Source organism: Triticum aestivum, chromosome 3D (assembly GCF_018294505.1).
Source record: "Triticum aestivum cultivar Chinese Spring chromosome 3D, IWGSC CS RefSeq v2.1, whole genome shotgun sequence".
NCBI classification, from domain to species: Eukaryota; Viridiplantae; Streptophyta; class Magnoliopsida; order Poales; family Poaceae; genus Triticum; species Triticum aestivum.
Window position 1 is genome coordinate 52,897,816 of NC_057802.1, and position 70,834 is coordinate 52,968,649.

At 44.9% G+C, this 70,834-nt stretch overlaps 4 protein-coding genes and 1 long non-coding RNA gene across 18 annotated transcripts; 4 read left to right on the forward strand and 1 right to left on the reverse strand.

Annotated features, from left to right (window-relative positions):
• Positions 1 to 23,074: 23,074 nt before the first annotated feature.
• On the forward strand, positions 23,075 to 25,481 carry LOC123077341 (uncharacterized). 2 transcript variants are annotated; one of them, XM_044499613.1, is made up of 5 exons: positions 23,075 to 23,362; positions 23,544 to 23,702; positions 23,820 to 24,956; positions 25,043 to 25,178; positions 25,260 to 25,481. In XM_044499613.1, exons 1-4 carry the CDS (start codon positions 23,211 to 23,213, stop codon positions 25,128 to 25,130), a joined length of 1,536 nt encoding a protein of 511 aa, XP_044355548.1. In that variant the 5' UTR covers positions 23,075 to 23,210; the 3' UTR covers positions 25,131 to 25,178; positions 25,260 to 25,481. The 2 variants fall into 2 exon arrangements, with proteins under 2 accessions (XP_044355548.1, XP_044355547.1); XM_044499612.1 differs by having other exon boundaries at positions 23,076 to 23,362; positions 25,043 to 25,481.
• A 669-nt stretch (positions 25,482 to 26,150) lies between these two features.
• LOC123077342 (uncharacterized) lies at positions 26,151 to 29,178 on the forward strand. The gene is made up of 4 exons (XR_006436529.1): positions 26,151 to 27,817; positions 27,905 to 27,976; positions 28,090 to 28,491; positions 28,566 to 29,178. It is a non-coding gene; the product is annotated as an uncharacterized lncRNA (long non-coding RNA).
• A 17-nt stretch (positions 29,179 to 29,195) lies between these two features.
• Positions 29,196 to 30,683, forward strand: LOC123077343 (zinc finger MYM-type protein 1). The gene is made up of 2 exons (XM_044499614.1): positions 29,196 to 30,332; positions 30,443 to 30,683. Exons 1-2 carry the CDS (start codon positions 29,207 to 29,209, stop codon positions 30,466 to 30,468), a joined length of 1,152 nt encoding a protein of 383 aa, XP_044355549.1. The 5' UTR covers positions 29,196 to 29,206; the 3' UTR covers positions 30,469 to 30,683.
• Positions 30,684 to 31,049: 366 nt separating this feature from the next.
• LOC123077344 (WUSCHEL-related homeobox 8) lies at positions 31,050 to 33,457 on the forward strand. Of its 2 annotated transcripts, none has more exons than XM_044499616.1 (2): positions 31,050 to 31,133; positions 31,203 to 33,457. In XM_044499616.1, the coding sequence occupies exon 2, from the start codon at positions 32,289 to 32,291 to the stop codon at positions 32,757 to 32,759; it is 471 nt and encodes a 156-aa protein (XP_044355551.1). In that variant the 5' UTR covers positions 31,050 to 31,133; positions 31,203 to 32,288; the 3' UTR covers positions 32,760 to 33,457. The 2 variants fall into 2 exon arrangements, with proteins under 2 accessions (XP_044355551.1, XP_044355550.1); XM_044499615.1 differs by having other exon boundaries at positions 31,053 to 31,623; positions 31,714 to 33,457.
• A 3,415-nt stretch (positions 33,458 to 36,872) lies between these two features.
• LOC123077345 (zinc finger MYM-type protein 1) lies at positions 36,873 to 42,833 on the reverse strand. 12 transcript variants are annotated; one of them, XM_044499626.1, is made up of 7 exons: positions 42,548 to 42,615; positions 41,475 to 41,640; positions 40,974 to 41,123; positions 40,658 to 40,899; positions 38,842 to 40,276; positions 38,333 to 38,580; positions 36,873 to 37,180 (listed from the first exon to the last, which is right to left on the reverse strand). In XM_044499626.1, exons 5-7 carry the CDS (start codon positions 39,524 to 39,526, stop codon positions 37,175 to 37,177), a joined length of 939 nt encoding a protein of 312 aa, XP_044355561.1. In that variant the 5' UTR covers positions 39,527 to 40,276; positions 40,658 to 40,899; positions 40,974 to 41,123; positions 41,475 to 41,640; positions 42,548 to 42,615; the 3' UTR covers positions 36,873 to 37,174. The 12 variants fall into 12 exon arrangements, with proteins under 12 accessions (XP_044355561.1, XP_044355559.1, XP_044355555.1 ...); XM_044499624.1 differs by having other exon boundaries at positions 38,333 to 40,276; positions 42,548 to 42,569; XM_044499620.1 differs by having other exon boundaries at positions 37,844 to 40,276; positions 42,548 to 42,567.
• Between the last annotated feature and the right edge of the window lie 28,001 nt (positions 42,834 to 70,834).

Here is a 70,834-nt window from a genome sequence, read left to right on the forward strand (position 1 = left end):
TGACCCATTCCCTCAGCTAATTTAACCTCGAGGTCCTTGTTTTTTATTTTTATTTTATTTTTTAACATATGTTAAAGAAGGTCTACCGCATTACTTGGCATACAGTTGATCCATCTGGCCTGTTTGTGATGGAATAAGCCGTGTGTGTTGTGGGCAAATGCTTGCTAGCGTACAACCATTTGCGATTGATGAATTCATCACCGACGGGTTCCCTAGTGTGGTCTGTGTTCATATGATCATCATCTACTTCTTGTGCTAGCTTGATGTTCCTTCCATGCTAAGTTTCCATTAATTGATGGCGTTTTATGAACACGCCACCGTTTCCTGCCATTTCCCCACCTGTTTCCCGCCACCCACCGATATTTCGCATAAACCTAGGCGGCGCGTGACGCACGAAGGCGACAAGCACAGCCTGTAGCACATCCACCTTTTCCAAGCATGCCAACCCACCAAAGCGCCGCCTCTGCCATCAACCTCGTCAACGAGGAAAACAAGCAGGCGCCACGGCCCGTCGAGGCCGAGGCGCTCCCCGGCAACGTGATGGACGACGACGTGATGCGCGTCATCGCCAGGGTTGAGCAGACCTTTGGCTCATGGCACTTGAGCGCCGCGGATCAAGATAGCCATGTCAGCGCCGATAGGCTGCAGCTCGCGCACAACATGATCGATGGCGCGCCATAGATCAAGCTAGACGCGTCCGCGCCGATAGGATGCGGCTCGCCACACGGCGAGACCGTTGGAGCGCCGCAGAGCGAGAGGCGCAGCGTGCCGCACAGTAAGAGCGGATCCATCTGCGCTTTCCTGTTGTCGACACGGTGTCGCAGCTGGGTACACGTCACGTCAGTACCCCCATTCCTCGCCAGGAGTGGGCAGAGGCCCTCAGCGCCGTACTTCCACCAGAGGCCGACCGCGCCGTACTTGCACCAGACGCCTACCGCGCCGTTCGCATGGGTGCCGCTGTTTTCCTTGTCCGCGGCCCGCTGGATGACAACGCGCTGGTTCGTAGGCTCGACCGCCTCCTTGGCCCAGGAGTCCACCTGGGCGCAGTAGAGGAACATGGTCGTTGCATCCTCGAGCTGGTGATCTCCGATGAAATAGCCAACTTGGAGCTCGAGATCGCCCTCCAGATGTACCGCGAGCGTGTCGACCGCTTGGACGAACGCCTGCACGAGTTCAGGCAGAGCCAAGAGCTACCCTAGGCAAGGGTTGTTGGTCATGGTCTCATGCACACATTTTATTTTGTTGAGTCGTTTCGACGTGGATAGCTATGTATTCACAGCCATCATAGTATTGCTCTATTTATCCCTCTGTTTCAATGTGTGTACCCTGTTTTCCGTTCTTATATGTTCTATTTCAATGTGTGTATATACGCTTTCCATTCTGTATATGTGGATGATAATAGCTAGATTCAAATTAGTATACAAAAACAGATAGAAAATGGAATTCATAATATATATATATATATTAATTGTTCATTAGTTCATCACAGAATATATATATATATAATATCATCACATATACGTGATGATACTTAACTACTAGGTACAATGCATAAAATTGAAAACGAACAATACTAAAACTAATAATCCCTCCTGGGGCCAGTATTCCAGCAGCCCCTCGCCAGCAGCTCCCTGGTGCGCGGCGTCTTCCCAGTGCGGAGGCAGTACTCCGCCTCCTCCGCCTCGCAACGCTTGACGTACCGATCTGCCTCTTGCTGGCGAACGCGCGTGAACGATCTTGCCATTTCGTTGGGCGCCCACCGGAGCTCCTCATCGATGGCACGCTGGAGCTTATCGGCCCACCTCCACGCAGCGACGAGGCGACCATCGCCTATGACCTTTCTCGCGAAGTACCCGTCTTCGTACACCTCCTTGACACGACGACGCGCCCGCCCTCAAAGCTCCGCCGCCTCCTTTTCCAGGCGGCATCACGGGCTTCACAGGCCGCCTGGTACCTGGCTTCCTCATCCGCCATCTCCTTCTTGAACGCCACTTGCCTGGCTTTCTCAGCCGGCGGCAGCGACTTCCACAGACAAAGATTGTATTGGCCCCAAAACGAATCCAAAGTTGGGGGGTCCGGCGCAACCTCGTCAGGCGACGCGTAGGGGTCCTCGTCGCTGCTATTCGAGTGAGCGTCCTCGGGGGGCGGCAACTCCTCGTCGGCGCGTGGGCGGACCGGCGGCGCCATGGCAGAGATTTGTAAGAGAGAGAGAGAGAGAGAGAGAGAGACGGCGAGCGAGCGGAGGATGTAGATGAGAATGCAGGCAGGACGACGTGAGCAAGGGAGTATTTATTGGCGGCCGGAATCTAGATCGACAGGGACAATACACACCCCGGTCACCAAAAATTATGAATACTGTAGTTTGAATTACACACGATTCCCGTAGCAAAATCCGTGTGTGAACATAATAGCTGACAGTTTCTGATGTCTACTACGCAACCTTCTTCTTGTAGATGTTGTTGGGCCTCAAAGTGCAGAGGTTTGTAGGACAGTAGCAAATTTCCCTCAAGTTGATGACCTAAGGTTTATCAATCCGTGGGAGGCGTAGGATGAAGATGGTCTCTCTCAAGCAACCCTGCAACCAAATAAAAAAGAGTCTCTTGTATTCCCAACACTCCCAATACAATGGTAAATTGTATAGGTGCACTAGTTTGGCGAAGAGATGGTGATACAAGTGCAATATGGATAGTAGATAAAGGTTTTTGTAATCTGAATTTATAAAAACAGCAAGGTAAATAATAATAAAAGTGAGCACGAACGGTATTGCAATGCTTGTAAACAAGGCCTAAGGTTCGTACTTTCACTAGTGCAAGTTCTCTCAACAATAATAACATAATTGGATCATATAACTATCCCTCAACATGCAACAAAAAGTCACTCCAAAGTCACTAATAGCGGAGAACAAACAAAGAAATTATTGTGGGGTACGAAACCACCTCAAAGTTATTCTTTCTGATCGATCTATTCAAGAGTCCGTAGTAAAATAACACGAAGCTATCCTTTCCGTTCGATCTATCATAGAGTTCGTACTAGAATAACACCTTAAGACACATATCAACCAAAACCCTAACGTCACCAAGATACTCCAATGTCACCTCGAGTATCCGTGGGTATGATTGTACGATATGCATCACACAATCTCAGATTCATATTCAACCAACACAAAGAACTTCAAAGAATGCCCCAAAGTTTCTACCGGAGAGTCAAGACGAAAACGTGTGCCAACCCCTATGCATAAGTTCACAAGGTCACTGAACCCGCAAGTTGATCACCAAAACATACATCAAGTAGATCATGTGAATATCCCATTGTCACCACAGATAAGCACATGCAAGACATACATCAAGTGTTCTCAAATCCTTCAAGACTCACTCTGATAAGATAACTTCAAAGGGAAAACTCAATCCATTACAAGAGAGTAGAGGGGGAGAAACATCATAAGATCCCTATAATAGCAAAGCTCGCGATACATCAAGATCGTGCCGAATCAAGAACACGAGAGAGAGAGAGAGAGAGAGAGAGAGAGAGAGATAGATAGATCAAACACATAGCTATTGGTACATACTCTTAGCCCCGAGGGTGAACTACTCCCTCCTCGTCATGGAGAGCGCTAGGATGATGAAGATGGCCACCGGTGAGGGATCACCCCTCCAGCAGGGTGCCGGAACAGGGTCCCGATTGGTTTTTGGTGGCTACAAAGGCTTGCAGCGGCAGAACTCCTGATCTAGGTTATGTTCTGAAGGTTTCTGTATATATAAGAGGTTTTGGCGTCGGGAACAAGTCAGGGGGGTCTCCGGGCTGTCCACGAGGTAGGGGGCGCACCCCAGGGGGGTGGGCGAGCCCTCCACCCTCGTGGGCAGCCCGGGACTCTTCTGGCCCATCTCCGATGCTCCGTAGGCTTCTTCTGGTCCAAAAATAAGCTCCGTCAAATTTCAGCTCAATTGGACTCCGTTTGGTTTTCCTTTTCTGCGATACTCAAAAACAAGGAAAAAACAAAAACTCGCACTGGTCTCTAGGTTAATAGGTTAGTCCCAAAAATCATATAAAATAGCATATAAATGCATATAAAACATCCATGATTAATAATATAATAGCATGGAACAATCAAAAATTATAGGTACGTCGGAGACGTATCAAGCATCCCCAAGCTTAATTCCTGCTCATCCTCGAGTAGGTAAATGATAAAAACAGAATTTTTGATGTGGAATGCTACCTACCATAATTTTCAATGTAATCTTCTTTATTGTGGCAAGAATATTCAGATCCGAAAGATTCAAGATAAAAGTTTAATATTGACATAAAAATTAATAATACTTCAAGCACACTAACTAAGCAATCATGTCTTCTCAAAATAACATGGCCAAAGAAAGTTCATCCCTACAAATCATATAGTTTTGTTATGCTCCATTTTCGTCACACAAGAATGCTCCCCTCGTGCACAACCCCGATGACAAGCCAAGCAATTGTTTCACACTTTAGTAATCTCAAACTTTTTCAACCTTCATGCAATACATGAGCGTGAGCCATGGATATAGCACTATGGTGGAATAGAATATAATGATGGGGGTTGTGTGGAGAAGGCAAAAAGGGAGAAAGTCTCACATCAACGCGGCTAATCAACGGGCTATGGAGATGCCCATCAATTGATGTTAATGTGAGGAGTAGGGATTGCCATGCAACGGATGCACTAGAGCTATAAATGTATGAAAGCTCAACACAAGAAACTAAGTGGGTGTGCATCCAACTTGCTTGCTCATGAAGACCTGGGGCATTTGAGGAAGCCCATTGTTGGAATATACAAGCCAAGTTCTATAATGAAAAATTCCCACTAGTATATGAAAGTGACAAAATAAGAGACTCTCTATCATAAAGATCATGGTGCTACTTTGAAGCACAAGTGTGTAAAAAGGATAGTGGCATTGTCCCTTTTATTTCTCTTTTTTATTTTTTATTTTTTGTTTGGCCTTTCTGACAATGCTCTATTAATGATGATCATCACACTTCTATTTATTTACAATTCAATGATTACAACTCGATACTAGAACAAAATATGCTCTATATGAGTGCCTTCGGCGGTGTACTGGGATGTGCAATGAATCAAGAGTGACATGTATGATAATTATGCATGGTGGCTTTGCCACAAATACGATGTCAACTACATGGTCATGCATAGCAATATTACAATGATGAAACGTGTCATAATAAACAAAACGGTGGTAAGTTGCATGGCAATATATCTCGGAATGGCTATGGAAATGCCATGATAGGTAGGTACGGTGGTTATTTTGAGGAAGATATAAGGAGGCTTATGTGTGATAGAGCGTATCGTATCACGGGGTTTGGATGCACCGGTGAAGTTTGCACCAACTCTCAAGGTGAGAAAGGGCAATGCACGGTACCGAAGAGGCTAGCAATGATGGAAGGTTGAGAGTACGTATAATCCATGGACTCAACATTAGTCATAAAGAACTCACATACTTATTGCAAAAAATCTACAAGTCATCAAAAACCAAGTATTACGCGCATGCTCCTAGGGGGATAGATTGGTAGGAAAAGACCATCGCTCGTCCCCGACCGCCACTCATAAGGATGACAATCAAAGAACACCTCATGTTTCAAATTTGTTACACAACGGTTACCATATGTGCATGCTATAGGACTTGAAAACTTCAACACAAGTATTTATGAAATTAACAATTACTCAACTAGAACAACTCTAATATTACCATCTTCACATCTCAAAACAATCATCAAGTATCAAACTTCTCATAATATTCAATGCACTCTATATGAAAGTTTTTATTATACCCATCTTGGATGCCTATCATATTAGGACTATTTTTATAACCAAAGAAAATTACCATGCTGTTTAAGACTCTCAAAATAATATAAGTGAAGCATGAGAGTTCATCAATTTTTTCAAAATAAAACTACCGCCATGCTCTAGGAAGATATAAGTGAAGCACTAGAGCAAATGACAAACTACTCCAAAAGATATAAGTGAAGATCAAAGAGTAGTTGAATAATTATGTAACTATGTGAAGACTCTATACCATTTAAGAATTTCAGATCTTGGTATTTTATTCAAACAGCAAGCTAAACAAAATAAAATAAAATGACGCTCCAAGCAAAACACATATCATGTGGTGAATAAAAATATAGCTCCAAGTAAAGTTACCGATGAACGAAGATGAAAGAGGGGATGCCATCCAGGGCATCCCCAAGCTTAGGCTCTTGGTTGTCCTTGAATATTACCTTGGGGTGCCTTGGGAATCCCCAATCTTAGGCTCTTGCCACTCCTTGTTCCATATTTCATCGAATCTTTACCCAAAACTTGAAAACTTCACAACACAAAACTTAACAGAAAATCTCATGAGCTCCGTTAGTATAAGAAAGCAAACCACCACTTTAAGGTACTGTAATGAACTCATTATTTATTTATATTGGTGTTATATCTACTTTATTCCAACTTCTCTATGGTTCATACCCTCCGATACTACTCATAGATTCATCAAAATAAGCAAACAACACATAGAAACCAGAATCTGTCAAAAACAGAACAGTCTGTAGTAATCTGTATCATTCGAATACTTCTGTAACTCCAAAAATTCTGAACTAAATTGGTGGACGTGAGGAATTTGTCTATTAATCAGGTTCAAAAAGAATAAACTTAAAATCACTCTCTGGTAAAAAATGGCAACTAATCTCGTGAGCACAAAGTTTCTGTTTTTTACAGGAAGATCACAAAGACTTCACCCAAGTCTTCCCAAAGGTTCTACTTGGCACAAACACTAATTAAAACATGAAACCACATATAAAAAGAGGCTAGATGAATTAATTATTACTAAACAGTAGCAAAATGCAAAGAACAAAAATAAAATTGGGTTGCCTCCCAACAAGCGCTAACGTTTAACGCCCCTGGCTAGGCATGATGATTTCAATGATGCTCACATAAAAGATAAGAATTGAAACATAAAGAGAGCATCATGAAGAATACGACTAGCACATTTAAGTATAACTCACTTCCTATGCATAGGGATTTTGTGAGCAAACAATTTATGGGAACAATAATCAACTAGCATAGGAAGGCAAAACAAGCATAACTCCAAGATTTTCAACACATAGAGAGGAAACTTGATATTATTGCAATATGTAGAAGCATATGATCCTCTCTCATAATAATTTTCAGTAGCATAATGAATGAATTCAACAATATAACCATCACATAAATCATTCTTTTCATGATCTACAAGCATAGAATTTTTATTACTCTCCACATAAGCAAATTTCTTCTCATGAATAGTAGTGGGAGTATCGTAAAAGACTTGAATACTACAAATAGTTTCCACATTAAAAGAGCAATGTTTAGCAAAAGGGTACTCATAATTGTGACAAGTTTTATCATCATTCTTCTTTATGTCATAAGTATCATCACAATAATCATCATAGATAGGAGGTATGCAATCATCATAGTAAATTTGATAACTCAAAGTGGGGGAACTAAAAGGATCATCTTCATTTAACGTAACATCCCCAAGCTTGGGACAAGCATCAATTGTAGAAAATATATTCTCAAACATGTCATTCTCGTCAAACATAGCATCCCCAAGCTTGTGGTTTTGCATATCATAGACATAATCACTCTCATCATTAATAGTATGAATAGCACCAATAGTATAGCAATTATTATCATCCTCCACATTTATTTTTAATTCATTCTCATGAGGCATATCAATAATAGGAGAAACGGTATTTGGGAGAGATACCTCTTTACCTTTACTTTTTCTTCTTTTCTTCTTCTTCAACCTATCATGTGAAGGTTTACTTAATTCTTCCAAGCTTCTTTTTGAAGAGGTTGGTTGAATAGAAAGCTCCTCCTCTTTACCTGATTCATCATAAGAAGAAATAGGAGGGTATTGGGAAACCTCTTCCCTTTCATTACTATACTCTTCATCCTCTATTTGTTTTCTTGTCTTTTAAGTAATTGGCAATGTAGGGATTCTCAATGCAATTCACCGCACAATATAAATAAATTTCTTCTATAAAAATCAATCATTTGCATGAGAACCCAATCTGGAATATCCTTAGTTTTATGTTTCATCTCTTCATACCCCAAAAGTAGACTAAGTTCACAATGATGCTCAAGGGTAATGAAGTTATCACAATTTTTGGACACAACTTGATCATGAAAGAATTTGCATTGGAAATTAAAATGACCCCTTTCATTGCAAAGTTCACAAGTAATGCGATGGATCATGCATAATTCTTCCGCACAAACACCTAACCTCTCATGCAACCATTTAGTTTCTAAGTACTTATGCCTCTTACAAAATCTATCTTCCCTTTTTGGTATATATTTGCAAACTCTATTCACTCCACAGAAATTTACATGCTTATAGGAAACATTTTCATCATGAATAGCGCAATCATCATTAGCATCATTGATATTCCAAGTATTCATACTAACAACATTGCAATCATGCTCATCATTCAAAGATTTAGTGCCAAACATTCTAATGCATTCTTCTTCTAGCACTTGGGCACAATTTTCAGAATCCTTATTTTCATGAAAGACTCAAAAAGATGAAGCATATGAGGTACCCTCAATTCCATTTTATTTTTTTTTGTAATTTTCTTTTATGAACTAAACTAGTGATAAAACAAGAAACTAAAAGATTCGATTGCAAGATCTAAAGATATACCTTCAAACACTCACCTCCCCGGCAACGGCGCCAGAAATTGCTTGATGTCTACTGCGCAACCTTCTTCTTGTAGACGTTGTTGGGCCTCCAAGTGCGGAGGTTTGTAGGACAGTAGCGGATTTCCCTCAAGTGGATGACCTAAGGTTTATCAATCCGTGGGAGGCGTAGGATGAAGATGGTCTCTCTCAAGCAACCCTGCAACCAAATAACAAAGAGTCTCTTGTGTCCCCAACACTCCCAATACAATGGTAAATTGTATAGGTGCACTAGTTCGGCGAAGAGATGGTGATACAAGTGCAATATGGATAGTAGATAAAGTTTTTTGTAATCTGAATTTATAAAAACAGCAAGGTAAATAATAATAAAAGTGAGCACGAATGGTATTGCAATACTTGAAAACAAGGCCTAAGGTTCATACTTTCACTAGTGCAAGTTCTCTCAACAATAATAACATAATTGGATCATATAAATATCCCTCAACATGCAACAAAGAGTCACTCCAAAGTCACTAATAGCGGAGAACAAACGAAGAGATTATTGTAGGGTACGAAACCACCTCAAAGTTATTCTTTCTGATCGATCTATTCAAGAGTCCGTAGTAAAATAACACGAAGCTATTCTTTCTGTTCGAACTATCATAGAGTTCGTACTAGAATAACACCTTAAGACACATATCAACCAAAACCCTAATGTCACCTAGATACTCCAATGTCACTTAAGTATCCGTGGGTATGATTATACGATATGCATCACACAATCTCAGATTCATCTATTCAACCAACACAAAGAACTTCAAAGAGTGCCTCAAAGTTTCTACCGGAGAGTCAAGACGAAAACGTGTGCCAACCCCTATGCATAAGTTCACAAGGTCACTGAACCCGCAAGTTGATCACCAAAACATACATCGAGTAGATCACGTGAATATCCCATTGTCACCACAGATAAGCACATGCAAGACATACATCAAGTGTTCTCAAATCCTTAAAGACTCACTCCGATAAGATAACTTCAAAGGGAAAACTAAATCCATTACAAGAGAGTAGAGGGGGAGAAACATCATAAGATCAACTATAATAGCAAAGCTCGCGATACATCAAGATCGTGCCAAATCAGGAACACGAGAGAGGGAGATCAAACACATAGCTACTGGTACATACCCTCAACCCCGAGGGTGAACTACTCCCTCCTCGCAATGGAGAGCGCCGGGATGATGAAGATGGCCACCGGTGAGGGATCCCCCCTCCGGCAGGGTGCCGGAACAGGGTCCCGATTGGTTTTTGGGGCTTTCGGCGACGGAACTCCCGATCTAGGTTATGTTTTGGGGGTTTCTGTATATATAAAAGGTTTTGGCGTCGAGAACAAGTCAGGGGGGTCTCCAGGCTGTCCACAAGGTAGGGGGCGTGCCCAGGGGGGTGGGCGCACCCTCCACCCTCGTGGCCAGCCCGGGACTCTTCTGGCCCATCTCCGATGCTCCGTAGGCTTCTTCTTGTCCAAAAATAAGCTCCGTCAAATTTCAGGTCAATTGGACTCCGTTTGGTTTTCCTTTTCTGCGATACTGAAAAACAAGGAAGAAACAGAAAGTGGCACTGGGCTCTAGGTTAATAGGTTAGTCCCAAAAATCATATAAAATAGCATATAAATGCATATAAAACATCCACGATGGATAATATAATTGCATGGAACAATCAAAAATTATAGATATGTTGGAGACGTATTAGTTTCCAATACAGAATCGTGTCTGATTAATGATCCCCGCCACTCACCTACCAAACCTCGAGCCGCGAGATAGAGTGCCAATCGTGTGGGGGACGGTTGTCTTGCCAGATCTTTACATTTTCTTTTTTTGCACCAGATATTTACATCGTCTGATGATTTTTTAACTCGCACACAAGTACACAAAAATATGATTTTTCAAACCATTATGGTTAGGCGTTGCATGTAGATGTAGTTCAAATTTGAATTACGGTCATTAAATGGTTAGAAAATCACTTAAATGTCTTTAAAAGGTCAAATGATCCCTGAAAATTTCAAAATTTTCACATGACAGTTGTATTAGTGCAAGTTAATTGTAGAAAAAAATTGAACGCCATAAGAGGAAGCTATCTCCCATTCGTCATCAAACATGTATTGTTCCCTCTCGGAACCACGAACCTTCTAGTGAGTTGCTCCGGTTTGCGAGGGGTGTGTGTCCAAACTTTCGTCAAACAGGCCAATTTTTTTACCACATCATCTTGGTGGCATGACATTAAATCAAGCAAGGTCTCATGTTTTTCTGATCATTTTTGAATTTTTCGGAATTAAAATGCCATCGCACTCCGTGCATGTGCCCATGCCTTGAGACCAATATGTTTGAAAATTCCTTCTAATTTACTGCACATGGAATTAACTCGCACACAAGTACACAAATATGATTTTTTTTTTCAAACCGTTTTGGTTAGGCGTTGCATGTAGATGTAGTTCAAATTTCCATTACGGTCATTAAATGGTTAGAAAATGACTTTAATGTCTTTAAAAGGTCAAATGACCCCTAGAATTTTCTAAAATTACACATTATAGTTGTACTAGTGCACGTTAGACGTAGAAAAAAATTGAAGGCCGTAAGAGGAAGCTATCTCCCGTTCGTCATCAAACATGCATTGTTCCCTCTCGGAACCACGAGCCTTCTAGTGAGTTGCTCCGGTTTGTGAGGGGTGTGTGTCTAAACTTTCGTCAAACATGTCAATTTCTTTACCACATCATCTTGGTGGCATGACATTACATCAACCAAGGTTTCATGTGTTTCTGATTTTTTTTTATTTTTTGGAATTAAAATGTCATGTCACTCCATGCATATGTATCCATGTGTCCATGTCGTGAGACAAATATGTTTGAAAATTCCTTCTAATTTACTGCACATGGAATTAACTCGCACACAAGTACACAGATATGATTTTTTTCAAACCATTTTGGTTAGGCGTTGCATGTAGATGTAGTTCAAATTTGCATTACGGTCATTAAATGGTTAGAAAATCACTTAAATATCTTTAAAAGGTCAAATGACCCCTAGAAATTTCTAAAATTTCACATTACAGTTGTACTAGTGCATGTTAGACGTAGAAAAAAATTGAAGGCCATAAGAGGAAGCTATCTCCCGTTCGTCATCAAACATGCATTGTTCCCTCTCGGAACCACGAGCCTTCTAGTGAGTTGCTCCGGTTTGTGAGGGGTGTGTGTCCAAACTTTCGTCAAACATGCCAATTTCTTTACCACATCATCTTAGTGGCATGACATTACATCAACCAAGGTTTCATGTGTTTCTGATTTTTTTATTTTTTGGAATTAAAATGCCATGTCACTCCATGCATACGTATCCATGTGTCCATATCGTGAGACAAATATGTTTGAAAATTCCTTCTAATTTACTGCACATGGAATTAACTCGCACACAAGTACACAGATATGATTTTGTCGGGATGAACTTTCTTTGGCCATGTTATTTTGAGAAGACATGATTGCTTTGTTAGTATGCTTGAAGTATTATTATTTTTATGTCAATATTAAAGTTTTGTCGTGAATCCTTCGGATCTGAACATTCATGTCACAATAAAGAAAATTACATTGAAAATTATGTTAGGTAGCATTCCACATCAAAAATTCTGTTTTTATCATTTACCTACTCGAGGACGAGCAGGAATTAAGCTTGGGGATGTTTGATACATATCCAACGTATCTATAATTTTTTATTGTTCCATGCTATTATATTATCTATTTTGGATGTTTAATGGGCTTTAATATGCTATTTTATATGATTTTTGGGACTAACCTATTAACCTAGAGCCGAGTGCTAGTTTCTGTTTTTTCCTTGTTTTTGAGTTTTACAAAAAAGGAATACCAAACAGAGTCCAATTGATGTGCCAATTTTTGATGTTTTTTATGGACCAAAAGAAGCCCCCGGAGTAAAAGAGTTGGGGCAGAAGAGTCACGAACCGTCCACGAGGGTGGAGGGCGCGCCCTATCCCCCTAGGCGCGTCCCCCTGTCTCGTGGACGACTCGGAGACCCCCCCCCTGACGTGAGACCGACGCCAAAAATTCCTATAAATACAGAAACCCCCAGAAAGAAACCTAGATTGGGAGTTCCGCCGCCGCAAGCCTCTGTAGCCACCAAAAAACAATCGGGACCCTGTTCTGGCACCCTGCCGTAGGGGGGAATCATCACCGGTGGCCATCTTCATCATCCCGACGCTCTCCATGATGAGGAGGGAGTAGTTCACGCTCGGGGCTGAGGGTATGTGCCAGTAGCTATGTGTTTGATCTCTCTCTCTCTTGTGTTCTTGATTCGACACGATCTTAATGTATCGCGAGCTTTGCTATTATAGTTGGATCTTATGATGTTTCTCCCCCTCTACTCTCTTGTAATGGATTGAGGTTTCCCTTTGAAGTTATCTTATCAGATTGAGTCTTTAAGGATTTGGGAACGCTTGATATATGTCTTGCATGTGCTTATCTGTGGTGACAATGGGATATTCACGTGATCTACTTGATATACGTTTTGGTGATGAACTTGCGGGTTCAGTGACCTTGTGAACTTATGCATAGGGGTTGGCACACGTTTTCGTCTTGACTCTCCGGTAGAAACTTTGGGGCACTCTTTGAAGTACTTTGTGTTGGTTTGAATAGATGAATCTGAGATTGTGTGATGCATATCGTATAATCATGCCCACGGATACTTATGGTGACATTGGAGTATCTAGGTGACATTAGGGTTTTGGTTGATTTGTATCTTAAGGTGTTATTCTAGTACGAACTCTAGGATAGATCGAACGGAAAGAATAGCTTTGTGTTATTTTACTACGGACTCTTGAATAGATCGATCAGAAAGGATAACTTTGAGGTGGTTTCGTGCCCTACAATAATCTCTTCATTTGTTCTCCGCTCTTAGTGACTTTGGAGGGACTCTTTGTTGCATGTTAAGGGATAGTTATATGATCCAGTTATGTTATTATTGTTGAGAGAACTTGCACTAGTGAAAGTATGAACCTTGGGCCTTGTTTCCTAGCATTGCAATGCCGTTTACGCTCACTTTTACCACTTGCTACCTTGCTGTTTTTATATTTTCATATTACAAAAACCTATATCTACCATTCATATTGCACTTGTATCACCATCTCTTCGCTGAACTAGTGCATCTATACAATTTACCATTGTATTGGGTGTGTTGGGGACACAAGAGACTCTTTGCTATTTGGTTGCAGGGTTGTTTGAGAGAGACCATCTTCATCGTACGCCTCCAACGGATTGATAAACCTTAGGTCATCCACTTAAGGGAAATTTGCTACTGTCCTACAAACATCTGCACTTGGAGGCCCAACAACGTCTACAAGAAGAAGGTTGTGTAGTAGACATCAAGCTCTTTTCTGGCACCGTTGCCAGGGAGGTGAGTGCTTGAAGGTATATCTTTAGATCTTGCAATCTTTATCTTTTAGTTTCTTGTTTTATCACTAGTTAGTCTATAATAGAAAACAAAAAAATGGAATTGAGGGTGCCTCATATGCTTCATTTTTTTAATGTCTTTCGTGAAAATAAGGATTCCGATAATTGTGCCAAAGTGTTAGTAGAAGAATGCATTACAATGTTTGGCACTAAATATTTGAATGATGAGCATGATTGCAATGTTGTTAGTATGAATTCCTTGAACATCCATGATGCTAATGATATGCAAAGCCACAAGCATGGGGAAGCTATGTTTGATGAAGATGATATTTTTAGTCCCCCAAGTTTTGAAGAGAAAATATATTATGATGATAGCATGTCTCCTATCTATGATGATTATTGTGATGACATTTATGCTATAAAGAGTAATGATATCCGTGAAACTTGTCATCATGATTTGAATGCTCAAATTGATTATGTGAATAAAATATTACATGATAGTTATTTTGTTGAGGTTGCTCCCACTACTATGAATGAGAAAATTTTTGCTTATGTGGAGAGTAGTAAAAATTATATGCTTATGTATCATGAAAAGAATGGTTTATGTGATAGTTATATTGTTGAATTCATTCATGATGCTACTGAAAATTATTATGATGGAGGAATATATGCTTGTAGGAATTGCAATAATATCAAGTTTCCTCTCTATGTGCTTAAAATCTTGAAGTTATGCTTGTTTTGCTTTCCTATGCTAGTTGATTCTTGTTCCCATAAATTGTTTGCTCACAAAATCCCTATGCATAGGAAGTGGGTTAGACTTAAATGTGCTAGTCATATTCTTCATGATGCTCTCTTTATGTTTCAATTCTTATCTTTTATGTGAGCATCATTGAAATCATTATGCCTAGCTAAAAAGGCATTAAAGAAAAGCGTTTGTTGGGAGACAACCCAATATTTACTCCTACTGTTTTTGTGAGTTCACATGATCAAGCTACTATAGTAATCATATTTTATAGCTTTTGCTTCAATAAAGTGCCAAGTAGAACCTTGGGGAAGACTTGGGTGAAAGTTAATGTGATCTTGCTGTAAAAAACAGAAACTTTGCGCTCACGAGATTAGCTGTCACTTTTTTACAGAAGAGTGCTTTTAAGTTGATTCTTTTTGCATAAGATTAATAGACAAATTCCTCACGTCTACCAATTTATTTCAAAAAGTTTGGAATTACAGAAGTATTCGAAAGTTACAGATTGCTACAGACTGTTCTGTTTTTGACAGATTCTGTTTTCTATGTGTTGTTTGCTTATTTTGATGAATCTATGAGTAGTATCGGAGGGTATGAACCGTAGATAAGTTGGAATAAATTAGATATTACACCAATATGAATTTATAATGAGTTCATAACAGTACCAAAAGTGGTGATTTATTTTCTTATAGTAACGGAGCTTACGAGTTTTCTGTTGAGTTTTGTGTTGTGAAGTTTTCAAGTTTTGGGTAAAGATTCGATGGACTATGAAATAAGGAGTGGCAAGAGCCTAAGCTTGGGGATGCCCAAGGCACCCCAAGGTAATATTTAAGGACAACCAAGAGCCTAAGCTTGGGGATGCCCCGGATGGCATCCCCTCTTTCGTCTTCGTCTATCGGTAACTTTACTTGGAGCTATATTTTTATTCACCACATGATATGTGTTTTGCTTGGAGCGTCATTTTATTTTATTTTATTTTATTTTGCTTGTTGTTTGAATAAATACCAAGATCTGAAATTCTTAAATGTTAGAGAGTCTTCACATAGTTGCATAATTATTCAACTACTCATTGATCTTCACTTATATCTTTTAGAGTAGTTTGTCATTGGCTCTAGTGCTTCACTTATTTCTTTTTAGAGCACGACGATGGTTTTATTTTGAAGAAATTGATGTACTCTCATGCTTCACTTATATTATTTTGAGAGTCTTAAACAGCATGGTAATTTGCTTGTGTTATAAAACTAGTCCTAATATGATAGGCATCCATATGATCGGCGGTGCCATTAGAAAATTATTTGGCACCGCTTTAGCAGTTTGTGCAGCCAACTTTGGTCCACACATCCGAGCAGCCAAACAGTAAAATACTAAATTTTTATGGCACGAAGGAACTGGGCATCGGAGCAACTACGTGCTCCAGAGTCCGGGTCCCTGATTTTTTTTTTCCACTGCATCGGCTCGCAGTGTAGGGTACCGGTGCGAGATGTAGCAATAATTGTCTTTACCCCAGTTTTGTCATACATAATGGACGGCCTTAGTGCTATTAGTTCTATGTTACTAAATTTGTGCATGTACGCACCTGTTAATATCAATTTGCTGTCATCCAAACACTGTCGCTATCCTGTTGCAGTTATATTTACCTTCCTTATAAAATGTTCAATTTGTTATTTATTGTACATGAGTAAGAACTTGTAGCGTTGTTGCAGTTAATTATAGCTTCTGATGTTCCAGAATTTGGTTGTTGTCTCAGTAGCAATTAATTCATTTGCACATTGATCTTTTTGAGAAGATATGTCATAGTAATTAACATGTTTCTTCAGTTTTTCAAAATAAGCATTGGTGATTTTCTATGTTGCTATAAACCCATTTCCCCTACAATTGTTACTGATCTAGTTTTAAATATTATAGGATGAACGGAAGTGTTCTTACTTGGAGTGGGTTGATCAAGAGTGGCCACAGTCTTTGAAGATGTGCCTAGCGAAGCTCTGGAGCATGTATGAGGAAGAGAACAGACTTAGGCTTAGAGAAAGTGTTGTTAACGCTGAAGAATATTTAAAGATGCGTGATAAAAAGTTGAAGGTGGAGAATGAACTTAGATTTTTTAAATCATACTTTGCTAAGATGGTGTTGGCGAAGGAGGAGGCACTTTTCCAGTTGGCCTGTGCAAAACAGGTTCTTACCGAACTAAAGAAAAGGTGGATAAGACGAGCCTGGATGATCTCGATTAGGGAAATGAATATATTGTTTTTATGAAGTTGAACTAGCTATATGTTGTATTGTGTTGTTTTCATGTAGCTACCGTACTGTGATGTTATAATATATTTATGTGCCTGATATGAAATTGGCAAACAGCTGTTCGATATGAAATGTGAATTTGCGTAATACTGGAATTATTAATTGTAAACTAATAAATCTGCTAAATGTGTCATGGACCTTTGTAAACGGTTCTAGCAGTAAAAGCGCTTGCGATGGATAGCCCAATGTCACACAGTTTTCTTTATCAAATCGTGTGTGATATAGTTGATAAAAGCAAATAGTTAACCAAGGCAGACCGTATGTGATAGTTACACCTTTCACACACGAGCCTACACATAAAACTGTGTGGGATGTACGTACGAACGGAAACATTTTCCCTGGATTGACTGTATGGGATATACATAAGAACGGAAACGTATTCCTTGAATTGACTGTGTGTGATATACATACGAACGGAAATGTTTTTCTGGGATTCACTGTGGGGATGTACATACCTACGGAAATGTTTTTCTCGGATTACCGTGTGGGGTGTACATACCTACGAAAATGATTTTCTGTGATTCACCGTGTGGGATGTACATACCTACGAAAATGATTTTCTGGGATTCACCGTGTGGGATGTACATACCTACGGAAATGATTAGGTTTCGATGCCTCGCCCGATCGCACACAGCCCCAGCCTGGGTCCCAGGAGGGCCTATTCCCGACGATTTCTGTGTCGTGTGGGAAGGACCCCCCTATCGCCCACACTCACTTGGCGACGGTTCCAAATGCCGTCGCGGAAAGGGGTTAAAAACCGTTTATTTAGGACCGACGCGCACCAGTGGTTGTGCCCACCTTGTGGGCCTCCTCCGGTAGTTATTTGGTCCAGTATTTTTCATATATTGTAAAATAATTATATGTAAATTTTCAGCTCATTTAGAGATATGCAGAATAGGTAACTCCGACGTAGCTTTTTCAGGTCCAGAATTCCAGCTGCCGGCATTCTCCCTTTTTTACGTATACCTTGCATATTATGAGAGAAAATGCATTAGAATTACTCCAACAAGCATTATTATACATAAAAACATTATAAATAACAGTAGGAAATTATGATGCAAAATAGACATATCAAACGCCGACCAGGGAATCGCGAAGAAGCAACCGAGAGAAAAAGAGGAGTCGTCGGGGAAGCGAGACAAGGAAAAGATATAAAGAAGGAAGCGAATAAGCGAGAAAAGGACTTGAAACAGTAGTTGGGATGGAAAAGGGCCGACCCGTCTAAACGCTGGCTTCAGGGAAGCCACGACGTTCCGACGTTAACCAGCGTCAAATAGGATCCACCATTAGAACTCGCGACTCCTCGCTAGCAGACCACTAGAGCCGATCAACGCTAGTGTTAAACTTACAACGCGGAATCTATTAGAGCTAACTATATCAGCAGATCCAAAATATTTTTCCTTTTTTTCAAACATTTAAAGAATATTAAAAATACTTCAAAAAAATCTGAACAATCTAAAAAAAACATGAACAAGTATTAAAAATTGCCCAATTTTTGGATTTGTAACCAAATTTCAAGAGGAAAAGAACGTATGAAATTATGAACAAATTTGAAAAACGGGAACATTTTTTCAACTCCATTTTTTTGAAAAAACACAAACTCTTTTTGAATTCGCAAACAAATTTAAAACGGGATTTTTTTGAAGTTCTGAACAAAAGTTGGAAAAAAGGAACATTTTGGACAAAAGGGAACATTCTTTGCATCAATGAACAAAATTTGAAACTCCAAACAAATTTTTGAAAACGCAAATATTATCAACAATGATTGAACTTGTGTTTTTTTTTGGAAATGGGAACATTTTTCAAACTTATGAACATATTTTGAAAGGCAGACGATTTTCCAAATATGCAAACATTTTTCCAAAATCAAGAACTGTTATGAAATTTTGAACAAAATATGAAATAGGAACATTTTTTGGAAGGCGGACATTTTTTGGAACTTCTAAACAAATATTTAAAAAATAGCAAAAAATTGAACTTCCGAACATTTTTTGAAATTTTAGAGTTCGGAGAAAAGAAAAAATAAAAAACATGTAGAAAAGGAATTACAAAATAAATACCAAAAAAGGAAAAGGAAAAAATGAAATAGAAAAAACGCAAAAGGAAGAAAAGAAAAAGAAAAAAAAAGAAAAAGAGAAAACAACAAATAAAAAACCGAAAACAACAAATTGCGAGCTCTCCAGCGCTTCGGGTGGCGGAGGCGCGGGCGGACGCACTGCAGGATTCTTCTTCGGACACCTAGAAGTGACGCCCCCTTTCCTCTTCTTTCGGGCCGCCGCCGCCACTGGAGCCGGAGCCCCGTGGCTTCATGGCGGGCGGCAGCTCGACGTCACCCTGCGAGGTCGTCCGGGGCGCCATGAAAAGGCCTCGCACGAGACCGGTGCTTGGAAGAGCAGGGGTGCCGGCGGCGAAGCCGAATGTCAACCCCGCGCTAGGGTTTGCGACGGCAGCGACAGAGAGGTCGCGGGTGTAGGGAGAGGTCGGGGGGTGTCACCGCGGTCCGCGGCCTTCCATCGGTGCAAATTCGCCGGCGGCGGCGCGGGGCGGGGTGAAGGTGGGGCAACCAAAGAGGTCGGGGCAGCAGTTGCTCGCTCGCGCGCAAATCTTCGCTATCCAGCGCGCAGAAGCGGGCCCATCAAATAAACAGCGCGCGATGCCGTTTCTCCCAGCGCGCTGAAGCTACTTTGCCGCGTGCGGTATTTTAGAGCGTCCGCTGGAGCGTCAGTTTTAGTCGCGCGCAATATATATATAGGTAAAATGTTTGGGGCACCTAGGTGCCTGGGCACCTTGTTCGGGTCCAACCCGCTAATGCATTTCCTGCTTAGAAATAATCACTACTACCCTTCCAAATAATTTGCTTTCCTTTTCTATGTGCATGCACTTGTATCCTCCACGATCATTAATTGTAGATGATTCCTGCATGATTTATTCTACATATTGGAACATATACCTACAAATGTACATACCCTACGATTCATTGAAGGTATTTTTATATACCCTACAATTTATTCCAAATAATTTGCATGCACGTATATATCCTATGATTTATTCTAGGTATTAGATACATGCAGATATATATACCCTATAATTTATTCCAAATAATTTGCATGCACGTATATACCCTATAATTTATTCTATGTATTAGAAACCTACATACGTAGTTCGATATATTTGTAAGTGGATACTTAAGTTTTTTTAAAATAACAGTGCATCTCAACATTTTTGTGTGAATACCTCGACGTGAAATTTATTGGTACATACTCGTAAATGTCATTACCATTTTATAAGTGGATACAAATACGTAAACTAAATACCTCGACAAATGATATGCTATGTTCATATAAATGAATACCTATACAACATACCACGATAGACATGTATCAAATGTGATGATACTGATGAATGATACCAAAAAATACATATTATCCTCACATAATTTCTGGGTATATACCCTAAAAACAACTAGGTAGAGTACAAGGAGAAACAAGTTTTTTCTTATACCATAGCGGAGGCAGAAAATCACAATATCCACTATACGCACACCTAAATCTGTTTTAAAGGCATGTTAGTAATACTACTATTATGCACAAAAAACATTAGGCAATTTTTAATAATTTCCTTCTATGCATTAATTACTACAGAAATTTTTTCTTGTTTCACACGTACATTCATGAATAAATTAGGCAGTTTCTTGTTTTCTAAGCAAGTATTTGGTGTGTGCATGCTAATTAATACCTCCGTCCAAATTAGAGTAAGTGGCCGCTAATTAACATGCATTTAATTGAAATTAATTAGTAAATTGCAATAACTCTCCGCCTTTAATACTGCAAACGGGTATACCCGTTAGTGTCTATACCCAACACAATGGCACACATCTTAAAGTAATCCGAAGATAGAGAAGTAAGGAGCCTGGGCACCTAGGTGTCCCAAACAGCCGTCCTATATATATATATTTATATATTATATATATATATAATATATAAAGAGAATTGGGTTTCTGGTCGTCCGTCATAAGAATTACCCCCGTAGTTGCTAATAATTACCCCCTTGCCACCGGTAAGTGAAAAAGGACGATTCGTTTTTCCCTTCTCAAGTCGCCGGTGGCTTTAGTTTATTAGAGATGAAAGTCCCTTCTATACCAAAAGTGTTTGTGTAGCACAATGGTTTGTTCCTCATGGCTGCAAGCCGGAGGTAAGGGTTCGATCCCTGGTTCTTACATATTTTTTTTCTTTTATCCTTTGCTTTGTTTGGGAGTCAACCTGCAGCTCAGAAAAAGAGAGCCGAGAAAATTAGTTGCAACATGCTAGATGTTTGCAAATGCATAAATTGGCATCATTTTTGTTAGCCATTTTGATCGATCTCACATTTAACTGATAGCTCCATTTAGTTTATACACAACTGGTAAAAATCACAGTGCATGATGAACACAAAAGGTGGTATCATGCATCAGAAGAAGATTCACTTACTTTCTCAAGTGAAATCGAAATAATGGCCCTGTAGTTAATCAAACAAGCAAGCAGTAGCAGTATCATGCTACAAGAATAATACAAGTCAGCTAGCACCGTTATGGATTTGTGTTTTTAGTACTTATCTTCAATGTATATATATTGTAATTTACGTTCTTTTGCATATTTTGGTTCCAACATTAGCATATTTCTGATCTAGACTATCAAATTAGCACATGTACTCTTAAAAAGGGTGTTAAGGCAATCATGTAGTGCTGCATATAACATGGAATTCAAGTTCTGAGCAAATCACTAGAAACATATAGCAGTCTTTCTTCCAGATGATTGACAGAAAAGTAAAATTACGAGGAAATACTCAAATCACATAGCAATCGCATTTCAACCCTAATAACAGTTCGTCAATTATCATTCATTTGCAGAATTTTTGTTTTGCCACGTTGAGTAAAAATCGAGCAAAATTCCATATATGTGTGTGTGTGTTAATTGATGGTGGTCTGATCTATTTTTATTGATGTTCGTATCAGATCCCGGTAAAATATCCTTCATTTTTATTTCAGTTGGTTTACTGAGATTATTTTCGTAGGAAACTACCATTGCATGTGTAGAAAACATAACATCATAAAATACAACATCTCGTCTTTATCTTGACGAGTCCGATTATACATATATTATTTTGAGATTACATGATGAGCAATGGTCAGTGCGAACAACTTTATTTGAACCATGATCTTACTTCTTACAGAAGATATATAGATGAAAAATATAATGTACAATACTCCTAAGGCGGATATGATATTAGGCAATGGTATGTACACTTTCATGTCATTGTACACAATAGTAAAAAAAGGCATCAATCCAGATACGACGAGGAGGTAAAAACACATACTCCATCCGTCCCAGAATAAGTGTCTCAACCTTAGTACAACTTTGTACTAAATTTAGTATAAAGTTGAGACACTTATTTTGAAACGAAGGAAGTATAATCCTTTTATTTTTTCATGCATGTTTTCACACCATGACAATGTTTTAATAGCGTGTTCCTCGTTGCAACGCACGGGCAATTTTCTTAGTATATATATATATATGGGGTAACTACCACCGGATGGTAGAATGAATTTTTCATGCATGTTTTCACACCATGATAGTCGTTTTTTCCGGCGCGGGGCTAATCTAGCGCGCCTGTCAAAGCATCATCAGCCGAAGAAAAACCGAGCAAAGTCGAGCGAGCGAGAGAGAAGCGGACGGGCGAGCGACATGTTAATGGGCCGCGGCCCGCCGAGCGTTCAGCGCGAGGGCTACTAGCCTACTACAGTACACGCTTGCCACAAAAACCCTATTGTCTCTCTCGCTCGGCAGCGCCGCCACCCCTGTCGAGTCCCGAGTTCACTTTCTCCCTCTCGAATCCCACTCGACTGCACAGGAGCGCTGCCTCTCCCCTCGGCCGCCCCCTCCCCCACCCCCCGGCCGCCCCCCCCCCCGCGCCGCCCCCCGTCACCGCCACTATGTCTAGCTACGGCGACCGTGACAGGCGATCCCTTACCCCACCTTCTGCTGAGGAACGGCCGGGTGAGCGAGGCATTCCCGGATCTGATCACGAGTATGCAGCAAGCCCGTTCATCGGGAAGAAAGAAGCCATCTCCTCAGCAAGGTGTTCGTAACGCAGCTCTGTCCAGTAGTCCCCAACAAGCTCTGGCTAACCCTCTTACGCCTGATGAAAAAGTGCAGCACCAGCTCATGGATCTACTTCTCAAGTAAGTCTTGCAAAGCCATCTGCAAATATCACAACTTTCTGTCATACATTGTCCTATAGCCACTGATTAATAGCCAGTTAGCCCAATAGCCACGGTGGGCCCATGTTGAAGAAACCCAGAATGAATACTCGGCTACCAAAATGGAAGGATCTGATATGAATTTCAATTTTTTTTCGTGCAGCTGCAGGAAGAGAGGAGAGAAGAGCTGCTATCAAGTCAGGGCCATGGCAATCATTCCTTGTAAAGATTTCATTTTCCTCGTTGAGTTTGACGATGTCCTCCATATGGGATATGTCGAGCTGGCACTGTGGATTGTGAACAGACTCAAATATAACCAAGAGTGAGTAACTCTTTTAAAACCTTTTTTTTGTGTGTGCGTATGAGAGATTTTTTCCAGTTTAAGTTCCTGTTCCAACAAATCAATGTTAACGTCACATGCCTTGTGTTTTTTGACCAGCGTGAATTTGCTGAGGCGGACGTTAGTGAAGTTCCTAGAGGCGGAACTTCCTCATGCGAGATCCGAAGTGAGAGACACCAGCTTGGATTTCGTGGGCACTCCAAAGTCAATGAAGCCTCTATCTGAGTACACATATAGAGATGTGGTAGAATTGGATACCTCAGTGTTGGGCAATATGCATCAGCTGCTGAAAGTTATCTTCCATGGGAGGTTGATATACTTTGCTGGCTGCGATCACCTCTATGATGAGTGGCGTGCCGGAAGAAGCTGGGCTGGGGAGTTCGAAGCCAAGGATGTTTATTTCTTGGAATACAGCCAGAGCAGGATATCATGCTGGATCAGTGCCACTCCTACTGCGACAGGAAAGGGCTGCACTTCGACAGCCAAGACCCATGATATGAAGAAGCGGATGAAAGAGATGATGCCAAAGTACCAAATCAATGATCAGTTCCCTGCAAACTTTGATGCTCTGGAGAAAGACTTTGAGGCTTTAAATGCGACTTCCATCACCATGACCCTGGTATTGCAATATCTGCCCTATCACGTGGCTATGATGCCGCTGCCTGCAACTGAATATCTCACCACGAAGCTGCACACAGTTCTTCAGAGTGTTCGTATGGATGTGGCCGAGTTTCAGGTGTACAAGGCAGTCTTTCACGACAAACCAGATGGTGGAGATGACTGGAGGGAGCCGTATTTCAACTCGCCTGACCAAACTCTCAGGAGTGTTTATCGGTATGACAGGACAGGTACAGTGCCGAAGAAAGCTGTTGTGCAGGGATCCGGGCAAGCTGGGCAGGGATCCGGGCAAGCTGGGCAGGGATCCGGGCAAGATGGGCAGGGATCCGGGCAAGATGGGCAGGGATCCGGGCAAGATGGGCAGGAATCCAGGCAAGCGAGGGGAGATCCGGCTGGTATTGACAAATTCAAGGAGACTCGAGAAGGCAAGCTGGGTTATAAGAGGCACATTAATATGCATGTGCATCAGCATGTGCCTGGCAGCACTCCAGGGCAGCAGAGGACCTTGACAGGCGTGTTTGAAGCTGAGTTGTATTCATCAAGTAACAACGGTATATTGGCTGAGATATCAAGGGAGCTGTTCAGTGGCAGGTCTACACAGATGAAATTGGCCACCCAGTAAGTAACCTCCCCCCTTAATAAACTTTGCAACTACATGTTAGATGCGGCTGTTGTTAACAATTTCTTCTTTTGTATGAAAACAGGCTTGGCATCATCTATGAGGCGTACCGGGCGATGAGATACATTGGGGACAAGGGTGCTGTTGCTGTTGCTGATGATGGAACAACATGATTGCGTGAAGAGGAGTCTGAGGCATGATGTAGAAGTTAGCAGGCGCAGGTAGTTGGTTGTAATGGTATGTCCATGTATTTGGTGGAGAGGGTCAGGCTGACAGAGGGTCTTAATTTGTTCTTCGTGTAGTAACTTAGCTGGATCTTGGAGGATGTGCATGATGCACACAGCTGGTGGCTAGTTGTTGATTTTGGTATGCGATGCTGTGGCTGTTTGATGTCTTGAATGGTAGTGCCGTGCCCCATGTCTTATTTTGCTGTCGCTGTAGTAAATTGTGGGTCCTGGAACCTGGATGATGTCGATGTTTGCAGAAATGTTATGTACAAAGCTGGTGACTGGTTGATTTTGGTTTGTGGTGGTGCTGGTGGCCGTTTGGTCTTTCTTTTGAGGATCTTTTGTTGTGATATATCCTGATGATTTGCACGCATCCTTGCAATGAGATTAGCTCACACCATTTGGCTGAGGCTGCTTCGATGGTGCCTGACGTGGCCTTTTGAAACCTCTCGCCACGCATCAGACGCCGAGCTGCGGTGTGTCTGACCAGTGAAGCCTATGGGTGGGTGCCTTCGAATCGATTCATCAACCGAAGCCGGTGGCCAACAACCACACGCCGGCGTACTCGTGTGTGTGGCTTGTCAGGTGCGACTATGTGTTGCTTCTGCTCGTCCCGAGCGCCGCCCAGTTCACCCGAGAGCATGTACGCCACGCTGCGTTCGCCTGGCCCCTTCCCGGTCTATTTCTTCATGTCTCAGGCTTCCCGTCAAGCTTCAATCATCCCTCACTCTCATTTGAGTCCCCTAGGACACGCAAGGCTTCTCCTTCTTCCACCTTTCTTCTCCCGAGCTGCCAGTCTTTCTGTCGAGCACATTGCACGCGACGCGTTGAGCTCCGTAGCCACCCCTCACCCCCCCCCCCCCCCCCCCCCCCCTCCCGCTTGCCCTGCTGCCCCCCTTGGATTTTAGCCGCGCCACCGTGCTCCTGGAGCACCTGAGGGAGCTCCGGCATGCCCTTATCCGAGTGCCTCTTCCTCTGCTTTGCGCACGAGTCCAGCGCGCATGCAAACCACTCCGTGTCCGCACGCTGCACGCTGGCTAACGGCGTCCCGGCACCCTCCTCCATCGCTGGTCTGAGCCTCGACCTCCTCCCGGGTCTTGGAGCTTGCCTCCGTCGCCAGGAGTCGACAGCCGCGTCCCTCTCTCCGCGGTGGACGCCGCGCACCGAGCGGACGATGTGATCGTCACCGGCCCGGACTGAGAGCCCCCGTGCTCACCTCATGCGTGGACACCATCCCTGCCTCGCGTCTGCACCTCAAGCCGTGCCCGATTCCACCTGAGTGAGACCGGCCGCGTCCAGGCGTCCAGCTCCAGCACATGACTCCGCCACCCGTATGAGGTCCAGTCCGTCGGCGTGGCCGATTACCCAATACCCATCCGGTTCTTCCTCTCCACGGCACTGGCGCGAGCTCACTAACCTCCTGGGAACGGCTCCGGCGGGCGCCCCGACGAACTCCTTCGCCGTCGCCGTACGGCCACGTCGCCTCCGCCGCTCCATCCGTCCCTACCAACGACGAGGTACAGCCCTGGTGTAGAGAAGAAGCCCTCGTCCAGGACCCGCTACTCCTGCCGTGAGAACCGCCGCCGTTCACCGCCGGCAACCACCGGCAAGGCTCCTTACCCCGCACCCCTCGGCTTTCCCACGAATCGGTGATTAACCGACCAGACAGGCCCGGTTTCCTTGCAGCCACTGACCTACGGGCCCCGCATACTCGGTTCATTTTTAAAACCAGACAGAGTCAGCTGAACAAGTTGTAAGTATTACTATTTGATTAACAATTAAAATTTCTAACTGAATTTACTGCGTTCAAGTGTTTTTCAATATTACCTGAAAAAGAAAACGTGTTTTCTTCTTCGATATTTCCTCTTATCCAAGCTAACTTTTGTACTCCTTTGTCAGTGTGGACATGGACCAATGGTACTGTTTGTCTTGTCAAGCCACAGAAGTTTAAGCACCGAACCCTGCATGTTGAAAATGACAGAACATTTATATCATTTTCCAGCAAAATAAATAGAGGCCCATGTATCTGATCCAGCATTTGGGGTTAGCATTTGTGTTTTGGTCTCATCTCTTTAATGTTGACAGCACAGTGGTTCAATTCTAAATTTTTTATCTAAAGGCTGCAGTAATTGGGCTTAAACAACATGGCTTTGGACGTAGTACAAAACTGTCAAATGCATATTTTCTCTCAAATATATATGCACATGAGTTCCTATGCAGTTTCGTATATATCTGATTATTACCTTGTCTTAGTTAGTGTAGCAGATCTTTGATATTTTTTTCATCTTGTGGCAATATTTGGTGTGCGTTTTTCCTCGTCTTGTGGCAACATTTGTTGTGTGGGTTACATTTCTTACCCTTCTACATCCCCTTTTGTCGAGAGATAAATGTGTTCTTCAATTATAGTGTGGAAGATGAGTACAATATCTCTAGATACAAGTAATAAATATTCATAAGAATCTTCATTGTTACTACCTCATTTTTTGCAGAGCTTTGAATGGTAATCAACTATCCGGTTCCCTACCAGATGAGATTGGCTATCTCAAGAACTTAAACAGATTACAAATCGACCAAAATCAATTATCTGGACCCATACCTATGTCGTTTGCTAATTTAAAAAGCCTGGAGCATCTGTAAGTTCAACAATATTCTCACTTTCATTCCGACGTTGCCTCTTATTTAAGCATCATTTTAACCTTGACTCACCTTTTGACCTTTAGTTACATGAACAATAATTCATTAAGTGGGCAAATTCCATCTGAGTTGTCCACATTGCCTTAGCTCCTTCATCTGTAAGTGGACCACTGCTTCTATTTTGAGTTCGGCCTTTTCTTTCTCCCTGTTATGCAGTCTGCAGCATGGGTTGTGTTTAAAATTGTTTCATGTTGTTAACTTTGCTGTGCAGGCTTGTGGATACCAATAATTTATCTGGACCTCTTCCTCCAAAATTAGCAGAGACGCCTAGTTTGAAAATATGGCACATTTTATATACCCAATGAGACTTCTTTGGCGTAGAGAATTACTTTATTTCAGAATGTGTTCTGGTTTCTTTCAGAGAATATCCGATGCTGGTTGTGTGATGACTACGTTAGTTTTGCTCGTCTGAGAATATTTAGTAATGCTACAAAATTCAGTAGTGTACTTAAATGTTGCTTAAATATAATTTGGTTCTGCCTTTCTTGTGTTACTAAACACAGGGGCGGACGCATGTTGTGGCGAGTGGGGGCCCAGGACCCCGCTCGATTCATCGTCCTCTTCGTACTACGTCCCGATGCTAGCGAGCAGGCCCCCGGTCGGGCTATAGCAGGTGCCCCCACTCCCTTCCAGTTCGGCCTTTCTGTAAAGCCCAATACAAAAAGCTAATCAAGAAAAAAATTCAAGGCTGAAGGCGTGCGTCTACCCTGCTGCCGCCTGCCGCTTCGACTCTGGGAGCTCACAATTAATAGCGAGAAAAACGAAGAGGCGAGCCCTCGGCCGCCGCTTGGTTGGACCATTGGTGGATCGCGGCTTGGCGGGTGCCAGTCCTGTGCCATCCGGTCGCCGGCCACCGGCGGCGCCACCGTCGACGGGTGTACAGCAGCAACGGATGAACGGAGCATCCTCAGCAACTCATCTCTAATCAGGTCTGTAGCACCTCCTCATCTCCTTATCCCAAACGACTACAGAGATACTTCTTAGTTCTTTATTTTGCTTGCTGTTGCCTGACTACACTCTGGTCCTTATTCTTCAGTTGATTCCTTGGTTTATCTCATATCAAATCAAATGAAAACTTGCGGTTCGTACTAGTACAGTAGTACTACTCTATCAGACATGTAGCCATGTACTGTTGGTTCTACCAAAAAATTATAGGATTAGTGTGACACACTACTTGTACTTGGAAAATTTCTATGGAATTCAATCTGGCATGCCATTCTACTACTAGTACTTTTGCTGGCCTGCTAGTCTGCTCCACTAGAATGTTTTGTATCTGAACTTTTACAATTTGTGCTTCCATTATTTGATAGGGAAGAGAAGGGAAGATAATGGAGAAGTATTTGATAAAGAAATCAGCAAATGCCAACACCACCACCCAGCCCCAGGGGGCTATCACCAGCAACAATTCAAGTGGCAGTAGTAATGCATCAAGACCTGCAGCAAAACATAATTCTGCTGTGCCTGAACTAGTTGATTTGAATAAGCTCCCTCGCGATCCAGCTAAAAGGAAGCGAATGGCAGATTATCACCCCAACCAACGTGATGAGATAAGAAGGAAGTATTTGATTTGGGGACCTAATCAGCCCCGCAAGTTGGAATTTCCATACAGGGAGATTGGGAAGAAGAAAAAGAAGAGGAGATTCAATCCGGATTGGTATGATGATTATGCTTATTGGCTAGAGTACAGCGAGAAGGAGCACAAAGCCTATTGCTTATGCTGCTATTTGTTTAGGGACAACATTAAAGACAACCACCATGGGCATGATGCATTTGTAGTAGAAGGTTTCAACTGTTGGAACAAGACAGAGAGATTTGTAACTCACGTCGGTGATCGTAACAGCTTTCACAACAGAGCACTCAAGGATTGCGAGGATCTATTAAAGCAAGATCAATCAATCCCTGCAGCCTGGAATAGACAAAGCCAAACTGAAAAGAATGAGCATCTCATCAGGTTAAATGCCGCAATTGATGTTTGTCGATACTTGTTGCATCAGGGACAACCTTTCCGTGGCCATGATGAATCTAAAGATTCTGAAAATAAAGGAAATTACCTTGAGTTGATGGACTACACTATTAAGCAAAATGATGTTGTTGCTAAGGCATTCAAGAATGCTCCAAATAATAATCAAATGTTGTCTCCCAAAATTCAGAGAGATATTACCGAGTGCTTTGCAAAAGAAGTACTAGGGCATGTGATGAAAGAAATTGGTAATGGTGTGTTCAGCTTATTAGTTGATGAGTGTAGGGATGTTTCCGACAAAGAACAAATGGCGGTTGTTCTCCGATATCTTGATAAGTGTGGACTGGTCCAAGAGAAGTTTGTTGGTGTTGTTCATGTGGAGGAGACAACAGCTTCTTATCTCAAGTCTTGCATAGATTTATTATTTTCACAACTTGGGCTGAATCTTGAACAAGTTAGAGGCCAAGATTACGATGGAGCAAGTAATATGTCTGGTGAGTTTAATGGTTTGCAAGCTAAAATTATGAATGAAAACAAATCAGCATATTATGTACATTGTTTTGCTCATAAACTCAACTTGGTTGTTGTGGCTATTGCAAAGAAGATATTCGAGGTCGGAGATTTCTTTGATATGGTTTCAGTTTTGCTGAATGTCGTGGGCGCGTCTTGCAAGAGAAAAGACCAACTTCGTGAGCATCACCAAGAAGAAGTGAGAAAAGCAATAGGATGTGGAGAGATTGCTACGGGGACTGGACTGAATCAAGAATTATCTCTTCAAAGACCAGGTGACACTCGATGGAACTCCCATTATAAAACACTGTTGGGTTTGTCCAAGATGTTCTCATCGGTGGTTAAAGTACTAGAATATGTCGAGAAAGATGGCACAGATACCGGAAAGAGGCGGCAAGCTAGAGGTCTTCTCAAATATTTCCAGACCTTTGATTCTGCATTTTTCTTACACATGATGATGATGATATTAGCTTTAACAAATGGGCTGTCAAAAACCTTACAGAGAAAGGAATAAAGACATTGTAAATGCTATTTCAGATGTGGAATCAACTAAACGAGAGTTAGAAAAGCTCAGAACCAATGAGGGGTGGGATTCTCTTATGAAGAAGGTATGTTGTTTTTGTGAGAAGCATGACATTCCAGTGCTTGACATGGAAGATGCCTATGTTAACCCAAAGAAGCCACGACAAAAGACCGGCATTAACAATGAACATTATTACCGTGTTGACTGTTTCTTTGCTGTTCTGGATCTGTTAGGAGAAGAGTTTAATGACAGATTTAATGAGGTAAATTCTGAGTTGCTTCTATGCATGTCTGCTTTGAGCCCAAGTGATTTATTTTCTCGTTTTGACAAGGCGAAGTTGCTGAAATTAGCTAAGCATTATCCCGATGACTTTAATCACCAAGATATGGTGACTCTTGAGCATGAACTTGGTCTCTACATAGATAATATACTCCATGATACAAGGTTTTCTAGCTTGGACAAAATAGGTGATCTAGCTAAACTGATGGTGGATACAAGGAAGCACCTCTCCTATCCTTTGGTATATCGGCTTTTGAAGCTAGCTTTGACTCTTCCTGTTGCCACTGCCACTGTTGAGAGGTTTTTCAGCTATGAAGATTGTGAAGAATGCTTTGCGTAACAAAATTGGTGATGATTATTTGAGCCATAGCCTAATTTGCTTTGTGGAAAAGGGACTGCTGGACGAAATTACTAATGAAGTGATTGTTGATCGTTTTCCATAAGATGAAAGATCGTCGTGGGAAGAACGAAATGTAAAGATCCAATGCCATACACCTTTTGTGTGTTTACCATCTCCATTTGTATTTTAATGGCTAATACTAATATGTGTTTTTTCTTCGCAGATAACGGCATTTATATTAGAAATGAATATTCTCTTTTGCAAAGCATGAACTGTTGGGATATGAAGTCTTTTTGTAGGCTCTGATCACCTTAGTGTTAACTTGTTGTGTTACTATTGTCTATTGGATAATGTATCTTTTTCGAACTTGGATGAAATATGTTATGACTTGCAAGAAAATTGCTAAATATAGCATATTTACATGTTTATAAGCCTATGTGTAAACATGTTCGAGAGTTTTCTATCGCTGTGTGCCCCCAGTCGGTTTTTCTCCTGGGTCCGCCCCTGGTGTCATCTTCTATCATTAATTATGCAGGGTCCTGTTAATGTGTCTTACTCCCTCCGTCCGAAAATACTTGTCATCAAACTGGATAAAAGGTGATGTATCTAGATGTATTTTAGTTCTAATGGTTCATGGAGGTCACATAGACAGACCTATGGCAAGAGTTGTTTTAGATAGGCTCCTGAACTACAGTTTGCTGAGCCTCTGCACATCCTCAATTTTTCTCTTGGTCTATTCTACTGTAGCAGTTAGTTTATTTTCTTTGTAGTCAACTAAAATCTCTTATTTTTTCAGGTATGAGTCTTGGTAATCTGTACTGTAATCCTCTAATGGTTCATGGAGGTCACAAGATCACCGCGAGGCAGCGATGGACACCAACCCAGATGCAGCTGCAGATCCTCGAGAGCATCTTCGACCAATGTAATGGAACACCAAGCAAGCAGAAGATAAAAGACATCACAGCGGAGCTCTCGCAGCACGGCCAGATCTTGGAGACCAACGTCTACAACTGGTTCCAGAACAGACGTGCACGCTCGAAGCGGAAGCAGGCAGCTTCTTCTCTACCAAATAACGCCGAATCCGAAGCCGAGGGGGATGAGGAGTCCCTGACCGACAAGAATCCTAGATCAGACGGGTCACAGCAGGAGAACATGGCTGTGAGAGCTCACAACCCTGAGAGGATCTCAGAGATGCACCGCCACTTCGACGCAGCAGAGCGTGAGCAGGTCCGTGGTCCGTGGTCCAGCAACGACGCCTCAAGGTCGTAGGGTGGTCTGGTCCAGATGTCCTTCTATGAGAATGTCTATGTTGAATCCAAGTATGTTGAGCAAACACCATATCTCAGTATAACTCCACTGAAAAACCCCACTGAAAGTATTCTGGATCAAGATAGCCCTGCCAAAAGAAAACAAGTTCAATATTGTGTTGCATGGAACAGCAGTAACTAGATCATGGTGAGTGCAGTTCTTGCTACATTGCTAGGTGTAATAAGACTTACTGGAGTACCCTCAACAACAGTGGAGATATGAGCTGGCAATGTTCCTTCCACATCCGGAACCGGAGCAATCCTATTTCTGTGCAAAATTCATTTGAGCCTTGCAGAGAATCTTCCTGTGCTCGTTTGATTGCAACGGTTGCTCCATCATCTAGATTTCCTTTATGGATTTTCCCATAACCTCCTTGACCAATTTCAGCTGAATCATTGAAATTATTTGTTGCTGTAGCCATTTCTTCCAACGTGAAAGATCTCACACCATCAACCTTGACAGAAAACCTCAACAGTACTGCAAAATTATCTACTTCTTTAAGTTGTTGTAGATTGAATTTAATGTCTACTGTAACTTTAAAGTTTACTTTGCTGTAGAGTTGAAACATATCAGATGTTGTCTCTTTAGAACTCGGATCTAATGTATTTGGATGAGGCTGATATAATATATTCACAGTTTAAATCCAGTTTCCAGTATTACAGAAAGACTGATCGAGTAGCTTCCGACTAAAAAAAATGATGCTCCTATATGTTACTACTTTTTTGACGGGTTCCTATATGTTACTACTACTCCCTCTGTCCGAAAATACTTGTCATCAAAATGGATAAAAATGGATGTATCTAGAACTAAAATACGTCTAGATACGTCCCTTTTTATTCATTTTGATGACAAGTATTTCCGGACGGAGGGAGTAGTTACCAGATAAAGCAGCAAGGCATTTCTAATTTGTCAGACAGCAAGGTTTTTATGTGTAGCACATAAAAACTGTTAAAGGAATATACTGACTTACATGAAGGCCTTGAAACTGTTCATGTTTTGAACGTCTTCTCAAATGTAGAAAGCAAAGAAACTACAATAGCAGCAATAATTGTTCCTGCCAAAATCCCAGCTAGTGTGCCCTTTTTTAAACCCGATGACACCGCTCTTGGAAATTCTGTGAAAAAATAAAGTGAAAAAAAGGGCAAAACAACAAGTGGATCATAAAGCTGGATGGAGTATTAAAGTACCAGTATAAAAAAATGAGACCAACCCAAGGGCTAATCTTCGTTGGCATTTTTTTATAGGAGAAACTCCACGAGCACCACCCGTCCTCTTAAAGTACCAGTATGAAACAGCGTGTAGTGAATTTTAAAGTAAGAAAAAGTATGTTCTGGCTCCTCCTTAAGTTAGTATGCCCTTTCGAAAGATCTTGGCAATTTTCCATTTTTGTGGTTGGTTCCTCCCATCTCTTAGGAGAGTTTGGGTTCCCATGAAGCCTAGGAAACATATATTAGGGTATGGATCGTAAATTCCCCAATCCCCCTTAACTTGGTGAGCCCCTTGTGAAGGAACCCCTCTTTGAGAAATTCTAGGGATATGAACAAGGATAGTCGCACTTTCAAATTATGTTGTTAAGGAAATTACCTTATAAAATTCCTCAAACAAAAAAACCTTATAAAAAAACACAATAAAAAATCATGGCATTCAGGCTGGAAGAAGACAAAGAAATAACTAAGAATCATTATGTTGTGTGCAATAGTTTATCAATTTTTAACATAATAACACTAAACTCGTATGAACTATATAGCGCATATTCCATATGCTAGGAGAATCAAATTAATAATTCATGGATTTATGATTCTACTAGCATATAAAACAGCCACAGAAGCTCTGCTGATATCCCGTCACCTGTCTTGGCAAAATAAATTTACGTAAGGATCACGCATTTCAACCATTTATTTAATATGGTAGAATTATGAATGGCATCCTTTGGTGGCACCAAAGGATGCCATTCATAATTCTACCATATTAAATAAATGGTTGAAATGCGTGATCCTTACGTAAATTTATTTTGCCAAGACAGGTGACGGGATATCAGCAGAGCTTCTGTGGCTGTTTTATATGCTAGTAGAATCATAAATCCATGAATTATTAATTTGATTCTCCTAGCATATGGAATATGCGCTATATAGTTCATACGAGTTTAGTGTTATTATGTTAAAAATTGATAAACTATTGCACACAACATAATGATTCTTAGTTATTTCTTTGTCTTCTTCCAGCCTGAATGCCATGATTTTTTATTGTGTTTTTTTATAAGGTTTTTTTGTTTGAGGAATTTTATAAGGTAATTTCCTTAACAACATAATTTGAAAGTGCGACTATCCTTGTTCATATCCCTAGAATTTCTCAAAGAGGGGTTCCTTCACAAGGGGCTCACCAAGTTAAGGGGGATTGGGGAATTTACGATCCATACCCTAATATATGTTTCCTAGGCTTCATGGGAACCCAAACTCTCCTAAGAGATGGGAGGAACCAACCACAGAAATGGAAAATTGCCAAGATCTTTCGAAAGGGCATACTAACTTAAGGAGGAGCAGAACATACTTTTTCTTACTTTAAAATTCACTACACGCTGTTTCATACTGGTACTTTAAGAGGACGGGTGGTGCTCGTGGAGTTTCTCCTATAAAAAAATGCCAACGAAGATTAGCCCTTGGGTTGGTCTCATTTTTTTATACTGGTACTTTAATACTCCATCCAGCTTTATGATCCACTTGTTGTTTTGCCCTTTTTTTCACTTTATTTTTTCACAGAATTTCCAAGAGCGGTGTCATCGGGTTTAAAAAAGGGCACACTAGCTGGGATTTTGGCAGGAACAATTATTGCTGCTATTGTAGTTTCTTTGCTTTCTACATTTGAGAAGACGTTCAAAACATGAACAGTTTCAAGGCCTTCATGTAAGTCAGTATATTCCTTTAACAGTTTTTATGTGCTACACATAAAAACCTTGCTGTCTGACAAATTAGAAATGCCTTGCTGCTTTATCTGGTAACTACTCCCTCCGTCCGGAAATACTTGTCATCAAAATGAATAAAAAGGGACGTATCTAGACGTATTTTAGTTCTAGATACATCCATTTTTATCCATTTTGATGACAAGTATTTTCGGACAGAGGGAGTAGTAGTAACATATAGGAACCCGTCAAAAAAGTAGTAACATATAGGAGCATCATTTTTTTTAGTCGGAAGCTACTCGATCAGTCTTTCTGTAATACTGGAAACTGGATTTAAACTGTGAATATATTATATCAGCCTCATCCAAATACATTAGATCCGAGTTCTAAAGAGACAACATCTGATATGTTTCAACTCTACAGCAAAGTAAACTTTAAAGTTACAGTAGACATTAAATTCAATCTACAACAACTTAAAGAAGTAGATAATTTTGCAGTACTGTTGAGGTTTTCTGTCAAGGTTGATGGTGTGAGATCTTTCACGTTGGAAGAAATGGCTACAGCAACAAATAATTTCAATGATTCAGCTGAAATTGGTCAAGGAGGTTATGGGAAAATCCATAAAGGAAATCTAGATGATGGAGCAACCGTTGCAATCAAACGAGCACAGGAAGATTCTCTGCAAGGCTCAAATGAATTTTGCACAGAAATAGGATTGCTCCGGTTCCGGATGTGGAAGGAACATTGCCAGCTCATATCTCCACTGTTGTTGAGGGTACTCCAGTAAGTCTTATTACACCTAGCAATGTAGCAAGAACTGCACTCACCATGATCTAGTTACTGCTGTTCCATGCAACACAATATTGAACTTGTTTTCTTTTGGCAGGGCTATCTTGATCCAGAATACTTTCAGTGGGGTTTTTCAGTGGAGTTATACTGAGATATGGTGTTTGCTCAACATACTTGGATTCAACATAGACATTCTCATAGAAGGACATCTGGACCAGACCACCCTACGACCTTGAGGCGTCGTTGCTGGACCACGGACCACGGACCTGCTCACGCTCTGCTGCGTCGAAGTGGCGGTGCATCTCTGAGATCCTCTCAGGGTTGTGAGCTCTCACAGCCATGTTCTCCTGCTGTGACCCGTCTGATCTAGGATTCTTGTCGGTCAGGGACTCCTCATCCCCCTCGGCTTCGGATTCGGCGTTATTTGGTAGAGAAGAAGCTGCCTGCTTCCGCTTCGAGCGTGCACGTCTGTTCTGGAACCAGTTGTAGACGTTGGTCTCCAAGATCTGGCCGTGCTGCGAGAGCTCCGCTGTGATGTCTTTTATCTTCTGCTTGCTTGGTGTTCCATTACATTGGTCGAAGATGCTCTCGAGGATCTGCAGCTGCATCTGGGTTGGTGTCCATCGCTGCCTCGCGGTGATCTTGTGACCTCCATGAACCATTAGAGGATTACAGTACAGATTACCAAGACTCATACCTGAAAAAATAAGAGATTTTAGTTGACTACAAAGAAAATAAACTAACTGCTACAGTAGAATAGACCAAGAGAAAAATTGAGGATGTGCAGAGGCTCAGCAAACTGTAGTTCAGGAGCCTATCTAAAACAACTCTTGCCATAGGTCTGTCTATGTGACCTCCATGAACCATTAGAACTAAAATACATCTAGATACATCACCTTTTATCCAGTTTGATGACAAGTATTTTCGGACGGAGGGAGTAAGACACATTAACAGGACCCTGCATAATTAATGATAGAAGATGACACCAGGGGCGGACCCAGGAGAAAAACCGACTGGGGGCACACAGCGATAGAAAACTCTCGAACATGTTTACACATAGGCTTATAAACATGTAAATATGCTATATTTAGCAATTTTCTTGCAAGTCATAACATATTTCATCCAAGTTCGAAAAAGATACATTATCCAATAGACAATAGTAACACAACAAGTTAACACTAAGGTGATCAGAGCCTACAAAAAGACTTCATATCCCAACAGTTCATGCTTTGCAAAAGAGAATATTCATTTCTAATATAAATGCCGTTATCTGCGAAGAAAAAACACATATTAGTATTAGCCATTAAAATACAAATGGAGATGGTAAACACACAAAAGGTGTATGGCATTGGATCTTTACATTTCGTTCTTCCCACGACGATCTTTCATCTTATGAAAACGATCAACAATCACTTCATTAGTAATTTCGTCCAGCAGTCCCTTTTCCACAAAGCAAATTAGGCTATGGCTCAAATAATCATCACCAATTTTGTTACGCAAAGCATTCTTCACAATCTTCATAGCTGAAAAACCTCTCAACAGTGGCAGTGGCAACAGGAAGAGTCAAAGCTAGCTTCAAAAGCCGATATACCAAAGGATAGGAGAGGTGCTTCCTTGTATCCACCATCAGTTTAGCTAGATCACCTATTTTGTCCAAGCTAGAAAACCTTGTATCATGGAGTATATTATCTATGTAGAGACCAAGTTCATGCTCAAGAGTCACCATATCTTGGTGATTAAAGTCATCGGGATAATGCTTAGCTAATTTCAGCAACTTCGCCTTGTCAAAACGAGAAAATAAATCACTTGGGCTCAAAGCAGACATGCATAGAAGCAACTCAGAATTTACCTCATTAAATCTGTCATTAAACTCTTCTCCTAACAGATCCAGAACAGCAAAGAAACAGTCAACACGGTAATAATGTTCATTGTTAATACCGGTCTTTTGTCTTGGCTTCTTTGGGTTAACATAGGCGTCTTCCATGTCCAGTACTGGAATGTCATGTTTCTCACAGAAACAGTATACCTTCCTCATAAGAGAATCCCACCCTTCATTGGTTCTGAGCTTTTCTAACTCCCGTTTAGTTGATTCCACATCTGAAATAGCATTTACAATGTCTTTATCCTTTCTCTGTAAGGTTTTTGATAGTCCATTTGTTAAAGCTAATATCATCATCATCATATGTAAGAAAAATGCAGAATCAAAAGTCTGGAAATATTTGAGAAGACCTCTAGCTTGACGCCTCTTTCCAGTATCTGTGCCATCTTTCTCAACATATTCTAGAACTTTAACCACCGACGAGAACATCTTTGACAAACCCAACAATGTTTTATAATGGGAGTTCCATCGAGTGTCACCTGGTCTTTGAAGAGATAATTCTTGATTCAGTCCAGTCCCCGTAGCAATCTCTCCACATCCTATTGCTTTTCTCACTTCTTCTTGGTGATGCTCACGAAGTTGGTCTTTTCTCTTGCAAGACGCGCCCACGACATTCAGCAAAACTGAAACCATATCAAAGAAATCTCCGACCTCGAATATCTTCTTTGCAATAGCCACAACAACCAAGTTGAGTTTATGAGCAAAACAATGTACATAATATGCTGATTTGTTCTCATTCATAATTTTAGCTTGCAAACCATTAAACTCACCAGACATATTACTTGCTCCATCGTAACCTTGGCCTCTAACTTGTTCAAGATTCAGCCCAAGTTGTGAAAATAATAAATCTATGCAAGACTTGAGATAAGAAGATGTTGTCTCCTCCACATGAACAACACCAACAAACTTCTCTTGGACCAGTCCACACTTATCAAGATATCGGAGAACAACCGCCATTTGTTCTTTGTCGGAAACATCCCTACACTCATCAACTAATAAGCTGAACACACCATTACCAATTTCTTTCATCACATGGCCTAGTACTTCTTTTGCAAAGCACTCGGTAATATCTCTCTGAATTTTGGGAGACAACATTTGATTATTATTTGGAGCATTCTTGAATGCCTTAGCAACAACATCATTTTGCTTAATACTGTAGTCCATCAACTCAAGGTAATTTCCTTTATTTTCAGAATCTTTAGATTCATCATGGCCACGGAAAGGTTGTCCCTGATGCAACAAGTATCGACAAACATCAATTGCGGCATTTAACCTGATGAGATGCTCATTCTTTTCAGTTTGGCTTTGTCTATTCCAGGCTGCAGGGATTGATTGATCTTGCTTTAATAGATCCTCGCAATCCTAGAGTGCTCTGTTGTGAAAGCTGTTACGATCACCGACGTGAGTTACAAATCTCTCTGTCTTGTTCCAACAGTTGAAACCTTCTACTACAAATGCATCGTGCCCATGGTGGTTGTCTTTAATGTTGTCCCTAAACAAATAGCAGCATAAGCAATAGGCTTTGTGCTCCTTCTCGCTGTACTCTAGCCAATAAGCATAATCATCATACCAATCCGGATTGAATCTCCTCTTCTTTTTCTTCTTCCCAATCTCCCTGTATGGAAATTCCAATTTGCGGGGCTGATTAGGTCCCCAAATCAAATACTTCCTTCTTATCTCGTCACGTTGGTTGGGGTGATAATCTGCCATTCGCTTCCTTTTAGCTGGATCCCGAGGGAGCTTATTCAAATCAACTAGTTCAGGCACAGCAGAATTATGTTTTCCTGCAGGTCTTGATGCATTACTACTGCCACTTGAATTGTTGCTGGTGATAGCCCCCTGGGGCTGGGTGGTGGTGTTGGCATTTGCTGATTTCTTTATCAAATACTTCTCCATTATCTTCCCTTTTCTTCCCTATCAAATAATGGAAGCACAAATTGTAAAAGTTCAGATACAAAACATTCTAGTGGAGCAGACTAGCAGGCCAGCAAAAGTACTAGTAGTAGAATGGCATGCCAGATTGAATTCCATAGAAATTTTCCAAGTACAAGTAGTGTGTCACACTAATCCTATAATTTTTTGGTAGAACCAACAGTACATGGCTACATGTCTGATAGAGTAGTACTACTGTACTAGTACGAACCGCAAGTTTTCATTTGATTTGATATGAGATAAACCAAGGAATCAACTGAAGAATAAGGACCAGAGTGTAGTCAGGCAACAGCAAGCAAAATAAAGAACTAAGAAGTATCTCTGTAGTCGTTTGGGATAAGGAGATGAGGAGGTGCTACAGACCTGATTAGAGATGAGTTGCTGAGGATGCTCCGTTCATCCGTTGCTGCTGTACACCCGTCGACGGTGGCGCCGCCGGTGGCCGGCGACCGGATGGCACAGGACTGGCACCCGCCAAGCCGCGATCCACCAATGGTCCAACCAAGCGGCGGCCGAGGGCTCGCCTCTTCGTTTTTCTCGCTATTAATTGTGAGCTCCCAGAGTCGAAGCGGCAGGCGGCAGCAGGGTAGACGCACGCCTTCAGCCTTGAATTTTTTTCTTGATTAGCTTTTTGTATTGGGCTTTACAGAAAGGCCGAACTGGAAGGGAGTGGGGGCACCTGCTATAGCCCGACCGGGGGCCTGCTCGCTAGCATCGGGGCGTAGTACGAAGAGGACGATGAATCGAGCGGGGTCCTGGGCCCCCACTCGCCACAACATGCGTCCGCCCCTGGATGACACACCATGAACCACATCTTACCACCGGTCCCCTGCATTACCACCACAATCATCAACCAATCTATAACAACACCAGATAATCTCAAAGGATGGTACATCCACGACTAAGCATCTACTAGCATGAACAGAGTCAAATCGTGCTTTCATCACCAGTCAAAAACAACGCACTGACCAGCAATAGCAATGTGTGGGGCTTGCTCATGCATGAATTGGCAAACAGCTAAAAGCAGCATTCTCACCAAGAAACTGGTAAAATGGATAAACAGATCCTAATCATCATACTACCTATTCCATCAGCTCATAACAAAGTATAATTTTACTCAGAAAGAAACAACGCTACGTCCTTGAGAAAGATCTGCTTCCGGGAGTGCGGGAGTGCATACCTGCAATGGAGTCCTGGTGCGCGGTGAGGGCACAGTGCATCTCGACGAGCTGCTCGCAGATTGTGGCATAGATGGAGATCTGCTTCCGGAGCACCTCCATCTGCTCGTCCGTCATCACCTTGACGCAGAGGTGGAGCCAGGATTGGCTGACTTCCCGGGCGAGAAACTAAGGGGAAAAAAACAGTTTCAAGGCAACAGAAGTCAAGCTATGTTGCATAACTCATGAGAAATCGTAACAAAAATCGTAGTTGAATCAGAATATACTGGTAATGGAAAAAGAGTGGGAAAACTCAACTTTGTTTGTTTTGCAATGTAACGGTTTACAAGTACAGTGCAATGTTCGGTTTAGAACACAGTTAGGAAAAATCTTTTCTGAACAGCAACTCTGCATTACCTTGAAATTGGGTCCAAATCCAAAACAAATGGATGAAAAAGATCAAAATTGCACATGTAAATTGCCAGGCATCCAGGATCTGCGTGGGAGAACCTAAATTCAAGCGACTCGCTCGACCCGGTAACGGTTTTCGATTCAGCTAGGGAGTGGGCGGTACCGACCATGAGCTGTGATGTAAACGGATTACATGGGACCTGATTACAGGCCATGTGAAACAAACGCATGTGAAGCTTCCAAGTTCCGGTGTAATCAGTTAACGGGCTGAAAATTTCGAACCAAACATATCCATAGAACTGAAGATCATGTTTCAATCCAGGCAAATGGCTATATGTTTGAGGTCAGCAGCAACAGAAAAGAGATAAATGTGTTTCTTTGTATTTCAGCATTTGATAAACACATCATTTTTTTGTTGTTGTAATGCAAATATAAAACCAATCACCCACACTGAACAGACCACACTACACATACAAAATATAGCAGCAACCAGGGACCAACCATCAGTACTACTGTAGATACTTTGCAAAATCAGGACAAAGCACATCCAGATCAAAAATTATACTACTGCTCATGCTCGAAGGTACCTCTACTACATCCAGGCCAAAGCAGAACCACACTACCAGCAGCACCACGTAGCAAATCTGAAAATTTTGCAAAGAAGCGGAGAAGATCGTCACCTTACCGGACGAGCTCATGGCCACGGCCTGGGAGGTGGGGAGGGGGAACGGGGGGCCTTCCGCCGGAGTGGGGCGTCGGCTGCTGCTGGAGACAGGGAGCGAGCGGCGCGATAGGGAGGAGCAGGGCGGGAGATGGGGGCTACCCACCGGCCATGCAGATTCGCCGGAGAGAGCCGCGCCGAGGAGCAGCGCAGAAGGGGATCGGCGGCTCGCTGCGGAGGGGAAGTTCGCGTGTTTTTTCTTCGGCGTAGGGGTCGGGTGTGACCGCGGGCCTGCCAGTGGCATTCCTGATGTAATATGGTCAAACAATAGTGACATTTCGTTATACCCCAACGGGTTTAAATTTTTTTTAGGGCAACCCCTTCGGGTTTAAGTGGACAAAGTGTTTTTTACCTGAGCCGGGAGCTACCGGTGATCTTCCCACCAATGAGGTACTACCACATTCAAAGTTATGGGGCCATGTGCATGTGTATATGAAAGTATTTATTGCAAAAATTCTCTTGTATTTCTTATTTTAGTCTAATCAATGTCAGAATGATGTAGTACCTTTTAACAAGAACGGTACGCATGCATGCATGCAGAATCTCTCCTCTCTCTCTCCCACACAAATCCATCCATTTTATCTTTGTTTTAGATGGACGATATTTCAAACACTAACTTTCTATTATTGAATTTTTTATATATATATTCAAATTCATGAACATGTGATATGTAGAACAAGACCAATTTTGAATATATTTAAACTAGTTTAAAATTTTCTATTTCAGTCATATGAAAATTTAAATTTCACTTTTTTCAAAATGAAATGATTGAAACTGTTTTCTGAAGAAAAACAATCATGCATATAAAACATATTTCAACGTGAACTTGTGTATTTCAGAGATGCGACACTAGTGAAATATATTTTTTAAAATAAGTGAAATTAGGTTTTTGAAATAAGTGAAATACATTTTTTAAATTCAGTGAAACCAATATTTTGAAATCAGTGAAATTGTATTTTTATAAATGAGCGAAATCTTTTCTATGAAGCGAGTGAAATTGTTTTTTCAATTGATAACTTTTTGAATTATGTGAAATAGGTTTTTTGAAATACTTGAAATCAATTCTTTGCATCGCGTGAAATCAATTTCGAAATATGTTTTCTCAACTGAGTAAAATATGTTTTCACAACTGAGTAAAATTATTTTCTTCATAGGAGTGAAATATGTTTCTTCAAATGAGTGAAATTGGTTTTTTGAACATAAAGAAATGAGCTCTTTTAATGATTGAAATCAGCTTTCTGAAAATAAGTAAACTACATTTTTTTTATTCAGTGAATCCAATGTTTTTAAATAAGTGAAATTGTATTTTTATAAGTGAGCAAAATATGTTTTATGAAGCGAGTGAAATTGTTTTTTGAATTTATAACTTTTTGAATGTGTGAAATAGGTTTTTTGAAATAATTAAAATCAGGTCTTTGCATCGAGTATCAAATGAGCGAAATTAGCTTTTGAAATTTTTTAAAAGATGTTTTTTCTTTCAATTGAAACGACTGAAATCAGTTGTATCAAATGAGTGAAATTGGTTGTTTGATAAAATGAGTGAAATCAGTTTTGAAAATGTGTGAAATAAATTTTGAATGACCCAAAATCCATATTTTGAAAATGAGTGAAATAAATTTTGAATGAACCTAAATCCATCTTTTGAAAATGAGTGAAATAAATTTTGATGAGCCTAAATCCATCTTTTAAAATGTGTGAAATAAATATCATTTCACAACGAAACAATTTTGTGTTTTATGAAAGTCATTTCAAAGATAACTGAAATATATAAAATAAAAAAGTAGTTTAAATATATCCAAGATTGATCTTGTTCTGAAGATCTTGTCATCATGATTCCAAATATATAAAAGGTTTCGAAAATGGACATTTCGTTTAACATATATCAACCATGCAAAATATAAGAATGAAATTAAGTACAAGTCATTTATATGGAGACAGAGAATGCATGCAGCGCCCATCTCTCGATTCTCTCTTACTCTCTCTCCTGCAAAAAGTTGTCAGGCACCGTTGTGTCTTAGGTATGCAGTTGTATTGACTGGTATAGCAGAGGGATTCGATTTACAACTTATACAGTGTCTGGCAGCACGAATCTTGATGAAGCAGGACGGGCGGCGGATGGTGCGTCGGTACCTCCCAGCTTCAGTAAATTTACTAATTCGCCTTGCCCAGCTTTTTCTCATTGCGAGAGGGTGGTGAAAATAAGTTACATGCGCCCAAAACGAGTTTTTTTCCTACTTCTGACTTATTTTCACAATAAACTCCGAGAAGCCTCAAATTGGGATTTGGGAATTGAGAGAGTCTGAGATGTGAGCTGCCTTTGTTGCTGCTACTGAGCAGAATGCCAAAGGGCGTTCCACGCAAAAAAAAAAAAAAAAAAAAAAAGAATGCCAAAGGGCGCAGGGCGCCGGGGTTACTCCTCCTCGAGACATGACTAGAGGAACATCGAACGAGGTCTAACGCCTCGCCAGGGCAATTGCTTCAGGAAGCAACGAAGAAATAGCTGGAAGGGGGAGATTGCTGGCCTGCTGGGTACAGCGAACGCCGAACGCCCAAACGGGACAGCCAGGCGAGACACAGCGTGGGCGGTGGCCGCCCGGCAGCAGCGACAGGGTAGGATTTCCTTTCTTTCTTGTCAGCGGCGGCAGCTGTCCTGCTTCTGTTCTTTTCTCGATCGATAGCAGTCCTTTATTCGGGACTAGTATTGGGTTGTGATCTAAGGCCCAGCCAGAATTCTATGCCACCTCATCTAAATTGTGTAATAGTTGACATGGATGATAGTAGTTATGATACTCCCATTACGATTAGCCTAAATAGTATAAGTCCTTTTAGATATTTTATTAATACGTACTACATATAAATATATATAGACATATTTGAAAGTGTAAATTCACTCGTTTTCCTTCGTAGGTACTCCCTCCGTTCAAAAAAATTTGTCCCAAACTTGTTCCTCAAATGAATGTATCTAGCACTAACTTGATGTTAGATACATTTATTTGGCGGACAAGCTTTTTTTCCGGACGGAGGGAATAGTTCATACTGGAATCTGTAAAAGGGGAACTGGAACTGTACGGAAAATGGCTCTCTCCTCTTCCCCCCCCCCCCCCCCCCCGGCGGCGACGACGTCGGGCTCGCCTTTCCCCCTTCTTCTCTGGCGTCCTCCCTCCGCTCACGTGTGGCTTCGTCCCCCGCCCTCTCCTCCGCCTCGCCGGCCTCGCCTCGCTCTGTCCTCCCCGCCCCTCCCCCGTCCAACAGGTTTTGGGCGCTCGACTCCGAAGATTCGGGTTCGGACTCCGATTCCCCCCCCCCCCCCCCCCGCCCGGCGCCTTTGTGCGGTCTCCCCGTCCTATCGGCTCCGGGCGTTGCCGGAAGTTTGCTCCTGGTGGGCGCAGGCGGCCCGCCTTCGCCGGGGTGGAGATGGATGGCTGGTGGCGTGTGTTCCGTAGGCGTCGCCGTTCTCCTGCTCCGTCTCCGGCTCGGGGGATCCTGGGCCCTGGTGGGGGCGGCGTGGTGGTGCCGGCCCCGCTCTCTCCCTCCTCCCCTCCGGCGCCCTCCTCTGCATGCGCTCTGCCTGGGGGTTCGTCGCTGTCTTCGTCGGCGGCGGCGGCGGCGTCGACAACCCTAGATCTGGCGCTGGCGTCTGTGGAGGGTTCTGTTCCTGGGCCGCGGGCCCCCGGGCCGCCTGATGGGCTTGGTGGGCCTGGGGCTATTCCTCCCCTCGACCGCGTGTTAGTTTTTTCCCCCTCTCCCTCTTTTGGTGCCTGGGCCGCGGGTGGCCCAGGCCCACTCCCTCGCTCCCCCTTCAGCCCAACCTATTGGCCCCGGCCTGGCGCGGCCCGGATATTTATGGGTGCAGAAGGGTTCGCCCCCCCCAATTCTTAGGGTTTCCTGCGTCCTCCTCTGACCTGCGCCGTCACCGCTCCCCCATTCGTGTCTTCTCTAGATCTACTCCTCCTCCTCCCCTTTCTCTCTCGTTCGCGGCGGTGGTTGCGATGGACCGCTCGCGCGGGTCCTCCAGCGAGGCCGTCTCCGGCCAGAAGCGGAGGAGGGAGGGCTCGGTTGGAGAGGAGGTTGATCTGGAGTATGAGGCCGCTCTGCGCTCCAAGCTCCAGGCGGCGCGTGCTCCGGCCGCGGGGGTGGCGTCGGCGAAGGGTGACGCCCCCTCGCTCGGCTCTGGTTCGGTGGCGACCGGGCCCTCGGCACCTCGGGCTAGTTCTGCGGTGGCCTCTGCAGATCCATGGAAGGTGGCGGCCGCGGCTAGTAGGGCTGGTTCTACTAGCCCGAATTCGGCGCCCCCTCTGCATGGTGCTGCACCCCAGAGGGTTGGCCTGCTGCGGGCTCCGACGGCTCCTGGGGGGGGGTGGCGCGGTTCGTGCCTCGTGGTGCTCCGGGGGCGCCGGCCCGCCGGCCCGCTGCCGCTGGCGCTGGCCGGGGCGGCGGATATGCTTTTGGTCCTGCTGCTGGTGATGGCATCCTTCCCCCACCCCCTCTTGGCTCTGCGCGCATTCCTCCCCAGTCTCATGTAGCCAACCCAACCCTCACCTGCTTCGCTTGTCACCGCCCTGTGCATTTCCAATCTCGCTGCCAAAACCCTCCTTTCTGTCTTATCTGTAGAGAAGACGGTCACCTCACGGTAGATTGCCAGAATCGCTCCAAACCCCCAGGCTTTGTTCACTACGGCATTGGTCTTCCTGGCTGCTCCTTTTTCGCCATAGTCGTGAGGTCCCTGTTGTTGTTCCTATCCCAGCGCTCTCCAACTCCGGCATCATTACTGTCTAGGCCAAGCGCATTACCCCCCAGATCCTTCTCGACGAGCTCCGGCTGTGGGACGATGGAGGTTGGGATTGGCAAATTCGCCAGTTGTCGGATTTTGAGTTCGCTGCGACATTCCCCTCCAAAGATAGCCTTCGGATGATCTCCTCCTGCACCAGCTTCACGCTTCCCCTCAACCAATTGGTCGTGTCTGTCAAGGCTGCATCTAATGGATCTAAGTCGATCTCTTCTCTGTCTGAAGCTTGGGTCCTAGTTGATGACGTCCCTCCTGCTCTCCGTTCCACTGCTTTCTTCATGGCCTTTGGTGTTCTCATTGGTAAGCCCATCGAGGTTGATCAGGAGTCTTTGGTTGTCCTGGGTCCAGTGCGCCTGCGGGTGTGGTGTGTGGATCCTTTCTGTATCCGCGGCTCCATTGACGTCTTCCCCTCGGCCGGAGGCTTCCGGCTTAGGGTCCGGGTCGAGGGAGACGCTGCTCCGGTTTCGCCCCTCCTCCTCCCCCGCAACCAGCCTCGGGCAATGATGACAAGGGCAAGGACGATGATGGACTGCAGGATGATTCTCTACATGGCAATGATCATCGCTTTACCCAGTCGGAGTGGGATGGACTTTCGCCTGAAGATCGAGATCTGCTTAAGGAGAACGCCCTGGCAGGGGGTGCCAAGGACTCGCTGCCTGCTTCTGGTGGGGGGGTTGCGACTTCTGGTGGGGTGAAGGGCACCCCATTCTCTGCGGTGTGCTCTAATCTTCCATCTCGCCCCGCCTCCCCCTTCCCTCTCGGGTATTGAAGATCTGCCCCCGACTGGTCCCTTGGCCTTGAAGAAGAAAAAGAAGTCGTCCGTAAAAAAATTCTCCGCTCGCAGCAGGGCTTCCGGTGATTCTAAGCAGTCTGCGGCAGGGATGTGCCGTAGGCTGGATGCTGACTTGGGTGCGGCCTCGGGTCCGTCCTCTGCGGCGGCCTCTCCCTTCCGTGCTCGTCCGGTGCCGTTGCGCTCACCTGCCTCCACTGCCCGCAAGAGCGGTCGCGTCTCCAACAGTGGCGAGCGTGTCGCTGATTGGGCGGCAGGGCGCGCTGCGGCCAGGGATCTGCCCCCTTCAGGTACGCCTTCATGTTCCCCTCCCCCTGTCTTCCTGCACTTTCCCCTGTTCATCTATTGCTTCCTTCACAGTCCAGTGATCACCTTTTACATATCTTAGAGGACGTAGGCATTACTTGTGATCCTAGTTTCGGTTCCCCCTCTTCATTGCTAGAGATTATCAGGGAAAATGAAATTGCTCAGGCGGACATCGCTAAAGTCAAGGAGGCTGTGTCTGGGTCTGTCGCCCCACTGGTTGTGGCCGGTGGGGGCATGGAGGGATCTGATAGGGTTCAGGTGCCCTCGGCTGTTCCTAGGCGGGGGGCTGGTAAATGATCTAAATCCTGCTTGGCCCCAAGCAAGTCGAGTCTTCGCATTAAAAACCTATCTCATAGATGAAGGCTTTATTTTGGAACATTAGAGGTTTCGGCACTAGGGGGCGCCAGGACCAGCTCAAAGACATGGTTCGTTCTGAGAATATTGATATTATTGGTCTGGTTGAAACTCTAAAACCTTCCTTCTCCCCGAATGAACTCTCCGCTGTCACTGGGATCGACAGATTTGATTGGAATCATTTGGCTTTGTCCGGTCATTCGGGTGGCATCCTTATTGGCACTAAAAGAGATCTGTTTGATTTCGTTGCTTTTGACCATGGGATTTTCTGGGCTAGTACGGTAGTGTCTCGTCGCTCCCTCAATTCTTTACTGGAAATCATGGTGGTATATGGTCCAACTGATCATTCTCTTTCCTATATTTTTTTGGATGAACTACGAAATAAAATAGAGTCATGTGATCTACCTTTGCTTATTGGTGGGGATTTCAACCTGTTGCGCTCTCCTACGGACAAAAGTTCGTCTAATTTCTCGTGGACGCTTGCCGACGCGTTTAATGCTTGTTGGGGAACGTAGTAATTTCAAAAAAATTCCTACGCACACGCAAGATCATGGTGATGCATAGCAACGAGAGGGAGAGTGTGTCCACGTACCCTCGTAGACCGAAAGCGGGAGTGTTAGCACAACGTGGTTGATGTAGTCGTACGTCTTCACGATCCGACCGATCAAGTACCGAATGTACGGCACCTCCGAGTTCTGCACACGTTCAGCTCGATGACGTCCCTCGAACTCCGATCCAGCCAAGCGTTGAGGGAGAGTTTCGTCAGCACAACGGCGTGGTGACGATGTTGACGTTCTACCGACGCAGGGCTTCGCCTAAGCACCGCTACAGTATTATCGAGGTGGAATATGGTGGAGGGGGGCACCGCACACGGCTAAGAGATCAAATCAATTGTGTGTTCAACGGTGCCCCCTGCCCCCGTATATAAAGGAGCCAAGGGGAGGGGGCGGCGACCAGGAGGAGGAGGCGCCAGGAGGAGTCCTACTCCCACTGGGAGTAGGACTCCCCCCCTTTCCTAGTTGGAATAGGATTGGGGAGGGGGAAAAGAGAGAAGAAAGGGGGGCCGGCCCCCTTGCCCCCACCAATTCGGTTTGGACCAGGGGGCGCGCCTCTTGCTGCCCTCTCTTTCCCACTAAGGCCCACTATGGCCCAATAGCCTCCCGGGGGGTTCCGGTAACCTCCCGGTACTCCGGTAAAATCCCGATTTCACCCGGAACACTTCCGATATCCAAACATAGGCTTCCAATATATCAATCTTCATGTCTCGACCATTTTGAGATTCCTCGTCATGTCCGTGATCACATCCGGGACTCCGAACAACCTTCGGTACATCAAACTCATAAACTCATAATATAACCGTCTTCGAAACCTTAAGCGTGCGGACCCTACGGGTTCGAGAACTATGTAGACATGACTGAGACACTTCTCTGGTCAATAACCAATAGCGGAACCTGGATGCTCATATTGGCTCCCACATATTCTACGAAGATTTTATCGGTCAAACCGCATAACAACATACATTGTTCCCTTTGTCATCGGTATGTTACTTGCCCGAGATTCGATCGTCGGTATCTCAATACCTAGTTCAATCTCGTTACCGGCAAGTCTCTTTACTCGTTCTGTAATACATCATCCCGCAACTAACTCATTAGTTGCAATGCTTGCAAGGCTTATAGTGATGTGCATTACCGAGAGGGCCCAGAGATACCTCTCCGACAATCAGAGTGACAAATCCTAATCTCGAAATACGCCAACCCAACAAGTACCTTTGGAGACACCTGTAGAGCACCTTTATAATCACCCATTTACGTTGTGACGTTTGGTAGCACACAAAGTGTTCCTCCGGTAAACGGGAGTTGCATAATCTCATAGTCATAGGAACATGTATAAGTCATGAAGAAAGCAATAGCAGAATACTAAACGATCGTGTGCTAAGCTAACGGAATGGGTCAGGTCAATCACATCATTCTCCTAATGATATGATCCCGTTAATAAAATGACAACTCATGTCTATGGCTAGGAAACATAACCATCTTTGATCAACGAGCTAGTCAAGTAGAGGCATACTAGTGACATACTGTTTGTCTATGTATTCACACATGTATTATGTTTCCGATTAATACAATTCTAGCATGAATAATAAACATTTATCATGATATAAGGAAATAAATAATAACTTTATTATTGCCTCTAGGGCATATTTCCTTCGATGCTTTCATTCAGGACACTGCTATTCATGAGATTCCTAGGGTCGGTGCCCGGTACACTTGGACGAATCGCCAATCTAACCCCATTCGGTCTGTCCTGCATCGTGTCTTCTTCTGTTCTAGGTGGGATACTTTGTTTCCCCGAGCCGTCCTCAGGGCTCTGTCCATTGTGGGTTCGGATCACTCCCCATTGATTCTTGATGACGGGACTCATTCTGTCTCCTTCCCTCGGATCCAGTTCGACGTGTCTTGGATCTTGGTAGAGGGTTTTGGTGACATGTTAGCGCAAAAGATTTCTACCTTCTTATCTTCTAAATGTCGTTCCTTTGGGCCGATGGACGACTGGCATCAGTGCTCCTATTTTCTTCATAGATTCCTTCATGGGTGGGCCAAGAATCATGCTGTTGAGTCAAGGCGTGACAAAGTTCGGCTGGCTGCCCAAATTGGCTCCCTTGATGCTCGTGCTGACGGTCCGGGCCTTTCCCCCGCTGAATGGCAAGTGCGTTATGATTTAGAAGAGGCCCTTTTGGCTCTGCATCGTCAGGAGGAACTGTACTGGAGGCAAAGAGGCACCATCAATTGGACTTTAAAAGGCGATTCGCCCACTTCGTACTTCTTCACCATTGCTAATGGCAGGCGTCATCGCTGTTTGATCGACAGCCTTCTTACCAATGGTGTCAGGGTCTCTGACCAGTCTAAGATTATGCGGCATGTGGTTAATTTTTTCTCCTCTCCCATCTCCGCTAAACCTGAGGTGGGGTTTAGACTAGCTAGTGCTTTTTGGTCCTCCCATGACCAGATATCGAGTGTTGAGAATGAGGACTCGTTGATTCCTCTCTCTAAAGATGAGATTTTTGATACGATCCAATCTGCCAACCCTAATGCGGCTTCCGGGCCCGATGGCTTCTCCATCCCCTTCTTTAGGCAGTTTTGGCCTCAGCTAAGGGGCCTTGTCCAGGCGATAATCCAAGGTTTCTGGCTGGGGACCGTCGACATTTCTAGGCTGATTACGCGGTGCTCACTCTCATCCCTAAGGTCAAAGGGGCAGACTTGATTTCTCAATTTAGGCCTATTGCCTTGATCAACAACTTTGCGAAGCTTCCAGCTAAAGGATTTGCCACTAGGCTCTCTCCGATCGCTCACCGTGCCATTAGCCCTTTTCAATCTGCGTTCATAAAGGGCAGGTTTATTCTGGATGGTGTTCTCTGTCTGCATGAGATTGTCCATGATCTGCGGACCCAGGGGACTAAAGCGGTGGTTCTCAAGCTCGATTTTGAGAAAGCTTACGACTCGGTTAGCTGGAATTTCCTTCGTCAAGTCCTTCTTGCTAAAGGTTTTGAGGGTGCGGTGGTTCACCGGCTTATGCAGCTGGTCACGGGTGGGCACACGACAGTGTCGGTCAATGGGCAGATCAGTATTTTTTTCGCTAACGGCAGGGGCCTAAGACAAGGTGACCCAGCTTCCCCCCTTCTCTTCAATTTTGTTGCGGATGCCCTCTCCCATATTCTGTCTCGGGCAGCTCTTGCCGGCCACATCACTCCTGTCTGCTCTCACCTTGTCCCCAATGGCATCACTCACCTTCAATATGCGGACGATACCATCATAATGGTTGAGCTTAACGAGGCCAGTATTACTCATTTGAAATTCCTGCTTCTCTGCTTTGAAGCTCGTTCGGGTCTTAAAATCAATTTTTCTAAAAGCGAAGTCATTTTTACTGGGGTTGATGATACCGAGGCTCAGAGAGTTGCGCATCTCCTTAACTGTTCTCTAGGATCCTTCCCTTTCAAATATTTGGGCCTTCCGATCTCTCCCCATAAACTATTGGCTAAGGATTTCACTCCGGCTGTCACCAAGGTGGGCAATAGGGTCTTACCATGGAGAGGTCGCTATAATACCCAAGCGGGCAAGGTTGCTCTCACCAATGCCTGTTTGTCTTCTCTCCCAATGTTCTTAATGGGCTTCTACCTTCTTTCTGGAGGGATCCACGCGGGCTTTGACAAACACAGGGGTGCTTTTTACTGGAATTCTTCCGACAACAAGCGCAAATATAGGCTCGTGAAATGGAAATTCATTTGTAGGCCAAAGAACATGGGGGGTTTAGGGATCATTAATACGTCGGTTATGAACAAGTGCCTCATTCTAAAATGGTGGTGGAAAATCATGTTCCTCAAGGATCACCCCCTCTAGTTATCCTTTCTTAAGGCTAAATACTTCCTGTACTCGAGCCCCATGTTTGTTTCTTCTACTGGTGGTTCTCAGTTTTGGCTTCAGCTTGTTAAAGTTCGTCCGATTTTTCAGTCTTTGGTCAAGTTTGTAGTTAGGAATGGTAAGTCCACTCGTTTCTGGTTAGACTGGTGGGTTGGGGTGTCGGTGTCAAAACCGGCGGATCTCGGGTAGGGGGTCCCGAACTATGCGTCTAAGGTCGATGGTAACAGGAGGCGGGGGACACGATGTTTACCCAGGTTCGGGCCCTCTCTATGGAGGTAATACCCTACTTCCTGCTTGATTGATCTTGATGAATATGAGTATTACAAGAGTTGATCTACCACGAGATCGTAATGGCTAAACCCTAGAAGTCTAGCCTGTATGACTATGATAATGAGTATCGGCCTATCCGGACTATGCTCTCCGGTTTATATAGTCACTGGAGAGATCTAGGGTTACATGGAGTCGGTTACATAACAGGGAATCTACATAATTGGTCGCCAAGCTTGCCTTCCACGCCAAGGAGAGTCCCGTCCGGACACGGGTGCAGTCTTCGGTCTTCGTATCTTCACAACCCATTAGTTCGGCCCACAGCTAACAGGCCGGACGCCCGAGGACCCCTTAGTCTAGGACTCCCTCAGTAGCCCCTGAACCAGGCTTCAATGACAAGGTGTTCGGCGTCCAGATTGTCTCCGGCATTGCAAGGCGGGTTCCTCCTTCGATGACGTCGATGGAATGTGTTCGGCCGTGGCTTCAATGCTTCTCGCCTCGGCTTCTGTGCGTTAATAACTTTGTCTTCCACGTATCGAGAGAATGCGGAAGTTCAGGGTATTTTTTGCAGATAACACCCTGCTCCCATAAGGGAAAACATCTATTTAAAGAGATTGAATCTTAGATCCATTCAACACCTCACGGAGAAAAATCCCCGGAGATAGCTAGGAGAAACCATTCCATCATGGCTAACATTCCCAGCTCCTCCTCCCGTCCAGGCCCGGAGAAAGGCGAGTGGGAGAGGTGCTCTGTGTCCCACAGTCAACTGGAGGAGTTGCAAATGCAGGGGTTCCTCCCTCCCGCAGATCTGGTCCCTCTGCGGGCAGGGTTAGCATCTTTTAATAGCGAGATCCAAGCGGAGGACGTTCCCAATCCATCCGGGGGGAGCGAGTATGTTTCGTCCCTTATTTGTTGAGGGACGTCAGATTTCCAATCCATCCGTTCCTCCGGGGGCTTTTGGAGTATTACGGCCTTCAGCTGCACAATTTCTCTCCAGCCTCCATCCTGGATATCGCGGGTTATGTTGCTTTGTGTGAACTGTTCTTGGGTATTGAGGCCCATTTTGAACTGTGGAGAAAGTTTTTCTGCCTTGTCCCGCGTAACCATGAAGGGTCAATTTTCGAAGTGGGCGGAGCCGAAATATGGCGCATTGCCGATGCCGGATACCTGTCCGGCACACCAAGGAAGGCGTCTGACGAGTGGCCATCTGAATGGTTTTACATCGAGGATGTCGCGCTTCCCGACCCAGTTCGGAAGGGTCTTCCAGAATTTTCGAGTGTTCCGCTAAAGAAACGCTATAGTTGGCGTCCCCGGAGTCTCGAGGAGGACGATAGTGCGAAAATCCACCAGCTCATGGGCAAGATAAAGACGCTTGCCCAATCCGGACTGACGATAATCGAGGTTATGGCGACTTCCATAGTGCGAGGGGTGCAACCGCTTCAATACCGAGGGCTCCCCATGTGGGACTACAATGGGGAGGATGACGCCTCCCGCTGTGGTCGAAAAGGTCCGGACTCCCCCGCTGCCCTGGCCAGGATACTGGCCGAGCTTTTCAAGGGAGAGGAAGAGGAATTCCTTCGCATCAATCGCAGAGAGGGGTATTCAATATACAACCCTCCCAGCTGGGTGAGTCCTAACCCCCTTTTGCCTTTACTCTAGCCACTCTCCAAGCCATTCTCAATGAAGTTTCCGCTTTGTTTATTTGTAACAGCACTGGCGAAGGACCACCGAGGGGTTACTTAGCCCTGCGCCGCAGCTGGAGAGCCACAACCGGGAGCTAGATCCCAGGTTTGAAGAAGATCCGGACATATCCGTGATACTTACGGAAGGAGTGTTTCATCAGGCGAGCTATGATGGCACAATAGTGGCCATTATTGCTGATTACCCTGGTCTTCTCCCTGCTTCCCATGTAAGTCATGAAGAAATACTTCCCTCTAAAGGATTTTCCTCACTTTGCTTCACCCGCCGCCCTGTCTTTATGCTTCCAGAAGCGCTCGGCGCGTCCGGCCACCCCGGGGACGAATCCAAGAAGAGCGGTTCCAGCGCCGAGCAGGGCGCCCAAGAGGAAGGTTGGGGAAGACACGACCGGCCCTTCGACAGAGAGGTACATATTTGAGAGTATACATTAATAGTCACATCCAACTGTAACATGCACATTTTATACCAGGAAAAAGGTTCGCTGGACTGTACCCAGGAATCCAGCCGATCGTGCTCCCTTCGACCAGGATCAAAACCCTGCCGGAGAAGCGGGAGCCGCTATGGGGACACTGCCGGATTGTCGTTCGACCGAGGGTTCGGAAAATATGTCCGTCACCAACTCGAAAGTAGAGAGCGCCATGAATCATCTGCGCTATGGGGCTGTTTTACGAGACCCTCAGTTTTCGGAGGAGGCGTTCAAAGCCTTCAGTTCGGCTAACGCCTATATCCGAGCTGCTGGGCTTAGCATAGCCACAAAGCAGTATTTAAAAGATGTTCAGGTACATTTTCTTTGTCCGAATAAGATGACCACATGTCAGTAGCCCCTGAGACTAAAAGCAGTTGGTACAACTGATTTGAGGATTGTTGTATAACCAGGTTGTTACAAAGAAGAACAATCTGCTAGCTCAAGAGCTTGAGCAATGTCGGACACAGCTGAAAGCTGCCACCGCCGAGCTGGAAAGCTCCAAGAAGGCATCTGCCGGTAATATTCCCCTCCATAGAGGAATGATAACAATGATCGTGTACCAGCCTGGTTAATACTGTTGTTGATCTCATAATAGGGTCTTCAGATCAATATGATGAGAAGCTGAGCGCTGCTCTGGAAGGAGAGCGAGAGGCAAAAAAGATGCATTCTGCAGGCAAGCGGATCCTGACTCAAGCCATATTAGATAAAAACAAGCTTCAGGATGACAAGACCAGCTTGGGTATTGAGCTAAAAGATGTGCGGGGCCAGCTAGCCGACTCCGTGAAGGAGAATAAGAAACTGCGAGGCGGTATATTCAGTATGTGTCTGAACTAACCTTTATAGTAGTGCAAAGATGCAAGGAATTGATATAGTTATGATTGTAGGTGTATTAACGGGCCGTCCCGAAGAGGAGGTGTCCGGATCATCAAGTGATCTACTGCAGAGGCTATCGCAAGTGCACGAGCGAGCTCGACTGGCAATGCGGAGCGTGGCCAAGGCTTTATGGCCAGCCGCCTTCCCTCCAGGAAGTATGGATGAGCCTGTTGAGCTGTTCAAGGGAGCGCGGCAGCGTATCCGACTATGGAAGATTTCAGCCTCCCGGGAAGGTGCACGAGAGGCCTAGGCCATGGTGAAAACACGATATATCAAATCGGATCCTAATCACATGGCCCGTGTTGGACCGGTAGGGTCAAATGGGGAGGAAATTCCCGTTAGTTTAGTCTATGACCAAGTAGAGATGGCCGCTAAATATTCCCAACAGGATTGTAAGTTAGACCGCCTGCTGGACGGTATAGAGGAGGAAGAGTTTGAGTCAAAGTGACTGTACACTTTTCCTTCTAGCTGAATTGTATAGCGTTTGTCATGGCAGACCTTTTCGCTTCCACCTCCGGACCCGAGGGTGCGAAGTGTTTTCGAATACCAGATGGGCCGAATAGACCGGGGTATGCGTGGAAACTAGGCGTAGGGGTCATAGTTGCTTGAACAGACAAGTTGTATCTGGCTAGTTATTTTATATTACATTGGGATTGTAAGAAACATCTTCCAGAGAGAATAGTTCCGTTAAGGGTTCCTTTCTCTGGGTGTGCATGCATTAGTGTACATGTATGAAGTGTGATGAAAGAATCACAGTGTATGTAACTTCTGGGGGTTCACAATGAAGTGAATGCAAAACGCCTTTAGTTCACCGACTGAATATTCCCTTAAGAACGCTAGCTTTCGGCTTCACCCAGTCTGAGGTACACATCCGGATGACCCGGCAGTAGCAATCGCAGAGGTGCTCCCTTTATGCCCTAGCCGAACTAACGGGAATGTAGGGCATAAGCACAGGAGCCAGGCAACCCAGCTTGGCCAAAACTTAAGTCATATCGATGCATATTATGGCGAATAAAAGGTACATATGGAAAAAGGGCGCATATGTGAAGAGCTTGATGCTCAAAGAATAATAACAAGCTTCTGTCGAAGAAGCCCCCAGGCAGAATGGACGTACATATTTGAAGTTGTATGCGTTTGGGGTGTGCGGTCTAGCCGCGTGAGAGCTTTAAAGCGGGAAAGAGAGAAAAAGTAACCGAAAAAGAGAGAAAAAATGATGGAAACTATAAGGGAGAAGGAGACACACAAGGAGGTCGGCACTAGGCATAGAATCTTCGGAGTCTGGCTGCGTTCCAGGGGTGCGGCTCGAGGCGATTGTCTGATGCATCGCGAAGACGGTACGCTCCTCCTGTGAGAACTTCATCGATTATGAAGGGACCCTCCCATTTGGGCTTGAGCTTGTCCTTTTTCTTCTCCGGTAGACGTAGAACGAGTTCACCAATATTGTAAGTCTTGGCCCGTACTTCTCTGCTTTGATATCTTTGGGCCTGTTGTTGATAGAATGTTGAACGAGCTTTTGCGACGTCGCGCTCCTCCTCCAAGGCATCTAGGCCGTCCTGCCGATCTAGCTCGGCTTCTCTCTCTTCGTACATACGGACTCCGGGTGAGTCGTGGATAATATCGCAAGGTAACACTGCCTCTGCGCCGTACACCATGAAAAAGGGTGTGTATCCGGTAGTGCGGTTAGGCGTGGTCCGCAGCCCCCAGAGTACGGAGTCGAACTCCTCAACCCAATGCTTGTCCGATTCCTTCAAAGACCGCACTAGTCTGGGTTTGATGCCGCTCATAATAAGACCATTGGCACGTTCAACTTGACCGTTTGTTTGCGGGTGGTAGACAGAGGCGTAATCGAGCTTAATGCCCAGGTTAATGCACCAGATTTTGAGCTTGTCGGCTGTGAAGTTTGAGCCATTGTCGGTGATGATGCTGTGCGGGACACCATAACGGTGCACCACATCAGATATGAATGCTATCACCGGCTCGGACTCGGCCGTTTTTACTGGTCAAGCCTCTATCCATTTGGTGAATTTATCCACCATGACCAGCAGATATTTTTTCTTATGGGTTTCCCCTTTAAGGGGTACGACCATATCCAGCCCCCAGACTACAAAAGGCCATGTAATGGGGATTGTTTGTAGGGCGGTTGGGGGCATGTGGCTTTGGTTGGCGAAGAGTTGGCATCCGACGCAACGTTGGACGAGGTCCTGTGCGTCTGCCCGGGCCGTCGGCCAATAAAACCCTATACGGAAGGCCTTGCTGACAAGTGCCCGAGCTGCCGCATGGTGCCCGCCGAGACCGGCGTGTATTTCTACCAAAAGTTGCCGCCCCTCTTATTCAGAGATACACCTTTGAAGGACTCCGGTAGTGCTTTTCTTGTAGAGCTCTCCTTCATGGACTTTGTAGGCCTTCAAACGCCGGACAATGCGGCGAGCCTCGTTCTGGTCTTCTGGGAGCTCCTTCCTATTAAGGTAAGCCAAGAAAGGTTCGGTCCACGGGGCAATAACTGCCATAATGAGGTGGGCCGACGGTGTTATTTCGGTGGCTGAGCCTCCGATGATATCGGTGTGTTCGTAGTCTAGGCTTGTGTTCGGAGCAGAACTATCATTGCTGCCTTCCCCTTGCCACACCACAGATGGCTTAAAAAGCCTTTCCAGGAAGACATTGGGTGGGACAGGGTCGCGCTTAGCGCCAATGCGAGCAAGGACGTCCGCCGCCTGATTACTTTCTCGGGCGACATGGTGAAATTCAAGCCCCTCGAACCGGGCCGACATCTTTAGGACGGCGTTGCGATAAGCTGCCATCTTCGGATCTTTGGCATCAAAGTCTCCATTTATTTGGGATATTGCGAGGTTTGAGTCCCCGTGCACCTCGAGGCATTGTATGCCCATTGATACGGCCATCCGAAGGCCATGTAATAAGGCCTCGTATTCGGTTGCGTTGTTGGAGTCTGTATATAATATTTGGAGTACGTATTGGACGATATCTCCAGTGGGGGACGTTAACACCACGCCCGCTCCTAGCCCCGCCAACATTTTGGAGCCATCAAAATGCATGACCCAGTTGGAAAATGTGCCATACACTTTAGGGAGTTCGGCCTCTGTCCATTCGGCGACGAAGTCAGCCAATACTTGGGATTTGATGGCTCGACGCGGTTTGTATGTTATGTCAAATGGAAGGAGCTCAATGGCCCATTTTGCAATCCGGCCCATGGCGTCGCGGTTGTTTATTATGTCATTAAGTGGCACTTCAGAGGCCACCGTAATCGAACACTCCTGGAAGTAGTGTCGTAGCTTTCGGGATGCCATGAAGACTGCATATGCTATCTTTTGATAGTGCGGGTACTGGGATTTGCAAGGTGTGAGGACAGTAGATACGTAGTATACTGGTTTTTGGAGCGGGAATTTGTGTCCGGCCTGTTCTCGCTCGACAACGAGTACGGCGCTCACCACCTGGTGTGTTGTCGATATATATAATAGCATTGGTTCGCCGATGCTTGGCGCGGCCAGAATTGGGTTGCTTGCGAGAAGGGCTTTTATTTCCTCCAGTCCGGCCGTCGCTGCGTCCGTCCATTCGAAATTATCGGTGCGCCGTAGAAGGCGATAAAGTGGCAGCGCCTTTTCTCCTAATCTGGAGATAAAGCGGCTTAAGGCTGCCACACATCCCATGAGTTTTTGGACTTGTTTAAGGTCAGTTGGCGTAGCCAATTGTGACAGAGCTTGGATTTTGGCCAGGTTTGCTTCGATTCCTCTGTTGGAGACTATGAAGCCTAGCAGTTTTCCGGCGGGGACGCCGAAGACACATTTTTCCGGGTTGAGCTTGATGTCGTATGTGCGGAGGTTGTCGAATGTGAGACGCAGATCGTCTATTAGTGTTTCGACGTGTCTAGTTTTAATGACAACGTCGTCCACGTAAGCTTCGACTGTCTTACCGATCTGCTTCTCTAGGCATGTTTGAATCATACGCTGGTAGGTGGTGCCGGCGTTCTTTAGCCCGAAGGGCATGGTGTTGAAGCAAAACGGCCCATATGGGGTGATGAATGCAGTTGCGGCTTGATCGGACTCCTTCATTTTGATTTTATGGTATCCGGAATATGCATCGAGGAAGCACAGCGAGTCATGTCCTGCAGTAGCGTCATTGATTTGATCAATGCGGGGGAGGGGGAAGGGATCCTTAGGGCAAGCCTTATTGAGGTCTTTAAAATCGACGCACAGGCGCCATGATTTGTCCTTCTTTAGTACCATCACCAGGTTTGCCAGCCAGTCTGGATGTTTGATTTCTCTGATGAATCCCGCCTCGATGAGTTTGGCCAGCTCCTCCCCCATAGCTTGTCGCTTGGGTTCGGAAAAGCGCTGCAGTGTTTGCTTGACCGGTTTGTATCCCTTCAATACGTTGAGGCTGTGTTCGCCAAATCGCGTGGGATCTCCGGCATATCTGAGGGATGCCAGGCAAATATATCCCAGTTTTCGCGTAGGAATTCTCGTAGCGCGGCGCTGGCCGTGGGGCTGAGTTGTGCTCCTATAGATGTTGTCTTCTTCGGGTCTGTTGGATGGACCTGAAATTTGACTATTTCGTCTGCTGGTTTGAAGGAGGTGGATTTATGTCGTTTGTCTAAGATCACATCGTCCCTATCCATAGTGGAGCGCAGTGCGGTTAGCTCTTCGGCCGCGAGGGCTTCGGATAATGCCTCAAGGGCCAGGTATGCGGTCTTATTCTCGGCACGGAGTGCTATATCCGGATCACTGGCGAGAGTGATTACTCCGTTGGGCCCGGGCATCTTTAGCTTCATATACCCGTAATGAGGTATGGCTTGAAAGCGTGTAAAGGCCTCTCGCCCCAACAGGGCGTGATAGCCACTGTTGAAAGGGTCCACCTGGAAGGTTATTTCTTCGGACCGATAGTTCTCCGGCGTGCCGAATACCACGTCAAGTGTGATTTTTCCCGCACACCGCACCTCCCGACTGTGAATGATTCCTCGGAAGGTTGTGCTGCTTTGCACAATGCGACTCCTATCTATTTCCATTTTGTGGAGTGTATCCTCATAGATGAGGTTTAGTCTGCCGCCGCCGTCCATGAGGACTTTGGTAAGTCGAAAACCGTCCACGATGGGACTGAGGACTAATGCGGCTGGCGCTCGGGCTGTTCTGTATTTAGGTTCGTCACTGGCATTGAAGGTTATAGCCGTGTCGTTCCAAGGGTCAATTGCGGCGATCTGGCAGACTTCGGCGAGGTCGCGCAGTGCCCTTTTGCGCTTATTGTTTGAAGCGAATGTCTCGAAGACCGTCAATACTCTAGGATCGTCGTCTTCCGGAGGATGTTGCTCTGCAGCGATTTTGGTGAGAATGTCCTCACCACTTTTGGCCACTTGCCGGAGTATCCAACATGCTCTAAGGTTGTGGGTTGGTATGTTATCCGGTGTTGTATGAAGTTTACATGGCCCATCAAGCCATCCTTCCAAAACAGTACCGTGACGCGTAATGGGTTTGTATTTTTTGGCTATTGGATTGGGCATGCCACGAGGGTGTGCCCTTTTCGCCTGGACGGGGGGTTGCGTCGGGATCGACGTCTCCCATCGAGCTGCCCGAGCCCTCCAGGCACTTTCCATTGCACTGTACTTTTGTACAATAGTTGCTAGGTCATCGAAGTGTAGAATGCGGCGGCGATTGATGGCGTTAAGAATTCCTTCGTCCGCACAATTTTTGCAAAAAGCTGATATTGTGTCTTCATCGTGACAATCTTTTATCTTGTTTTTGACAAGGAGGAATCTGGCCCAGAAGTGATGGACCGTTTCCTGAGGCTACTGTTTTATGCCGATGAGATCGCTTATGTCCGGGTGGGTGGGTGGTGCAAAATCCGGCCCTTGACCCAATCGATCATCCGGAATTTGGAGGCCTACCAGACTCAACGGTCCGGATACCGGAGTATTTTCTAATTGTTTAGGCCAGCCATCCGATTCTATGTTCGGAAGACAGGTCACACCCTTCCGCTGGTGGTTGTCCGGCTCTTCAAGATCGGCGACCCGGACATAGCCCGACTTCGGAATAGAAGGTGAGTCGCCGTCTTGCCCCTCGACCACCGCTATCTGGTGGGCGACGGGAGGAGATTTGATCTCTCTTTGATCGGGTTTAAGCCCAATCCTATCGTAATCTGAAGCGATTCCCAGGGCGGCGATGCGATCTAGGAGCTTGTTTAAGGACGAGAATTCCGCCGGATCTATCTGCTTGGAGTTTTCGGAGTTGATGCGGAGAGGATTTTTGATGGCCCGAGAGGTCATCGTCGGCTTAACGGACGAGTGAGCGGTCATGGTGAAGCTGCCCAGCCGGAGAGTTTGGCCTGGGGCCAGAGCTCCTCCGGCGGTGATATCGTCTTTAAGGACGAGGCGAGTCATCGATCCTGTCGTCGACGTCACAGTGGAACTCCCAATGAAAGCACCAATGTCGGTGTCAAAACCGGCGAATCTCGGGTAGGGGGTCCCGAACTGTGCGTCTAAGGTCGATGGTAACAGGAGGCGGGGGACACGATGTTTACCCAGGCTCGGGCCCTCTCTATAGAGGTAATACTCAACTTCCTGCTTGATTGATCTTGATGAATATGAGTATTACAAGAGTTGATCTACCACGAGATCGTAATGGCTAAATCCTAGAAGTCTAGCCTGTATGACTATGATAATGAGTATCCGCCTATCCGGACTATGCTCTCCGGTTTATATAGACACCGGAGAGATCTAGGGTTACATGGAGTCGGTTACATAACAGGGAATCTACATAATTGATCGCCAAGCTTGCCTTCCACTCCAAGGAGAGTCCCGTCCGGACACGGGTGCAGTCTTCGGTCTTCGTATCTTCACAGCCCATCAGTCCGGCCCACAGCTAACAGGCCGGACGCCCGAGGACCCCTTAGTCCAGGACTCCCTCATGGGGAGGCCACCCTTGCGGTGGCGTTCCCGGCTTTATTTTCTTACTGCTCTGATCCGGAGAGCTCTATCTTTGAGCTATTGGTTAATAATTGGGATCTAGTCCTCCGTCGATCCCTTTCTCCTGCAGAGTTGGAAGACTGGCATCGTCTTACTGCCTGCTTCCCTGTGCTCTCGGATGAAGAAGACACGGTTGTCTGGCCTCACTCCTCTTCTGGTCGCATTTCGGTTAAATCTGCCTACGCTAAGCTTATATCCGGCTCTCTTACGTCAAAATTCAAGTGCATTTGGAAGGCCCGTATCCCTCCTAAGATCAAAATCTTCATGTGGAAAGCCTTCCGTGGGAAACTCCCCGCGGCTGATCAAATCCGGAAAAGGAACGGCCCGGGCTGTGATAGATGCGTTTTATGTGGGGCCATTGAAATACCGAGCATATTTTCTTTCATTGCTCTTTGGCCAAGTTTCTTTGGAGCTGTATTCGGCTTTGGCTTCACGTTAATTGGAATCCCTCTTCCTTCGAGGACATGCAGCGCTGCGCCAGTGGTTTATCTGGGCTGGCTAAAAGGGTGTTCTGGGTTGGTTTTGCGGCAATCTGTTGGTCGCTGTGGACTACTAGTTAGGAACAAGTTTACTATTAAACATATCTTTCCGGCTAACCCTGTGAGCTGCTTATTTAAATCTAGTGTCTTCTTACAGCAGTGGAGATTATTGAGTAAGGAGGTGGACCTCGAGGCTTTTGATGTTATGCTATCCAAGATGTGGTCTACGGCTTCCTCCCTGTATCGACGATCCGGAACGATGGCTTAGCCCCCCCTCCTTACGGTTCTATTGCTGGCCTGCATGCCATGATTGGCTAGGTAGCCATGTATCCGTACTTTGTTAGTTGTTGTTGTAATACTTTGTTGGCTTGGTGCTTTGCTATGTGACGCTGCCTGGTGACTTTATTTATAAAGTCGGACGTATGCCTTTTATTAAAAAAATCTGTAAAAAGGGCAGTACAGATGCAATGAATCATCAATCTTTTGCCTTTTGAGTTTGCATCGACCACGCATCTTCTAGTGCGACCTCCCACGACATCTCGGCCACCGGCTGCACGCACTGCAGTTGCATCATCTCCCATGGAGCGGGTCGGCCAGAACCTTGGCCTGACCTTGGGTGCACCGGAGGCGGCGACGCCGCGACGGCTCCCGTCTTGCCGCCGGCCAAGGCCACAACACGCACGGTTATCACTACCCACCCGAATGCCCAGCCTGACTTCTCTCTTTTTTTGTCAAAGAAAAAAAAGCCTGACTCCTCTCAATTTCCAACTCGCACACCTCCTTCCCCTTCTTCCGCCATGCCAATCTGCCCGGAGGACTCTTCCTCTCCGACTCGTATTTGTCCATGAATCCGGCTCCGACTACGACCTGATTCTCCTCCTTATTCTCCCCCCTCTACAAGTCAAAATAAATACCCTGTGTCTGCGTGAGATCCAGACCTACAATGTCGCTCAAAGGCTACCACGAAGCCTCACTGCATCCGCCGGCTGCGTATGATGCGGCGGCGGCGACTGTGTGGGACTGGGGGGAAGCCCTCCTCGACAAGTCCGCCTACATGGTCCACAAAAAAGACCACCAAAAAAACCATACTTCCGCCCGCTGTACATTCAAGAGGAATTTGGACGACGACGGGGTGGTGGAGGTGGAGATGCAGGTCAGCCTGTTCTTGGCGCCGCCGCCTCGCGTCTCCTACTCCTGCTGCTCCGCCAACCTCACCGAAGACGACCACGGGGAACAACAAGGCACCCCCCGCCTGTTCGTCCGCGAGCCTTGGGTGATCGCCACGGAGGGTAACCTTGCCCTCCTCGCCCTCTGCCACGGCTACAACCCTGCCTACTACGGCGAAAGCAATAACTACGACTACTTCCTCTACGAGGCAGCAGCCTCACCGGCGGGGACGCCGAAACTCACCTGCCTCCCTCAAATCCAACCCGAGATGTTGCCAGCTATGGGAACTCATTGCTTCTCTACCGGCAGTATTGGTGTCATGCGTTACCGCAGCCCCAAGGATGATGATGCCTACAGGATCGCAGCGTTTGCCGACGACTATTTCCACCCCAGTCATTCCGGATACTACCTCTACACCTACGACTCCAAGGACCATGCTTGGATCCACAAGCCCGCTTCCTTTCCACAGCCGCCACCGCATGACGACTTTGTGCCCGACAAGGTCATCACCATCGGCGGGATCATGGGCTGGGTCGACCTCTGGAGTGGAATGGTCCTCTGCGACGTGCTCGCTACCACCGCCGACGACACCCTCTGCACCCCGCTCCACTATCTCGCCCTTCCAGATCCGAGGCAGCCGGAAAATCGCCTCCCTCTTGCCACAGACATTGCATACTTCTTTCGGGATATAGCCCTAGCCAATGACTCCGGCATCATCAGGTTCGTCGACCTTCAGGTACGCGCCGAACCCTACCCACGCTGACAGACGCCTAGTGGTTGGACGGTGGTCACGTGGACCTTGGAGGGGCTCAATGACGGTCTGGACACCCTGTTTTTCCGGCAGGAGCACGAGTTCTCGAGATATCCTCGGGAGTAAATGGCACTGGCGGTCAGAGAACTTGCTATGCAGGTGCACATTAGTCACGCTACTTGCAAACTGGAAAAACCGGTCATAGAACTTGTGATGCGGGTGCAGATTGGTCACACAGGCCATCTGAACCGGTTAGCCGCCCGGTTTTCTCTGTTTTCTGGTCATGCGCGGTGCACGTGATGCCGGCGGCGCAAAAATTGTCACGCCTCGCACACGTGAGGCCCCGGGCCGCCCTTAGTTTTTTGCACAAAGGCCCCTGGTTTCATAGGTAATGTTGTATTGACCTCCCTTCTCTCCTCTGACTTTTCATGTTCGTCGCCGATGGGAGAGGAGACCGGTGGTGCTGCCACGTCGAGCTCCTCAGCAGCAATTGAACCATCGGTGGTGATGGTGCAGCCTACCCTGGAGTTGCCTACGCAGTGATAAACAGAAGATATATTTTACTGTTTAATTGAATTTAAGTTTCTGTTTAACTGATTTTTTTTACTGTTTAACTGAATTTAAGTTTTTGTATATGAGAGACTAGAGAAGCATCTCGATAGTAGCTGGAAACTAAATTATCATCTAGATGGTGAATTGGCCTCACTTACTTTGTGCGTAGCAACAATATTGTTTGAAAGACGATTTCATATATTGAAATTCCAAGAAGGTTCCTACGGATGATTGATCATTTTTTACTGTGGCGACTATATGGACGTGACTTAGGTGGCTTGTGCCCGGTTCGAAGATCCGGGAATGGTCAGACGCTCAATGAGGAGGCAGACTATTGGGTTGTTTAAATACATCACTGAACTGTCAGAAGTTGAGTCAGTTCTGGAATGGTAATTGGTCAGGTTGTTTCTGTAGTAAAATTGACAATGGCCATTGCCCCGATGTCATTGCCCATTAGTGCCTGATGGTAGCACTGGGATTGAAGTTTTGAATGTGCATCCTTGTGTCAACCAAGTGATTTCTTGCGAGTATTTGACAAAAAACTACCACATTAGGGGTATCCGTCCCACAGAACTACCACTTTCAAAAAAGTGACTAATAACTACCGAAAATTTCAAATTTTGTGGCAAAAAACTACCAAGTCGTGTTGATCGTCTATTTAGCCGTTTTAACCGCTTAACTGACAGGGATGGCCCACATGGCAGGCCGACGGCGGCCCTAACGGCTAACGGACGCCCGCTCGCGGCCGTTAGTGGCCCGGCTCGGTCGGAACCAGCCAGGGGCTAGGTCAAAACCGACCGACCGGCCGGCCGACCGAACCATCTCTCACTCACTCCTCTCCCCGAGCTCTCTTCTTCCTCTGTTTCCTCCGGCGACTGCGACGCGGCGGCGCGAGGATGCCTTCCTGGCCCAACAGCAACGAGGCATCCGACGCCGACGATGACGAGTACATGGATGAGTACAGCAGCATGCAAATGGAGTATTTTGTAAGTGAGCTCACTCTGTTCTCTCCTATGCAAGGGTTAGGGTTTGAGCTCACTCTGCTCTTCCATGTAGTTCTTATGTGTGAGGTGTTGTGGCTGATATATATGGGGTTGGTACTGCAGCAAACTCCTGACACGGTGATAGATCCAAGTTTCAGTGGGCTTGTGGTTGAATCTGACCGTAAGTGCATCCTGCACAGGCAGACACCAGGCAGGTTTGTGGCATTTGAAGGGACTGACACTGGAAGGAGATTCATTGGATGTGCTACTACGGTAAGAGCAACTATTGTTAGTGGTTTTCATGTGTAGATTAATTTGGTGGTACATAGTGCAAACAACATTGATATTCTTGTTGTTTCAGTATCTGTTTACTGAAAACTGAAGTACAAAGCTGGTGTGGTGTTCATGTGTTAGCTAAATCTATGATAGGAACTGAATCTAGGCAACATCTAAAATTGGTCTAACTGAATTTCTTTGTTACTGCATTCAGACAAATATTGATATGTATGTATGAATTCTGTAACTGAATTTTACTGGATTTAGTTATCATTACTATTTTACTGCATTTTTAGGATGGTGTGAACTGTGGTGTTCTGGAGTGGGTAGATGCCCCTTGGCCAGTAATTCTGCAGAGGTGTTTAACCAAGCTGTGGGATATGTATCATGAGGAGAACCTTGGTAGAGTCCAAGACAAAGAAGCTCATGAGATAGAGGTTGAGAAACTGAAGAAGAAGCTGGATTCTCTTGCCAATCAGTACAGTCAGCTTGTGGATGATGTATCCAAGCTGTTTGATTACCAGGATGGGCAGAAATCCCATGACATGGATTACACAAGCCATGAACTTAAGGAGAAGAAGCATCAGCTTGAGGAGCAGGCAAAGATTGAGGTTCAAATGGAGAAGCTTAAGCTGAAGAAAGAACAGAGGTGCATCCTGCAGAGTCAAGCTGATATCATTCAAAACACCAGGAAGGCCATGAAGGAGATACAAGTGGAGAGAGACCTCCTTAAAGAAGAGAAGAAGAAGCTGGAGCATGTCATTTCTGAGCTACTGAAGGTTGGTCATGGGTCCAAGGAAAAGCTGGACAAGATCAAACAAGTTGTCATGGAGGAGTGATTTTTTAGGCATGGTTGGTAAGTAAATATGAGGCCTCTATATATAACTGGCCTAGCAATGAAGGAGTTTGATGCAAATATGCATCTCATCTGATGCAAATATGTATCTCAGTACTAATATTAGCTAATGAACTGCCTAAGCCTAAGAACTGCCTATGGTTTCAGATCATTTTGGTTGTGGTGTGGGGTGCTGTTATGGCCCTGATCTGTAATGCTCTAAGATGATGTTATCTTTAATGCCCTGATGCTAAGTTAAGAACCTTATTATCTAAGCCTGCTGCAGTTTCTATCTGTCTTTTTTATCCTACCTGCAATATGGTCCTGAGAAGTTTGTTGTAACATTTCACAGATTGCACAAACTTGGTAACACTGAACAAAGGTAGGTAGTTCACATAGGAGGCACCATAGGTAGCATTACATAGATAGCACAATACTTGCTAAAACTGAAGATTACTGACACTGACGAAACTGACATAGGTAGTTCAATTGACGAAACTGACATAGGTAGTTCAACTACTGACGAAACTGAATCTGAAACTTATAGTTTCAGATTCACTTAGTTGTCTGTCCTGCTAAGCGTCCGGATCGTCATACCTCTTGCTTCAGTTGGGTGGGATTTGGCTGCACCTCCACCTCCTCTTCCTCTTCGTCTTCATTGATGATGATGATGGGAGGAGGACGGCGGCGAGCCTGCACAGCTGGCTGTGCGACGATCTGTAGGTCGTCGTCGTCTTCGTGCACCTCTACTGCGTTTGCATTTGATGTAGCTTGTGCTGGAGCGACATAGCGGTGGTCTGCCCACCGCTGCCTCTGCCCAGCATCGCCGGAGTCGGCCTGCTTCATTGCCCATAGAAGAATGTCGATGGGCATGACCACCTTACCTGGGTTTCCATAGCGCTGCTCCATGCGCTGCTTCTCCTCGCTAGTCGCCTTCTTCCTCACTTCCTCTGCTGCATCTACCAGCCCAATAGCGCTGGTGTACCTCATGGCGACCTTCATGTAGTCGAGGAAGAGTTCTTGGTCGCCGCGTGCTGAACCAAGAAGCATGGCAACCCATCCCTTGCCAGTTGGGAATGGGTTTAGCCATGGGTCTGGGGTAGGGGAAGAGGAAGAACCAGCCATGGTTGGAGCTAGGGAGAGGAGTAGTTGTGGGTGCGGCAGAAGTGAGGTGGGGGAGTTAAGTGGGGGGAGGTGTTGTGTGGTAGTGGAGTAGTAATAGTGAGGAGATTTTACTAGTCTTTACAGGTGGTAGATGTGCTGTATTTAATGTTCACAGTTTCAGTGTGTTGAAACTTGTGATAATTTGCTGCCATTTCTCATCGGGAAAGTGAAAGTTAGGTTGGAATGTAACCAAATTTAAACCAAATTTAGAAACATTCAGCAGTGCTTAGATAGCATGATCCTTAACCACATTCAGACATAGACAGAGACGAAACATTCAGTACCACGCATGCAACGCATAAAACATAGATAGTTCGAGCTGATTTAAGCAAACATAGTACTAATACAGACGACGAAGATGACGAGAATTTGCTGCTGCATCTCCATTGTTGCATGCCCTCTCACTTTGCAGACGACGAAGATGACGCTGCTCTGAACATTCAGAAGTAACAACAATAAGTGCACGCAAATGCAGTATAAAGGAAGAAATAAGTTCAGAGACATACATAAACAGAAAACACAGAGCATGCAGAGAACATGCAGAGAACTAATCCTCTCTTCCTTCGAACGCAGCCAACATCCTAGTCCACCGAGTCCTTGTTACTTGGAATCGATGGAAGCTTGCCCTGTCTCTTGCCCACCAGATGACAAGGTCATCCGTGATGTGCGTTCCTTCTGGGAATGCCTCATTGAACTGCTTGACATCGTTGGCGTTGCGTTCTGCCATAATCCTGGCAGCCAGCCTCCGCCGTCGCTCCAGCGCGTGCGCTCTGCGATTGGCCCTCGCAACAGCCCTATCAACCTCCTCATGGTCATCCACTAGCTCTCCTAATGCTGGATCCATCTCTGGTTGAACTAGGGTCCGCGTGCTTCCGCGGCGGCTAGGTTTAGGGTTAGGGGCAAGAGGTTGTAGGATCGCTGCGTCTTTTGTAGACAGAATGGCAGGCTTGGGAGGGGGGCAAAGAGATCCAATAACCGAGCCCAGTGCCAAGCCCAAAATAATAAAGCATAACAGGGCAGCAGACCCATCTTAGACAAGTTCAGTTTCAGACAAGTTCAGACAAGTGCAGAAACTAAGTTCAGAAACTAAGTTCAGACTTACCATTAGTTACCACTTACATA

What these genes read in the sequence shown, in the direction of transcription:
- LOC123077344 (XM_044499616.1), top strand. Translation starts at nt 32,289, where the DNA reads ATGAGTCTTGGTAATCTGTACTGTAATCCTCTAATGGTTCATGGAGGT.
- LOC123077345 (XM_044499620.1), bottom strand. Translation starts at nt 39,526, where the DNA reads ATGGACTACAGTATTAAGCAAAATGATGTTGTTGCTAAGGCATTCAAG.
- LOC123077341 (XM_044499613.1), top strand. Translation starts at nt 23,211, where the DNA reads ATGCAGCAAGCCCGTTCATCGGGAAGAAAGAAGCCATCTCCTCAGCAA. An exon ending in AGACTCAAATATAACCAAGA is followed by an intron (nt 23,703 to 23,819) that starts GTGAGTAACTCT and finishes TTTTTTGACCAG; the next exon opens with CGTGAATTTGCTGAGGCGGA. An exon ending in CAGATGAAATTGGCCACCCA is followed by an intron (nt 24,957 to 25,042) that starts GTAAGTAACCTC and finishes GTATGAAAACAG; the next exon opens with GCTTGGCATCATCTATGAGG.
- LOC123077343 (XM_044499614.1), top strand. Translation starts at nt 29,207, where the DNA reads ATGGAGAAGTATTTGATAAAGAAATCAGCAAATGCCAACACCACCACC. An exon ending in TGGAGCAAGTAATATGTCTG is followed by an intron (nt 30,333 to 30,442) that starts GTGAGTTTAATG and finishes ATTGCAAAGAAG; the next exon opens with ATATTCGAGGTCGGAGATTT.